Here is a 72,089-nt window from a genome sequence, read left to right as displayed (position 1 = left end):
CCATTACAATTTATAATCTTTTGAAATTATTCAGTTAATTATCATCTATTTTGAAGTTTCTTTTGTGCTGCTATTTATACTCTTCCAAGTCTTATTAAGTCAATCTATCTGACTGCTTATTACTACAGCACTGAACTAGCCCCTTATTCGTCACTTATACTTGTTTTCATTGTTTTCCTTTCTTCTTTTCTGTCCAGTATTGGCCTGTGTAAATTTGATTGTAAAGAGCTTTTGAAGGCAACTTGCAAGATGGTTACTCGAGTAAGAACATTCTTCTCTCTCTCATATACACATGACATTTACTTTATCAATTCTTGTATGTTATATTGTTGGCGTGCTCTAGTTTTTGGGACCTGTTACCTCTTTTTTCTCCTAGGCTTTAACACCCAATAACATATTTTACGAATTTGTCTCTTTGGCTATTCAAGCTAAGTTAATATAAGTATGCCATAGACATGGAAATTTTGGTACTTAATAATTGCAAACTCCACACAACCAAAGTGTGTTAGAGTGATGGTTTGAATGGGAACTAGGCAACTAGCAAGAGAAGTTTCTGCTACAAATAATTTATCTTGTAGTGAATGTTTTGTTGAGTTGATCTCAAATAATTTTGAAAGAGCTTGTTTATTTGAAACACAGTTTATTGTCTTGAAAGCTGCAGGACTTTGTTCAAGTGTTTGTGAGTAATACTTGATCGATGATATATTTGAGGAACGTATTGACATGAATATCATTGTTAATAAAATAGGCATTTATTTTTTATTTTATACTATGAAGTATGAACAAAGATACTAGTACTTTGTGAAATCAAATTGGTCATATGCATTTTAATTCATACTAAAAGAATATAAAAACTATATGAATCCACTTTCATTTCAAGAAAAGAAGAGCAATTGGTTATGTTTTGTTGTTAAGCTTCTCATGAGCTAAGCTCAATGCTTCACTTATTCATCTACTTGTCTTACACCTAAACTTTGTAAGTAGGCTTGAGACAGAAACACCATCTTCCCCTATTTGATTTTTAAAGCTTTTCTCCAGACTTTAGATGATTTTAGCCATAATATTCAATTATACAGGTTATCAACAGTTTCAGACCAAACAACCTAGACTGGGCCTAGTTGTTGTTACTTGTCACTCCTCCTTAAGAGGTTTAAGGTCCAAAGTTTGAATCCCCCAATTCCCTTTTGACTTTCTTGTATGTATAAAACAGGAAAACAATACAAAGACCTAATTTGCATTAAGGTCAGATTATAGCAATGAGGTGCAATGCTTATGTTAAGCTAGTAGTGAAATAGTGTGATTAGTCTGGTCATATAGTGGTAGTTGTGTGGTGGGTAGGTAAAATAATCATTAAGGATAAAATGAAGTGTTTATCTCATTTGGGATTTTATTTCATATTTTAGATTGTTCATGCCAAAAGCCCAAATGCATAAACACCTATAAATTTCAATTCATTTTCCAATTCTTAATGCCTAGTGAATTAAGGAGTGACATCTACATGTTCTAGAGTTAGCACCTATATTTTACGAATTTTAACTTTCGTTTTACCACTTGTGCTGAGGTCACAAAAACCATACTAGACTAGAGAAACATAATTGCTTATTATGATTACAAGTTTGGTTGAAGTGTTACTCTTATACTCTCCTTGTTATTATCGCTGATTGATCTAAGAATGAGCTTATTTTGCTACTTTCTCTTATGTGTTATTTAGCTTTAGTGTACTCTATTTAGGGTCATGCGTTTTGTAAGAGTAGTGAAGGATGCTCCTTCTTGTAGGTTCTAGTTCTTTGATAATAAAAAACTATTAAAATTTTATCCTACACAAATAATATCATCTTGTCTGCTATTTAAAATTCTCTTACATAGCGTTTTCCAGGTATTCCATTACTGAAAGAACTAAATTGGATTGTTTCTAACACCATCCTTTGTTTGGATGGTTGAACTAAAATAGAAATTCTATTCCTTCAAAATGGGCATCATTTGTTTTCTTTATTTTCTTTATTTATTTTCTTCTTAATTCCTTCACTCCAATGCAAAAGATGTTTACCTTGTTTTGTCACTCTTTGCTAACTTTATTTTGTCACTCCAACGCAAATTGTAACTTACCTCTCACTCTCCTCGCCATTTGTCCCTTTCTTCCTTTACCTTATCGTTCTCAAAGATATTTCATGTTGGCAATGTTTTGTTCCTTTATGCTGACTTTCTCTCTCTAATCTAAATTCAATCTAGTTTTTGTTGCTTTGATTTAGTTTATGCATTGAGCCTTGTTGACTTAAATATGTCATGCTGTTTTTTGTGTTGTTCATTGCTATTTGAGTTTTTGGTGTAAATGGTGACTAGCACATAGATTCTAGGCTTCCATTTGAATGAAAGCTTTTAGGTAATTCTCTAATTAGGGTTTTGAGTAGAACAAATTGATTTGGGTTTGTTGCTGTTGTGGACTGGTCCTGTGGAGGATATATTAGCAAGGACTTTCTGGAAAACCTAAGACGGACTGGGGATCCAAATGTTTCAATTAACTTGTTCGTTTCCTTTTCAAGTTGGAATATTTGTTCCTCGATTTATGGATGATACATGTTAGATGCAGTGTTTAGATCTTGTGTCATGGCATCAATTGGTATTGAAGTTGAGTCAATTGGTATTGAAGTTGAGTAAGGCAAAAAATTTGAATTTTTTTAAACTTTTGTTAAAATTGGCCTTCTTGATTTTCTTGGAGCTAGGTTCAATGAAAATTAATCATGTGCTTTCTAGAAATTGTAGTCGATGGAAAAATGTTTTGATTAGATTTAAAATTTTAATTAATTGTAAAGCAGGGCATATCTAGTCCATGAGAATAGCTAGGCTGGATAGCTAAAAGCTCTGTTGATTTATAGCGATAAAGTTAGTATATGTGACATTGTTAATAGAAATATATTTGCATGCAAATCCTAGGACTGATGGTGCTTTTTTGCTAGTATTACATTGGGGGTCCTCTTATCAATCGTGATGGAGAAGTTATTGGGATCAATTTCTATCATGAGAGGTATACACCCTTCCTACCAATCAATATAGCTTATAGATGCTTGGAGCACTTAAAGATTCAAAGGTATGTTCCAAATCTATTTTATTGCAAAAATTATTTGCTTTTCTGCGATGCTTCAACTTTGTATGCAGATCATGGAAGTTTAGGTCACTTCTGATACTAGTTATGAGTACACATGTTGCATGTGATTGATCACATTGTACGTGAGCTTTGTTTGTGTGTGTGTGTGTGTGTATATATATATATATATAGTGCATTTTAAAGTCTTACTGTGATGTCTAAAACTTTAAGCATAATATTTGAATTTGCTAGTTGAGAAACTGAGTTAGGAAAATTATTTCCATCCTTCATTGAGATTCAATGGAAAATGCACTCTCCCTACAGTTTGAAAAACACCCACTGTTCCCCTGAAAATGTAGCAGTGTTGACATCCATTTGTCTTAACATTAAAAAGATAAATAAAAGTAAAAGAAATTGTTACCCAGTAAATGGCTAAGGTTTACCTAATTTTTTTCTAGTATTCTATTACTTTTTCTTTTTAAAATTTTTCTTGTTTTTTCTCCTTTTCGTCTCCTTAAACGAATTTTCTTCTTTTTTTTTTTCCTTCTTTTGGAGCGTAAAGAAACTTTTATTTGGAAAATAAGATAACAAAGATGACAAGGCAACAAACTAGGATCAAACACAACAAAAAAAAAAAAAAAGAAGTTGAGAGCTCTTCAGACTGTATTCATCTGGTTAAATAGATAGCTAAAGATAAAAAGTCCAAGTAGTTCAAATGAAAAGCATTAGCCATTTTTTTCTTCACCATACTCCCATTGAAAAGAGAGAAAAAAGATATGAAAAGTTCTGGTATTTTCAAAATTTTAATTACTCTTTGACTGGTATTATTTTGATCAATGGATTATTAGCTTCCCTTGGGGACCAATGGTGTTTTGAAGTTGAGGGAGTGGTAAGTCTATTTTTGTGAAAACCTTTGGGTTGTAAATTTTTTCACCCAAATGAATGAATTCTTCATTATAAAATGGAAATCTTTTTTATCACAATTATTCATTAATCCTTATGCAGTGTGAGTTAGAAGTTATTGTTTTTTAAGTGTAAAATGGAGTTGACTTTTTTTTTTCATTTGAAAGGGAAAAGGTGTTTTACCTCAGAAGGAATATTGCTAATTGAAAATAAATTGCAATTTCCTACCCTACATTGCAGATTGAATTTTGATGTATGAAAAAGAAATTTTTGTTGCAATTAAAAGTTCTGAAAATTAATTAAGGTATATTCTTCAGGAAATTAGAAAGATTAGGAATATTATTGTAGATGAACTTGTGATTGATAGTGTGCTTTGTAGGTAATTAGGATTCTTTAAATGGTATTTTTTTTTCCTCACAAAAGTTTTTCCTGAAATCCTTCCTTTTGTAGATATTACATATTATTTTTATAGTTGGTGCTATTGTAACACCATTTATTAACAAACTTGGTGCTTTTATCTTCTTGAAACTTTAATATAACATTGTATGTGAAATTAATTGTTATTGTTGAACTAGGGAATGCAATCTACACCAAGTTTTTTTATTGGCTATTATCATAGAAGATAGCTAATACTTAATATTTTGCTTTTATATGTAAAAATGATGATGATGATAACTACAATGAAAATAATTGTAATTTATGAATAAAATGCATTAGAAAGGTCAAAGGAATTTTAGGATTCATTAGGAGTTTCAAAAATTTTGTCATAGTTTTTATTTTGTCTTTTTTGGGTGTTTGGGGTTTCATTTTCTTTTCGGAGTTGAGGTAATTGGAATAAGAGGAGGGGGCAAAAGGGTTGGAGAGCGAAAGAGGTAAAAGGGTGGGAAAACGAGAGCTGACTTGCTCTAGTATTGGTTGGTGCTGATCTAATGCTGTCAGCACTTGCTTAAGGAGGAGAAAGAGAGGAAAGGAGGGAGGGGGAAGAGGGCAGGGGAATTGTTGCTGCCCACTTTGGTCTTAGGTGGCCTGATTAATGTGAGTGATGCTAGATTGAGTGACTAAGGAAAGTAGAAAAAATGACATCTGGGGTGGTAGTGGGGGAAGAAAAAAGAGGACAAAAGAGGAAACAAGAAAAAAATGAAAAGTAGGAAAAAGAAAAGAAAGGAAAGGAAAACAAAAGGAGGACAAAATGTATGTTTTCGATTATCAATTTAAAAGCACTAAAAAGAAAAATGATAGGCTCAATTTAAATAAGGATAAATTACAAAATCCCATCACGTGGTTACGGGTGGAATAAATAGGCCCCTATCTTTTAGAAAGTAACACTTAACTATGTATGGATATTTTTGTTGATTTTGAAGCTAACATCATATATCGTTTTCCTGTTCCTTTTTTACATCATAGATCATTTCCCGTTCTTTTTTTGTCAACTTTCTTCATTGAATTTCCAGTCCCTCTTTTTGTAATGTGTCATCTATGTCATTTTTGCTCTAACAATGCTGACCTAAAAATTAATGAAAGAAATCATAGGATGGTGAAGTGCCAGTTTTTAAAATTAAGGGTCAATTTTTTTGGCTTCTAATTACATGGTATGGTATAGTTTTTTGATTTTCCAAACAACTGGTGACTAATCAAAACAGAAAAACCAACATTAGGGGTTGGCGGTGCGGAGAACTAAAATGAACATAAGAAGAGATAAGGAAACATAGAAAATATAGGTAAGAAAGGAAAAAAAAAAAGAAAATAAAGGAGATAAAGGGAAAGTAGAGAAAATAAAAGAATGAAAATAGGGAGGAAAAATATATATTCTTGATAATCAATTTAAAAGCACCAAACAAGAAAAGGATAGGCTCAATTTATATAACAACTAGTTACAGCAGCATATGCGACATCTTTTAATTGAAGATGCTAATTTTAGCTTTTTCCTAAATGAGACAAAGAAAGTTGTTCAAATTAATTTAAAAATATTAAAGTTAAAACAATGTGTTTTTGGAGCAATTTGAAAATTTTTCCACTGTTTTAACTATTCAACTTTATTTTCCTGTCTAGCATTAGAAAAAATTCCATATATTTTCTTTGCTACTCTAATTTTATATACAAAATTAAAATCAATATAATTTGCATAATTGTTATTCTGTGTGCACAAATGAAAACTCGGAAAAAAGTTTTGTCTCATCTTCATAACTTGTAATGTGATTTTGAAAGAAATCTGACCATATTATTTATTGTGTTTATATGTGGACAGGAGTGTCAATCGTCCTTGGCTTGGGGTGAAATTGACCAACTTTTATGCTGTAAATTTGGTTGATTTGGAGAAAATTATTCAAAAGTTCCCTCATATTTCTGAAGGTGTTGTAGTTGAAGAGGTATGTTACTTTTGGTACCTTTTCTCAAATGATTGCAGTTTTCATGCAATTGTGATGTAGGAGAGCTAACTTTTGTTAGGGTTATGGTGGCTTTTGTGAGATAAAGTCCCAAGGAAATCTAGGAAAAATGAATAAAGGAAAGGAAAGCATAGAAGAATACCTAAGCTTAACACCTAGGGTTCATTATGAGTCAAATACCAAGCTGATGCAAGATAGCTAGATGTTAGGTTTATGTCATTTTTGTTATCTGAATTCTTGGTGAAATCAAGCAAAATTGAATAAAGTACAAACAAAAGGAGAAATTCCTAAACCTAAAAGAACTATAACTCTTATTTCAATCAGGATCAGCCAGATTCTGTTCAGCTTGCATCAAATAGTTTTTGCTATCATGCACCTTCCCTCATCATAAGAACTCCCACTTTTAGTATATAATAATACTTTTGATTACTGATTCAATAGCTGGTTCCCATGCCAATTTAAGGGTTCGAAAATTCCAAAGCATGCTTAGTTGCTCACTACTCTTGAAAGGCAGCCTCTGTTCATCGTTTTTAAACCCTCGCTTCACCCTTTTTTTCTCTTTTTCTCTGTGAGTTTATTTTCTTCGTAACCTACTTCCTTTGACTTTTTTAGTTTATTCTTCCTTTCCTCTCATTGCCATGCATATCTAGTATGAAATTAAAAATAATTCTCATATCTCTGTTACAAGAATTTCACGTTTTATTTATTTTTCATTTATCTTCTATTTCTATCATAATATACAAATAAATCTTAGATGTGCTTTAAGTTTCACAGATCTAGATATTTATATCCCATATTTGGGTTTGTTTTTTTTTTCAGCTGTCTAATAACTCTTAAGATATATTGAATTTAAGATTAGTTAGCTTGCAGTTCTCTATTTCACAACAGTCATTATGGGCTTTTTTTTCGTATACCCATTTGGACTGGAGAGGCTAGCAGGTAATAGCTGAATCAGTCGCTTAGGTATATGTGAAAGGATGTCCTAAAGACTAATCTGATTGTGAGAAAATCTCTCTTATTGGTGCTGATGCCATTTGTTGGTATTCCTAACCATGTCATCTTTATTGGACCGTCCTTAAACAATGCTTGAAGTGTTATTTTACATTTAGAAGTCCTTTTCTTCGTTTTTTTCCTGCTGGTCTCAAAAAAAGAATTTGTACTTATATATTGCAGTATGACCTAAAGGTGTCACATCTTTATTGAGGTTAAGATGTTAAGACTGAGATATCAGAACTTGCTGGTAAAATTGTGCATATTTCACTTTTACCAATTGCATCTTTTGAAATTTAATTGAGAAGGTAATCCAAAACTTCTCAAGGCACCTTTTGTATCATTTCTTGTTTGCCTACAATTGTGACATTAATAATGATATTAACAAGGAACTAAATATGAAAAAAAATGTGTTGAAAAATGTTTCAGACTCTATGTAGACATCTATGTTGTAGGGATAGATGTGTGCATTAATTTGTAATTGCCTGCTTTAATTGTGCTTCATCAGGTAGCAAATGGGTCCCCTGCTGAAGTTGCTGGAATACTACCAGATGATGTTATTGTTAGTTGTGGTGGACATTCAGTCAGGTGTTGCTCAGAGGTAGGGAACCTTATTTGCACCGTTTCTTTTGTTTGTGATAACTTTTATTATACTTTTTTTTTTCTATAATAAAATGAAGAAAACACTGGTTAAAAGGCCCCAATGGGGTGCCAACCTATGGACAAGGCTAGATCTTAATAGACAATATCACAAGACAACAAAGTCTAAACCATCTTGTACATCCAAAAACTAGTGGCAGTTAGGGAAAAAAAACGAAGAAAGAAAGAAAGAAAGGGACAGCGGGCATAGAATTATGTAGCTAACAGCTTTGATAGTGGTTAGAGGTGGGAAAATTTGATAGGGAATCTGAAAACCTGCATGGAATCATCTACAAGCAAATGGTTTTTACTCTCATGTAGTCCAGTGGTCTTTAATTCATTTTAGTCCACTTGTTAAACAACAAAGAAAGGATAAATTCTTATATAATTATACTCAATATATACCAAATATAATAAAATTTTAAAAAATATAACCATTGCCACATAAGTACCAAACTATACATGCCCTAGTTTGCCCAAACCCAAGAGGATTCAAATTTGAAGCAACCTGAATTTGAAACTTCCCAATCCAAAGTGAACCCAAATCTGAAAAATCTTGGAACAATGTGAACTTGAAATGGTTTGTACCCGAAGACAGCCTGACTTGAACTCGACCATTGTCACCTTTAATAGTGTTAATTCTTCCCCCTTGAAAGAGCTTTTGTTTTTCTTATCCTCAAAATCCCAAAAAAAAAATAGTGAGGAATTAATTTTATTAATGTTCTCCTTTATTCACAAGAACATAAACCTTTTGAAGCTCAAAACTTCTGTAACAGAGCTTGCCCCTACCTAAGTCATTCCCAGCAGTACATAGCCCAAAAGCAACTCAATGGTAGATGAATTGATTTTTCTGCTGTGTTCAAAGAAAGCATCTATTTGGTAGAATTTTCCCCAAAAAACTCATCTATTCTACTATCATCCTTGATGATGTTTTGGTATGATGAATTCAACTGTAAGCAAACTCTTCGCAAAGTCTCGATCAAGGTGAGTTCTCTGTTTGACCAACTTACTCTTTCTATAAAGTAGATCAAAGAAATTTGTTGTCTTTTAGTTATTTGTTTTTTGATTTGCGGGAAAAATGTTGAAATCCTTCGACTTTGTTTGATTTGAGAAAGTGTTTTTTGTTTTCATTTTTTCATTTTGTATTTTTATTTTCTAGAAAATAGATCTTGTGTTCTATTTTTTGTTTTCTAGAAAATATATTTGATAAACAAAAACAAAAATTATTTTCTAAAAATGCAAAATAAGAAACAAAAAAAGAAATAAAAGCAATTATGAAAATAATTATTATTAATGGCATCTAATTATAAATATATAATATATATTTATTAATTAATAACTTCCAAAAGTATTCAAATGTGAGACCAACTTCTCAACTTGCAAAACATAAGCAAAAAAGTAATGAGCATTCCTTGTTTCATAATTGAAAACATCTTTTTTTTTTTTTCATATTTGAGTCTGTTTTCATTTTTGTTTTCTAAAAGCTTATTTTCATTTTTATTACCACACACGTTTGCACTCTTGTTTTTCAATTTTCAAGAATGAAAATGGAAAATACCTCTGTTTTCTAAAATTAAGCACTACCTTCAATTCCCACTTTTTCTCATTTATCAAAAAGTTAACATTTCATAACAACCACTCATCAGATGTGAACAAAGATTGACTAAGGGCTCCTTATTTCTTGGCATTAAAAATAAATTTTCATGCTAAAGAAGATTAACTATCCACTCTGTACCCCAAAGAAAATGTAAGTTGAGAACTTTTGCTATTTTTTTCCAACTTATTTGCGGACACTAGAACCCTAGGGGTTTGTAGCCTCCATGGAGATCCAACCACCTTGTCTCTATTCACTCTGCAATAGTCACAAGTACCCAAATATGTTCCTTTTCCACCATATAACTCCAAAGTCTGTTTTGAATAAGGGCTTTACATATAGGGTTAGAGATTTGATTCCCAAACCACCTTCTATCGGTTGTTTGTTTATATCAAGTTGACCAAATGAAACTTAAAACCATGACATGTACTTCCCCAATGAAACCCCTTTTGGATATGTTTGATCATTTAGCCATTGTTTTATTCTAGCCTTAATAGTCTTGAAAAGGCCGAAGAAAAAAAGGAAAAACATAGGCTTCTACCCTCGAAAAGCTCAAATTTGTTTGGTACACAAAATAACCAGAAACAGCCAAAACGGTCTGATGCAACCCTGCATCAAAGCCGGAATGGAATTTGGGGAAATATTATATTGGACTCTTTAAAATTTAGTATGTTTCAGCTAGTGCCACAAGGCCACATAAAAAATTAACATTTGCTAATGACACCCTTTAGGATACAGCTTCAGATTAGCCTCTATTAATCTGGTACAATCCCTCATCTCTTCCAGATCTGGTGAAATTCAACTATAAAAGCTGTACTTCTCAGAGATTCAGGCTTTCCTCCAATTTGCCTTGCCTCTCATACCAGAATTATGCTGACATTCTCCTAGGGGACAAACGGTAGTTAAAAATTGAGAGTCGAACTTGGAGGTCTCGGGTTCAAATCTTGGGATAGGAGGGCTGGGCTTATGGGATGGGAAAGGACTACCTCTTATTGTATAGCTCAATATCATATGTACCGAGAAAAAGGAAAAAAAGAAACATCCAAGAAGATAGAATCTTTTCTCCTATTTATAGTATCTTCAATTTTGAGCATAAATTCCTTATCAACTTCCAAAGCCACTCCAAAAACTTCAATCTCTAGTGAAAAACCAAAACCAATCCACTCTAGCTCTCAAAACTTTCCTTCTATTCCTCACTCCGTCTCTCATTTTCTCTCTAGCCATTTTAAGCATCTTGGGAGTTGTTTTATTACTACCTAATAGAGAAAACACAAAAAGAAAGAAAATGGTGAACTCTATATATTGAGGTGAATGTATCTCACCGTTTTATGTGTCGTCACACCTGCATCCTTTTTTGGGCTAAATAGCGATACTGGGATCTTATGGGACAAAAAACTTTCATTTTGGACCACAGCCAGCCAAAAAAATAAATACTTCTGTGTAGCTTTTCTACTATATCCTTGAAGTAAGCTTCAAAGTTGTTGATGTAGTTGACTTTTACATGTTTAATTCTCTAGTAATTTACCAGTGGCACATTACCATCTCCCTCAATTCACCTCAATGACCTTAGAATGGTTAAAAACCTCTCTGGACAAGACTATTCTTCTGATGCCTGTTATCAAACCTGCTATCATTTTGGTATCATCCTTGACATACATCACTCTTGTAAGTAGTTATTAATTAATTAATTAATCCTCCTCTCATTATCTAAAGTCTGGACATTTTCTTCTTTTTTTTTTTTTCAGTCCCATGATTTGAACATTACTGTCTTTTAACATTAAGTGTGCAAATTTTGTAAGATCTTTTCATATTTCTTGATGCTTAATTTGTACAATGTTTATTTAAAAAAAAAAAAAGAGTTAAAATGAACATATGATTGAAAAATCTTGACTTCATTGATATTTGAATTCTTAATTGGTTGTAATAATAATAATAATAATAATAATAATAATAATAAAAAAAAAATATTTGAGTTCTACTTATCTAGATGCATGTGTGTTTGCTGTAACTCTGGCTGAAGTAGTTAAATTGTTTGCTTTTTCTTGTGCCTCGTACGTGAGTGACATCGTCACTGTTTTCAGTTGCTGCTCTGTCAGACTTATATCTTGAGAACTGGTTCTTTCTCTTATAATTTGTTTATCATCTTCATTATTGTATCAAGTGATGAATCTTTTTGTATTGGCTTCAGTTCTTTGGGATAATGTGGGACAAAACTAGAGAATCTGTGCCAGTGGTCGTGATGAGGGCAAGCTGTGGTAATCGTCTGATGCTAACTATTGATGTTGGTGATGCTAGTGAACATAGATATAATAGGTAAATCTTTTCTTAGCATTGTGTTTATTATTTCAATTGTTACTCTTGTGGAAATTAGATATCAGCTTTTAGTAAGGAAGTAGTTAATATGGATGACATTATAGGATAGGTGTTTTGTTTTTCTTTCTTTTTTTTTTTTTAAAAAGAAATTTTATGCTGTAGAGTTTGTCAGTTTGCTTTCGGCTTAGTTTTTTAGTTCAGAGACTAATATTTTCTTTTACCAATGGTCACAGATTACTGATTTTCTATGGGATTTTTCGGATAATTTTGATCAATGTTTATTTGTGCTTTTAATTCTAATACTGATGTGTTGCTTCTTTCTTATTTGTCCTGCATTATGTGTGCTCAGTTGGCCAATTTACAGTGAACTCAGGAGGACATGTTATGGAGGTCCGCTGAAAAAGAATTGACTAGAGATGGGCATTTCAGAATGTAAATGCTTTTTGCCGTTTTGGGTATTTGTCTAATTAGCAGATGTACATGTATATACGAATAGGTGTCATTTTCTTTTCTATTCTTTGTTTAGTTAGTAGGATATATGCAAATACCATTGAGCCAAATACTAAGGTCTCTTAGCTTTAAATGCTTTTCTCAACTTTGTAAATTGGATGAAAGAGAAACTGCCTCGTTTTGCTTATGCACTATTGGAGTAATCTTTATAGTAATCTTTATAGATCATTAGAAAGATGCAGATGTGTTGTCACTGGTTAAAAATTTTTTTATTTTGTCATCTTAATTCACCGGATATATTTTTTAATTTATTTAGTTAAAAATAAATAAAATAATAAAAATGAAATGACACGTAAATATTTTGATTAATCTTTTTTAAAAAAATTTACTCAATAAAAAATAAATATAAAAAAACAAAAAATTGAAAAAAGTAGAAAAGAGAAAAAAATTAAAAGAATGAGATAAAGTGAAAAATTAAGAGCTTATAGTAAATGCATCTCAAATTTTACTCTTCACGTTTTATTTTTTTTTGTCAAAATTTTTGTAAATAATATTACTTAATTACCTTTTCCCATATGTTTCTAGATATTCATATTTGGCAAATTTTCTAACTTAATGAAAAAGCATTTCAAGAAAGTTGGGTGAGATAGTGAAAATTTAAGAAAAATTATGAAAAAAAAAAGAATTTTATTAGAAATTTTTATTAATTAGTGTAATGAAAATTTATTATTAAAAATTCATAAATTTTAAAAATAATAAAAAATAAGTTGATTTTAAGTTGATTTACTATTTTAACCTTAGGAAAATAATAAGATCTTATGGAACCTTAATTAAACATTTTGTCTCTTGATGTTATAATGGATGATTAAGGTATTATCAAATTTGATAAATATTTGAAAGTTAAAACTCCTAAAAACTAGACAAAGTAATACTATTGAATACTATATAATTTTGTCAAAATCTAATATGCTAAGTAGATGGAGAGACTTCTCTAAAAAATTCAGTTTAATTAAACTTATTATAAATTTTTAATAATCGATAACAAGAAAAATATTTTTTAAAAAATTTGAATTTTAAATTTATAAAAAAATAGAATAGTAAAATTAGCTTTTTTATTAATTTTAATAATGATTTTTTTCATTATACTAATTAATAAAAGTTTCTAATAAAATTCCCCTTTTTTTAAATTTTCATTAAACTTTCATTCCTTCTTCTACGAAAATGTATTTTAAGAAAGTTATATAACTTTTCAAAAATCTATTTTCGATAAATTATGTAAGTTATAAAATTTATTGAATATAAATATCTAGAAACTTATGAGAAATGATAATTAAATAATTTTACTTACAAAAATTTTTTAAAAAAATGAGCGTATGAAGAGAAAAAATGAATGTGCATTTAAAACCCGTCTTAATATAATACAAATATGTATAAAATTAAATAATTAATAAAATATATATTTATATATATTATGTCATGATAAAATACTTTAAAAGCCTTGTCGATGTGAGACTACTTCTTTTTTAAAAACTCTATCTATTCCAAGTTAATTTCGATTTTAAAAAATCATCTCTTAACAACATGGATCAAAAGTTGTCGAATACGGATTGTTTTTTGCATCTCTATCAATTGACATCTTTTGTTACAAAATTTATCTAATTAAAAAATATAAAAAATGAAAGGAAAAAAAAGTCAAATAAGACATCACATCGACACCTCCATTAAACTTTTTTCACAAAATTACTTTAATAAAAAGATAAAAAAAAAGGAAAAAGTAAAATAAACAAATAAACAAATAAAAAAGAAAAAGAAAACTCATTGGGGTATTACAAGGATCTTTCAATTCAGATAGGTCAACAGATATGAATTATTTTGTCATTCCTATCCATCAACTTATTTTGTTCTAAAATTTATTTAATTAAAAATAAAAGGGAAAAATAAATTATGGTGCCATATAGACACCTACATAGGTTTTTCTTTTTCTTTTACAAAATTTATCCAAATTAAAAATAAAAATAAAAAATTTTGAAAAAAAAAAGAAAAAATGAACAAAATATTAAAAAAAACATAAGATCGCACATCAAAACTATGAATGAAGCTTAAACAAATGGAAAAAAAAAAGTCAAATTTATGTAATAAATGGATGGATATATTACATCTTAATTATACATAAAAATAGTATTTAACCAAATTAAAATATTAAATAATATTTTTATTAATATAATATATATATAAATAAATAATTAAAATATAATTTAAGGTAAGGCGAAATACCATAAACCTACTGATTACAAGATCATAAAATTTAAAAAAAAAAATCGATTTGATCTCAAATAAAAAAATGCATTTATCGAATCTAGACGAATAAAAACATGTCAGATATAGATTATTTTATTATCTATACCTCCATTGATTTTTTTTAAAATATTTATTTATCGATTTTTTTGTTGTAAATTATTCAATTAAAATTAAAAATATAAAAAATGCAAAAATACGAAATAAGGTGTCACGTGTATACATATGTTGGTTTTTGTAACAAAAAATCTAATTGAAAAAATAAAGGACGAAAAACTAATAAAAATTAAAAAGAAAAGATGAAAAGGCAAAAAAAAAAGTGAATATAGTTGAGTTGCAACCCGATATTAATAAAAATGAGTTTTCCCTAATATTCTTTTTTTTTTAAATTATCGAATTAAAAAAATTAATCAATAATATAAAATGGCCCTTACATTAAAAAAATTAAAACATTTTAAACATTATAAATATTTAAAAAGGGAAAAAAAGAAAGAATAAGTAATTAGAAAAAGTGATAAAAAGAGAAAAAATAAAAAAAAATAACTTAACACATGGCATACGCATGATATGAAATTATTTATACCAAAAAGAATTTAAATTCTAAAAAATATTTATTAAATATATAAAAATAAAAAATAAAAAAGCTAACATGTGGCATACTTTTATATTAAGTGGATCCTATTAAAAAATAAACTTGAAATCTTAACAAAAAAAGAAAAACATAAAAAAAGAACAAAAAAGTGACAAAACAATCTTAGCATAAAGTAAAGGCCGCCTTTAAAAATAAAATCTTTCAAAAATATTTATTAAAATAAAAAATTAACGAAAAAAAAGAAAAAAGAAAAAAATGAGAATGAGATATAGGTACCTTAATTGTCTTCTTTTGTCATAAATATATCTAATAAAAAATAAAAAATCCTAAAAAAATTAAAAAATTTAGGAAAAGGGAAAACAAAAAAAATGAAAAAAAAACAAAAAATTTATATACAGTTATAAATTATTATAGTAATTTAAGCCAATTGTAATATGAGGTCTATTTGCTAATCAAGTTCTTGATAGTAATAGGTAGAATCATTTTATCATATTATTGTATTGATATTAAAATTTAATGTGTAATAATGAAGCAATCAAAATGACGTTTTCATAATTATGCTTATAGAGTAATACAGTAATTTTGGTCAATTATAATATGATGGATGTTTTCATAATTATGGCATGAGAGACATTACATGAAACAATTAAAAAGGCATTTTTTTTTTAAATTATGGTAAAAAACTAGTATAGTAATTTAAGCCAATTATAGTATGAGATGTATTTTCATAATTATAGTAAGATGATATTTTTGTAATTATGGTTAGAGGATATTAAAGTAATTTTGTTAAATTATAATTTGACGAATGTTTTCATAATTATGGTAAAAGGGCATTTTCATAATTATGGTTGTTGGTGCGTTAGAGTACTTTAGCCAATTACAATAAGAAGGATATTTTAGTAATTTTATTAAAAAGGGTATTATAATAATTTTAGTTAATCATAAAAAAAAGGACATTACAATCAATTTGCATACATGTAATTCAATTTTCAAGTAACTGAAAAGACATCATGATCGTTTCTATGGGGATTAATTTCATATTACTATATGGATATTAAAATTTAATGCGTAATTATGAAACAATTAAAAAGTTATTTTTGTAATTATGCTTAGAGGTATTTTACTAATTTTGACCAATTGTAATATGAGAGATCTTCATAATTATGATTAGAGATACATTATATGAAGCAATAAAAAGAGATTTTTTTTTTTTTTTTGTAATTATGATTAGATGATATTATTGCAATTTTGTCAAATAATACTATGGGAGGTATTTTTGTAAATATAGTAGAAATGGCATCACAGTAATTTTAGCGAATGATTGTTGGGGTATTTTTGTAATTATTATTGTAAGGCATTATAGTAATTTTTGCCAACTATGATAAAAATGGTATTTTAGTATTTATGTTAAGAGAAGCGTTATAGTAATTTTAGTTAATCATAGAAAAAAGAGCATTGTAATTAATTTGAATACATGTAATTCAATTGTCCTATAATTTAAAGGGAATCATGATTATTTTTAGGGGTATTAAGTTCTCATGTGATATCAGCAATAATGAGTTTTTATAAAAAAAATTATATTATGAATTAAAAAATCAAAACTAAAAAAAATTTAAAAAAAAAAAAAATTCAAATGCGTAGCCAACAAATTTGCAAATATAATTTTCTTTTACAATAATCAAATTAAAAAATAAAAATAAAAGATCAAACATATATTTTTAATAATAATATCAAGTGGCTCATACTAAAATAATTAAAAAATAAAAGTATTAAATATTAAAAAAGTTAACAGAAAAATGAGTAAAAAATAAAATGACTCAACATATTATAGATTATTGATATAAATGGATCTAAAAAATTTAAATAAAAAATATTTATCAATTATGTAAAAAAAATTAATAAAAAGAAAAAAATATATGTTGTGTACCTTTAATAGCTAGTGAGTTTCAAAATCAAATTAAAATAAAAAAAATTGTTCGAAAAAAATTAAGGAAGAAGTAAAAAAAGTAAAAAAAAAAAAAAAAAGAGAAAATTTTGTATAAGTGAGTCCAACAATTTTTTTTAAAAATATATATTTTTAAAATATTGAATATAGTAAAAAAATAAAAAAAATGGAAGAAAAATAAATAAAACGAAAAGATAAATTTAAAAATGTAAGTCTAACATCTTCTAAAAAATTTTTAAAAAAACATGTGGACTCCACTAATAAAAAAATAAAAAAAAGAAATCGATTGCAAAAATAATTTAGAACTCACACTTTAAAAAAAAAAAAAGACATAGGCTTTACACCCTTTAAAAATTTTAAATAGCGTGTGAGCCCTACCAATAAAAAAAATAACCAATTGAAAAAAGAAGTCCGACACCTTAAAAAAAGATGTGGTAGAACCTTTTAAAAAGGAATTAAAAATAAGTGGGTCCCATCACCTAAAAAAATCAAGGAAATAAAAATAAAAATTAAAGGGTTGCCACATGTCAAGCTAAGCGCCCGACATGGGGTGTTATCCGAGCTTAAGGTTAATAGGGTATTCTCTGAGCTTAGGGTCGATAATACAAGGGATATTTTTATATTAAAAAAAGTACTATATGAATTAAGAAAAAAATATTTTTTATAATTATGGTTAAAAGATATTATAGTATTTTTAGTTAAATATAATATGAAAAATATTTTGTAATTATGGTGAAAAAAGTTTGATATAAGAAAGTCTAAAAAAATCTAAAAAATATATAATTTTATAATTTTTAAAATTATTTATTAAATAATTTTAAAGAAAAATAAAGAAACAAAAAAATAAAAGAAAAAGAGTTAATTATTTTTTTATTTTAAAAAAAGAAATAGCAAAAAAAAAAAAAAAACCTTTGGTATAACTAACTCCACTCATAAAAATACAATCTTTTCAAACATTTATTTTTGTTATCTCAAAGACTTCAAATAAACTAAAAGGGAGGTGAATTTGTTGGTAATAAATTTTTAAAATTAATGCTTAATAAACACAAATTCTGTAAAATAATTTATCTAAGCAAATAATTATAATAAATGAAAGTAAACAAAAGATAAAAATAGAGAATTTAACACTAAGATTTATAGAGGTTCGATCCTTTCTTTAGGTACTTACGTCTTTTCTCTTAGCCTCTCTTGCCAAGGAGTTTAATCCACTATGTGTTGAAAGATACAACCTAACCTCTCAAAACTTTACATAATCAACACCACAAACTCTTAAGGGTTATCCTCTCTTTTAAGCTTACAAGCTCACAATACAAAATTTCTGAAGTATTTTGTAAATTTAAAGAACCTCTCTAAGGTTGGGTGTTTACTATATTGAGTACACAATAATATTGACAAGGAGATCTAGAGAAAATTTTATATAAGTAGGATTTTTTGCACTTTTCTATCTTTGAATTGCTTTGAATGCTTGAACAAGATGGTTGGTGAATAGCAATAAATTCTCTTAGCCCTTCTCATTCTGGTTCTACAGTAGAAGGCTTCATTTATAGGTAGAAAGAAGTTGAGAGCCATTGCCTTGCATTTAATGCTTTAAACCTGTAAAAATTTTAGACAAAATATAGCTATTGAGACTTTCTGGGCATTAGGGATTGATCCCTTCCTTTAAGGGATCGATTGGGTAAGTTTTGAAACACCCCAAATTCATGCATAAAAGGCTTTACCCAATCGATTAAATAACACACCTAATCGATCCATTCTTCGGTGATCGATCCCCTATATGGGGGGATCGATCTTTTTTTTTTTTTATAATTTTAAACGATGATGCCTTCTATTTGAACAACTGATCGATCTTTTTAAGAGAGGGATCAATTCTATACCTAGGTGATCGATCCCCTATATGGGGGGATATATCTTTTTTTTAGAATTTTAGGTGAGGAAAGCATTCTGTGTAAAAAAATAATCGATCCCTTTAAAGGAAAGATCGATTGGGTATACTTGAAACCTCAACCAATTGATCCTTACAAAGAGGGGATCGATTGATTCTTGTCAAAATTTCATGAAATTTACTTCTAAAAAAAAAATAAATCGATCCCTTTTGCTAGGGGATCGATCCGATAATGTAGATGATCGACCATTTCCCTTAGGGGATTGATCTCTTCTATCAAAATATACCTCAATTCATTTTGTTTAGAGTTTTTTTGTCTTGTTTTAGTTCCTAAATGAATTTTGGCAAAATAAAAGGCTATAAAAATGTTCAATTTAAGATTAGGAGAGATTAATTCAATTTAGGCAAATTTTATTTTGTCAAATCAAACTTTTAATCAATTCAAGGCCAACAATCTCCCCCTTTTTGATATGACAAAACCAAGTGAAAATTTTGCTTAAAAACATTTTTCCATTTAAAAACCAAGCTCCTTCTGAATTTGTGAAAAATAAGCTCCCTTGAATTTAAGCATAAATTTTAAAGCAACTAAGAACAAAACCAATGTAAATATCATTAAGTAGAAATTGGTTCATACCATCAAAATCATCAATATCATCAAATTCATCAATACCATTAAAATCATCAAAGAAAAATTTTATACCATTATCTTTCCCCCTTTTTGTCATAGCATAAAGGATGAAGTGAAGCAAAGTGAGATAACAATCAATTCAAGGCCACACTAACTCAATGTGTCAACTTAAGCTTACACCAATCTCAATTGCAAGCAATATACCAATCGTCAAACAAGATATCAATTTCACAACCACAATGTTACAAGCCATATCATAATAAAGATGAAAGATAGATTTCATTAATATAAACATCAAGTACCAAAGTTTGATAACAAGCCATAATACAAAGTGTTTTTAAAGACAAATTTACAACATAAAAAATTTGAAAAAACATGAGAAATGGCACTAGAAAGGATCATTGAAGAGGAGGTGGAGAATGATGTGATTGATGAGGATAAAAAGAGTAAGGAAAATGCTACCCCATATGCTATTGTGCAAACCACATTTGTTCAATGTCAGGTCTAATTTGGCAAACTTGAGAAACTAGCTCATTTTGAGTCTTTTCTATGTTTTCCAATCCAGGGTTTATAGTCCTAACCACGGAATACAAACTGTTCATTTGAAGCATAAGTATTTCTAAGGCTCCTTGGGTATCAAATGGTTGGCAAAAGGTTCTCCTTGAGATTTAAGAATATCTAAAATTTTATGCTCATCCCTCTTTTCTTGTGCAGCCCTAATATCAGTTTTTTTAATCTATAAACCTGCTATATTTTAAAAATATCCCATACTGTACAAAGTAGGAACACCAAGAGCACTAAATGGATCATTGAATATCATATATTTATCTCCTATAGTATTGACATCCAATTTTCTCAAAAGATTACTAATGACAAACCCATATACCAAGGTGTAGTCCCTATTTTGTACTACCCTTATCATATCATTGAAAATGAAATGCATCAAATTGGGTTTTTGTTGTCTTATACATCCATCAGTAATCTTCTTCATAATGGTTGAGTATTGAGTGCCAAACGGTGCCAACATATGAGCGACAATAAGATGTAACAACCTATCATGCATTGATAATCTAGAAGCTTGAGTAGAAGCAACTTGTAAATTATTATTTTTAAAGATATCTTGAGCTATTTCCATCATATCACACTTAGTATTAGTTTCTCCCTCATCATTTAGCATGAATGCTTCAGATAATAATTGCTTGGTTTTTTTCCCCATCATATATGTTCTAAATCTATTAAGATAGTATCTATGTGACCCTTCAATTTGAATACAACTAGCATTGCTATAAAATACCTCCATTATATTCTCAAATAAAAGGCCATCCATACACAAGTAATTTATCTATCCAAAACTCTCAAAAGCATGTAAATAAGATAATTCTATAGATTGAAGAAATTCAAGTGAAATTACCTTTCCATGTTTGACTTCTTTATGTGTAAAATGTGTCTCATATCTTTTTTTTGCATCTAGATTGGTAAAATTTTGATTGAAAGAAAGCCTCATTGATAATTTAGAAGCCTTTCTTGGAGATTCCTTCTTTTTTCAATACTTTAGTTTTGAGAGCCATGAAAATGATGGGATAAAGGGATAGGTATGTGTGTGTGAAATTGATGAGAAAATTGGTGATTATAGGTGATAAGGAGTAAGATATGTTTGATATAGGCAAGAAGGATGAGTAAATATGGCAATTTCAAAAGGGGATCAAATTTTTAGAGTGAAAAAAAAAAGTGGAGATTTTTTTGAGTGATTTGATAAGTTTTAAGGAAGATTTTTGCAAGAAATTAAGTTGAAATGAAAGAAGTTGCAAGAGATTTTGTTAAGATGGATAAATTTTTGAGTGAAAATAGAGTGGGAATGCTTGGGGTTTAAAGAAAAATACTTTAGAGAAGAAGAAGAATAGGTGAAGGGGCTAAAATGATTAGCTAAAAGAGAAAAGACCTAATTTTATCATGCTAAAATGGTGCGTATAGTGCCAAATAAGCATGACCCAATCGATCGATTGTGAAGGGGAATTGATCGATTGATTCATTATGAAAGGGGATCGATCGATTCTTCACATTTTCAACTTAGTTTAGCTACTGAATGGTGACTCGATTGATCCTGTCCAAAAGGGATCAATCGGTTCCTCAATGTTTTCCACCAATTTGGCTACGAGAAGAATAACCAATTGATTCGGTCCAAAAGGGATCAATTGGTTTTCACTATAGTATTTTTTTTTATAATTTAAAAACCATGCAATATGAACATTCAAACATGCATCATATAATCATACACAAGCTTAAAAAAAAATTTAGATAAACATACATTTGATTAATCAAGAGTGCAATATAACATTAAGAAATTCATTTCAAGAAGCATTTATCATTTCGAGTTTACCTTTAATTGCATAAAATGTATCCTTATCAAGAGGTTTTATAAAAATATTAGCTAATTAATGCAAGGTATCAACATATTCAAGCATAACATCACCTTTTTAAACATGATCTCTAATAAAATGATGCCTAATTTCAATATATTTGGTTCTAGAGTGTTAAATTGAATTTTTGGTAAGATTGATAGCACTAGTATTATCACATTTAATGAGAATATGATCCATGATAATTCTAAAATCCTCCAATTGTTGCTTAATCCACAAAACTTAAGCACAACAACTTTCGGTCGCTATATATTTGGCTTCGATTGTGGATTGAGCAACACTATTTTATTTCTTAAAAAATTATGATATGACCATATTTCCAACTAATTGAAAAGTACCGAAAGTGTTTTTTCTATCAATTTTATAACCACCAAAATTCATATTAGAATAGGCATGTAAAGCAAAAGATGAACCTTTTGGATACCATAATCCTAAATTAGAGGTGTCCTTAAGGTATCTAAAAATTTTTTTAACAGTAGATAAATGTAATTTTCTAGATGAAGATTGAAATCTAGCATATAAACATACACTAAACATTATATCCGGTCTACTTGCAGTAAGATATAACAATGAACCAATCATAGACCTATATAATTTAGAGTCAACACATTTATCTCTTTCATCTTTATCAAGTTTTGTTGAAGTGCTCATAGGTGTTATGCAAGGCTTTGATTCTTCCAATCCAAACCTTATAAGCAAATCCTTGATGTATTTAGCTTGATTGATGAATGTGCCATCTTTTGTTTGGTTTACTTGTAATCCCAAGAAAAATGTAAGTTTTTTTTATCATGCTTAGTTCAAATTCACCTTGTATGGTTTTAGTAAATTTTTGACAAAAAACTTCATTAGTAGCACCAAATATAATATCATCAACATAAACTTGCACTACGAAAATGTCATTTCCTTTTGTTTTAATAAAAAAGTGTATTGTCAACCTTCTCTCTATTAAAACCATTTTCAATTAAAAATTTTGACAATCTTTCATACCAAGCTTTAGAACCTTATTTTAAACCATATAAAGCTTTTGTCAATTTATAAACATGATTTGGAAATTTTGGATTTTCAAAACTAAGAGGTTACTCTGCATACACTTATTTATTTATAAAACTATTTAGAAATGCACTATTGACATTCATTTGAAAAAGTGTGAAATTTTTTAAATATACAAATGCAAGCAACATTCTTATGGTTTCTAACTTTGCAATCGAAGCATATGTTTCATCATAATCAATTCCTTCATCTTGACTATACCCTTGAGCTACCAATCTAGCTTTGTTTCTAACAATATTCCCATGCTCATCCATTTTATTTCTAAAAACCCATTTGGTACCCATAGTAAGAATATCACTAGGCCTAGGTACAAGATTCCACACTTGGCTTCTTTCAAAATGGTTCAATTTTTCTTGCATAGCCAATATCCAATAATCATTTCTTAAGGCTTCATCTATATTTTTAGGTTTAATATGAGATAGGAAAGCAATATAATTACACACATTATAAGAATATCTAGTTCTTACCCAATGAGTTGGATTACTAATAATTTCATTATCTTTGACATATCTCTTTTTTCTATGGTGATTTGGTTCTTTCTTTATATGTAGTGGCTCCTTTAGAAACTCATCATTTTCTTTTTGATTGTTCTCCTTAATGTCAAGTGATGCATCATTAATATTTTCTGGAAGTATAGTTACATCATTATCATCAAGAGACACCTTTCTTAGAAGTGGGTTAGACTCATAAAAAATAACATGTATGGATTTTTCAATAACTAATGTTCTTTTACTAAAGACTCTATAAGCTTTTGAATTCAAAGAATATCCTAGAAAAATTCTTTCATCACTTTTTGCATCAAATTTTCCAAGATCATCTTTTTTATGTTCAAAACAAAATATTTGCAACCAAAAGGATGAAAATAGCTTATGTTAGGCCTTTTTCCTTTAAAAAGTTCATAGCAAGTTTTCTTCAAAATTGGCCTAATCATAGCTCTATTTATAATATAACAAGAAGTATTTATGGCTTCTGCCCAAAAATATCTAGGTAAATTATTTTCATAAAGCATGGTTCTAGCCATTTCTTCTAAAGTTTTATTTTTCCTTTCCACTATCCCATTTTGTTGAAGAGTTTTAAGAGCATAAAAATTATGGCTAATACCATTTTCACTACAAAATACATTAAAGCTAAGATTTTCAAATTCTTTTCCATGATCACTTATAATACTAAAAATTGAATAGCCTTTTTCATTTTGTATTTGTTTGCTAAAAGTGATGAATTTCTCCAATGCTTCATTCTTTGAATACAAAAAGAGAACCCATATGAATCTAGTAAAGTTACCAACAATAACAAACCCATATTATTTTTCACCTAGACTCATTGTCCTAGTAGGACCAAAAAAATCAATATGAAGTAGTTGAAGAGGTTTAGTTGTTGAAATACAATTCTTAGATTTGAAAGAGATTTTTTTTATGTTTTCCTCGAGCACATGTATCACAAACCTTGTCATTTTTATATTTCAATTTTGGCAAACCAACAACCAAATCATTTTGAAAAAGTTTTGAAATTATATGCATACTTGTATGTCCAAGTCTTCTATGCCAAATCCAACTTTCATTTTTTTTTAGCCATAAACAAATATTTTTAAAGGAAAGATCATCTAGATACACTACATAAATATTTCCTTGATGATGTCTAATAAAAATAAGTTTGCTAGTTTTGATATCAATCACTTGACAGCATATGGATTCAAACAAAACTCTAAGTCCTTTATCACATAATTGACTAATGCTAAGTAAGTTATGCTTGAGTCCTTTTACAAGTAAAACATTTTCAATAGTGGTAGAAGAATTGTTACCAATGGAGTCAATCCCTTCAATTTGGCTTTTAAAGTTATTACCAAATGTAACATCTCCTCCACTTTTAGCTTTTAAGTCTTTAAAAAGAGTTTTATCTCCAGTCATGTGTTTGGAGCATCCACTATCAAGGTACCATGGATTGTTCTTGCTTGAATTGGTTTTGTAGCAATGCTCATCCACCTATAAAAACACAATTAAATTTTTGTTTTAGGTACCTAAATTTTCTTGAGTCCTTGAGTGTTAGTACCAATAATTTTTGTGCCTCTTGAAATTCAGTTTATTTTAGTAATCTCATCTTAAGATGTGCTAACTCTTTTTGGAATCCATACTTTTCTAATGAGCTTACCTCTATAAGTGACTTTTTTTAAGGAACAATATTGTATAGAATGATCCAATTTATGATAATATGCACATCTGCTAGATGAATCATTTGGCTTAATAAGAAAATTCTTTAAATGAGACTCTTTGTTGCCACCATTATAGCTTAGTCCATCTTTATCAAAGAATGCTCTTTATGTTTCAAACATGTTATTAAGCTTTTGATGTCCCATATAAAATCTAGAAAATGAATTATACAAATTTTTATTTTTTTTGGTCAAATCATAGACATTCAACTTTAAGAGCTCAATTTTCTTTTCCAAATCATTCTTTGCTTTAGTCAAGAGTTCAATTTCTAATTTTAACTTAAATATAATTTCTTATATTTTATGTTCATGTTCTCAAATTTTATGGTCAGTTAATCATAGGCATCTTGTAGTTCATCAAATGTGTATGAATTTAAATCACATGGATTAGAAGTTACCTTGGGCTCATTAAGAGCCATAAGACATAAATTGGCTACTTCTTCCTTATTTGATTCATTATCGAAGAAATCACTATCATTCCATGTTGTTACTATTGCTTTCTTCTTTGGCTTTGTCATGTTTTGCTTATTTTATAAAGGATAATAAAATTTAATATAACTGGGTTTGTTGCATTTATAGCAAATAATTTGATCCCTTTCTCTTCTACTTGATTCCCCTTTAGTAATTTTCTTTTGTGGTCTTCTTTTACTTGAAAACTTGTTCATCCTCATGAACTTCTTGAATCTTTTTGTAAATATGGCTATCTCTTCATCTTCATCATCCTCTTCTTATCTAAGATTTTTTTCATCTTCTTGAAAAATAAATTTGAGAGCAATACTACCTTTCTTGATTAGTTCTTATCCCTTTTTGAGCTTCATTTCATAGGTAAGGAGGAAACCCATTAGTTATCCAAAGAAAGTGTGTGAAGATCTTTGGACTCTTTAATGGTTGTCATTTTAGCTTTTTAACTCTTTGGTAGACTATTGAGAATTTTTTTCACATTCTTCATATTTGAGTTGGCTTCCCAAGAGTTTTTAAACCATTAATAATGTCGGTGAAACAGTTTGACATCTCACTAATGGTTTATCTGGTTTCATCTTGAATAACTCATAATCATAAATGAGTATGTCAATTTTTATCTCCTTGACTTGATTTGTAACTTCATGAGTGAAAGCTAATTTATCCTAAATTTCTTTTGCATTTTCACACAAAGAAACTCTATTGTACTCACTAGGCCCTAATGCACAAAATAGTATATGCATTGCTTTGGCATTGAGTTGAGCCATCTTCATATCATTAACATCCCATTCACTTTTTTGCTTGATTATCTCTTTACCATCTACCATCTTTATTGAAATTTGATGACCATTTACAATGACCCTCCAAACTTCATAATCATTAACTTGAATGAACAACCTCAATTTAGTCTTTTAATATGAGTAGTTGGCACCAACAAATAGAGAAAGTCTTAAAATTGAATGGCCTTCACTTTTAAGAGATATAACAATTGTTTCATTTGCCATAAGACACACTTCTTATTGCCCAACATTTTTGTTGTAGCTTAAGGATGATTGTTTCATATTGATCACTATATTTTTTTGAGCTATTTTCAGGATCACTCTTGGGTTGTTAGACCTACAAAAAATAGTACTAGCTCTGATACCAATTGTTAGCTCAAAGACTTCAAATAAACTAAGAGAGGGGTGAATTAGTTGTAATAAATTTTCAAAACAATGCTTAATAAACATAAATTTTGTAAAATAATTTATCTAAGTAAATAAACATAATAAATGAAAGTAAACAAAAGATAGAGATAGAGATTTGGACAGCAAGATTTATAGAGGTTCGATCCTTTCTTTAGGCACTTACGTCTTCTCCTTTAGCCTCTTTTGCCAATGAGTTCAATCCACTATGTGTTGAAAGATACAACCTAGCTTTTCAAAGCTTTACACAAACAACACCACAAACTTTTAAAGGTTATCCTTCCCCTTAAGCTACAAACTCACAATACAAAATTTCTGAAGTGTTTTGCAAACTTAAAGAACCTCTCTGAGGCTAAGTGTTTGCTATATTGAAGTACACAACAATATTGATAAAGAAATCTAGAGAAAAACTGATATAAGTAGGATTTTTTGTACTTTTTTCTTTTTGAATTGCTTTGAATGCTTGAACAAGATGGTTAGTAAATAGCAATAAGTTCTCTTAGCTCTTTTTATACTGGTTTTACAGTGAAAAACTTCATTTATTGGTAGAAAGAAGTTAAGAGCCGTTGTCTTGTATTTAATGCTTCAAACATATAAAAATTTCAGACAAAATATAGCCATTGGGGCTTTCTGGGCATCGCAGGATCAATCCCTTCCTTTAGAGGATTGATTGGGTTAGTTTTGAAACACCCCGAATTCATGCATAAAAAGCCTTACCCAATCGATTAGGTAATGCATTTGATCAATCCATTCTTGGGTGATGAATCCCTTATATGGGGATCAATCTCTTTTTTGAAATTTTAAACGAAAATTCCTTATGTTTTAACAATTGATCGATCCCTTTAAGAGAATAATCGATCTCATGCCTAGGTAATTGATCCTCTATATGGGGGGATCGATATATTTTTTAGAATTTTAGGCGAAGAAAGTATTTTGTGTAAAAAAGTGATCAATCCCTTTAAGGGAGGGATTGATTAGATATACTTGAAAGGGCGTGGCAGCCCGTATATATGCTGTTGAAAGCAAAATAGTAAGAAAAAAAAAAAGCAATATAAAAACTGAAAACAAAAAAATTCAGAAGATGACACGTGGTACAGTATGGGAGGAGTGCTGTGCTACATTAGTAAAATTAATCATTAGAAAAATAGATGGATGTGACCAAAACCTTTAAACCGGATCAGGCCACAAGCCCACAGAAGAAGTTGATGCCTGATAGTATAAAGATCCAATGGATTAGTGCTGGATTAACGCCGAATCGAACATGCCCTTAGAGTTTAGACGATGCCGTGCCCTGCGCTGCCCTGCCCTGCCTTTGTATTGATTTCAGTTTCTTGAACTCGGCGGCGAGCATCGGAATTTTTCCTGAACTAAGCCGAAGCGAAACAAAACCCAATTATTAAAATAATAATAATAATAATAATTAACTAGACTTGTTTCTGCTCTAGTTTGGAAACTTCCCCACTAATGTTAGCCCAGTCTACTCCATTGATGATAGCCCGGCATCGAGCGGAAACTCCTCCATGGAAACGAAAACGCGAAGAGACTTGAGGTAGAATTTTGGATTTATTTATTTATTACTTTTTTTAGTGTTGCTCTTATTCTTTATTTTTCCTACTTGTATCAGGTTGTTTTCGTGTTACGAGGAATACCTTTGCAGAGACTTTTAATAGCTGTGTAAAGGAGAATATTTACTTAAATCTTCACACCAAAGTCTCCGCTTTGAAAGTTTCTCCATCTCTTGTTGCCCTTGTATCTCACTCAGGTACTGATACTGTTTCTAAACCATCTCTTGTAAACGAATTCAAGAAATAGATGGTGAATAAGTTGGGTTTCTGTTTGTTTAGTAAGTTTATCAAATGATTTCAGGTTCGATAATTAAATAAATATATCACCAACATACCAAATTTGTTCATGTTTCGTTTGTTTACACCATTATCATTATATATATATATATATATATATCTAAATCTAACCCATGGAATTACTAAATTTATTTATGCTAACAGGTGATGGTGATTTGTTATTTGCATGCTCGGGGACTATCTTCGAATGTCAACACCAAGACAATAGCGATGAAGTCATCGCCATCATCCTTACTTCTGCTACTCTCCTTACCGGTCGTTCTCTTTCTCCCAATGCTGACATAGCACCTAATATACGGGCAAGTAGTCTTCTTCTTCCCTTTCATTTATTTATTTATGAAACACTCTTTTGATGCTTACCTATCTTTACCGCATAGGTTGATGTTTATTTATGGAATGGTAAAACATGTCAAGGTGAAATCTCTGCTTGCGATATTCATTTCAATCTTGCTCTTATTAGAATAAGATCCAATGAACGACTGCCAATGCCAATTTTTAAGCATTTGGATGATTCCATGACCTTACCTCTGCCCAGAGTACTGGATTCAACATCATATGAGCTCCATTCTCAGCAGGATATGCTGCTAGGTTCAAATTCTTTTAAAATTTGTGCTGGGGACAAGGTCATAGCTCTTGGTCGCCATTATCTTTCCCATGAACTTATGGCTGCACCTGGTGTATTCAGGTGGACAAAAATACTCGTTGGCCTTTTTCTTTTTGTGTTTGTGTGTGTGTGAGCACATTTTACTCATTTTGTATGTTAATTAAGGTTCGGCACCTGTCTGATCATGTACCTTATGCTTTCATTCATTCAGCTAGAGATTATAAGTTTATCTCAATGTCAAACATTAGATCCTTATCCATCTAACATAGATAAGTATTGTTATAATTTGTTGCTGGTTTTTCATACTTGTTCTCACTTTCTTTCCTCCCACTTTTCTAGGATTGGCTATTGTGATCTCGACTGTGAACTGCATTGCATTGCAAGTTGCAAGATTACTATGGTAATGACATCATTATCTCCCTCTCTCTCATATGCTCTCTGGTTTTGTGCACATATGTATTCCGTTTATTGATTTGGTGGATGTTTATTTTCTTTCTTTTATGAGCTGGCTTGTCTGCTTTTGTAGATTTTTTCTAATTCCTTAAACTGATATTTGCAACATGTATTTCTTCCCTGTCGTATCTGAGTTCTTGCTATTTTTGTTTGTGATTTTGTCCATTTCATAAGTTAGTACTAAATTCCAGACTTCAGAAAAGTGCTTCTGTAACTGTTCTAGAAATTTCTTGAAGTAATGGAAATAAAAGGTTAAGGCAGACAATTAATTTGATTGCACCCTCTAGTGGTTAAAAAATGCCTGGGTAGGCATGTGCAATTAAAATATTTAAGCATGGAGGGCACATTGTGGGAGGTGGCAATTAATTTTATCATTTTTTTTTTTGAAAATTATGATGAGTCACCTCTTTTTGACTATTAGGAAGAGGTTGCAATGGCTGGCCGATCTGGTTTGACATGCATTTTTTTGTCATGTGCCAAGCAAAGTCTTTAACCTACTTAACTCTTTAATTATATATATTACGAACATTCCAGAAACTTTTAGCAACTTGTAATCGGTTTTTGTCTTATGACCTTAATTGCATATGAAATTTACGAACCTATGGATGCCAAATCTTTCCTATGATAGATCATATGTTTATCTTTTGATAACCTTGGGCATTAGATGCTAGTAGAGTAACAGTACATGGATAAAAAGCTGCAAAAGAGAAGGTTTTTTTTTTTTTCTTTGGGTGCGTTCATGTAGTTGTCTGTAATGTTGGTACTAACTGCATATTGTAATTGATAAATTACTGTCTTTTATTTGTGTACACAGGCACACCAAAAAAGGTGAAATGCCAAAAGAAAAAGGTGAAAATGGAAAGATATGGCTACATCACTGTGCATCAACTTTCCTCATTCCGGCACACAATGAGTGGACAGCAATGTTAAATGATTAGAAATGTAACATTCTAGCAAATGATATTTCTTGGTGTAACATTCTAGCAAATAGCCTTAGTACTTTAAAAAACCTACGAATAACTAATATTTACATGTGACCATCAATACTAGTTCCTGATAAAAGAGTATTACATTGATTAATGAGTAATAAAGTTGCAAATTTTTTCGGTGTCATTTTGTCATTTTTGTTTCTTGTCAAGAGTTTGATGCTCTTAGCATTTGCCACTTGAAAATTTTCAAAATATCATGAAATGTGAGAAAATATACCAAGATATGGTAGAATCCAGCTAAAAATCTATAAACTCCAATCTGTATTGTGGTTTTGATGTGAGTTTGCTCTATTTTATGTCATTTCCTATTTGAAAAAATAATTTGTTTCCTTAGTACACAGATTTTGTATTAGATGTAGGAGAGCTAGGTCTGATCTGAATTCTTGAGGAGAACTGGTAAAATTAAATAAAGAAAAGAGAACAAGAACAGAAACCCCTGAATTCTTGAGGAGAATTGTTAAAATTAAATAAAGAAAAGAGAACAAGAATAGATACCCCTAGGGTTTACACCCTATGGTTCCTCGGAGTCACGCCAAAAGTTGATTGCATTGTCAGTCATAAGCTGTAGTGCCGGAAATACTGTTATAATGATGCTATATCTCAGTGGATTTAGTATAAGAATTTATATAGATTTCTTCAAAACTGCGGTGGTGATAGATTTGTAGTAATGTGGGGATGAATTATCTTAAGTGAGATCACCTATAAGCGGGAACTGGCTTAGAAAAATGTAGATGCCATTATTATTTGTTAATAATACATTATCGCTGGAAAATTCTTAGAAATGTGTGATATGACAATTTAGGTGCATTTCTTTTGGAAATTTTCTTCCTCTATGTAAATTGTATTGGAACTACTTGCTTGGTTGCTTCTTTGTGGTGAATACTATTGTTAAAGCAGTTAAAAATAGAATGGTTGTAGCACGAGTTTCACTAATTTCTCTGCATCCCGTCATAAGCATTGATTTTTTTTTATATAGTTAATTATCTTGCTCCTACATTGATCCTTTGCTTGTTACCCTTTTCTATGTCAATATCAGTTCTTTGGATTTATGTTAGACAAGGTTGGGGAACCTGTTGAGTTGGATGTCTGGAGACCAAGTGATGGTACCTGTTTGACTCCAACTGTGTTTGCTGGTGATAGATGTAATAGGTAAGATCCCTTGTACTCTTTTTGGTTAAAGTATACATATTTATGTATTTATGTATATAATAAGTTGTGCATGTGTACGTGTGAGGATCAGGTTATATCTGTATACTACGTTACAACTCTTTTCTGAAAACATAGTCCTTTGAACTATTCAGTTAATAAATAGTTTATTCAAGTATCAATCTGACCAAATTGGCAAATCTTTCATCACAGTTCAAATTCAGATTTCATGTTTTAACAATTAATAAGATACAAAAAATTGGACTAGGAGTATACTTTTAGTTGGATGAAAGAGGAAAAATGTAGCGGTAATTACATACGCATCTGATTTCTCTCTTGTTGTGTCAGGTGGCCAATTCCTAAGGAACGACAGATGTCATTCGACACTATACATATGTAGTGGTAATTATTGAAATATTTTGCTTCTGGTGTCATTTCAAATGGCCGTTGGTATATTTGATAAAGTTTAGAGGTTGCTTGTTTGGTGCTGTGCAATCCATGAACAGAATGAACGGATTTTGCATTTTGTTAGTTTTACAAATTACAACTATCCAATGCTGCGTGAGTTATTGCAGTATAATTCAAGCTTGACTAATAGTTTTTCGTTAATGATCAGCTATAAGTAATCAAATTAGCATCTAAATGTTTTTCAGGAATGAGGTCCAAACTTATGTTTCTGTTTAAGGTAACAGATAACAAAATAGCTAGAATGAAAGAATTTTTGCATTAAGTTATTATGAATATGAAAAGTTATCATATTAATTTCATTCTTGCAAATATTAAGGCTTTTTTTTATTAAATTAGTATTGATAAAATTATAATGTAAAAAATTTAGTATATCTCAATTTTTTTTATTTTATTAATTAATGATTTAAAAATAAAATTTTGATAAAAATATATAAATAAACTTTTTAACATTTTTATATTTTTTAAGCATTGAATTTTGTTAAAATGGTAGAAGGAAACCCAATTATAGTGTTTGAAGATCTTAATTTCCCCAATCTTGTGTTTTAATTAATTTCTCAATTTCTATTTATTTTTCAAATTATATATAAATGAATAAAAATTATATATATTTAGATTTAGTGGTTAAACTCAGATCAATGTGCTTTGATTGTCAATCAAGTCGTATGTCCTAGGGCTGAATCTCGATCGACATGACCTTGGATTGTACAAATTAGGTTGAAATTTGGACAATAATAAGAAAGCATGGTTTCAATAGGTACACCAATGTCGATCGAGTTGGAAGGATTCTAGATTGACATACCATTATGATGATTGAGTGATCAATTTGATAGAAAATTTAAATTTATCTCTTTTCCTCTATTTTTTTTTAACTTTTCCTAAAATTTCGTTTAGACCCAATTCTTGATTGAAAAGCTTTACACTTGTTCTTACTCACTTTTTCTTCTTTTCTTAAGAAAAAATTTTGAAGATTTCTTAGCTTAAACCCTTTAAAGTTCCAATCCCAATTTGAAAGAGCCTAAGTTCGAGACAATCCAACGTGAAAGAATGAATGACCAAAAAAAAAAAAAAAAGGTTTTCTAGGTCCTTCCAAGGTTTTGTCCTAAGAGTCCTTAGTTAGACTAAAACTTTTCCAAAGAAGTCATGATCTAGCTAAAGCTTTGTGCTTTAATTAATTTCTCAATTTCTACTTATTTTTCAAATTATATATAAATGAATAAAAATGATATATATTTAGATTTAGTGGTTAAACTCAGATCAATGTGCTTTGATTGTCAATCGAGCCCAATGTCCTAAGGTTGAATCTTGATCAACATGACCTCGGATTGTACAAATTAGGTTAAAATTTGGACAAATAAGAAAGCATGGTTTCAATAGGTACGCCAATGTCGATCGAGTTGGAAGGATTATAGATTGACATACCATTATGATGATTGAGTGATCAATTTGAGAGGAAATTTAAATTTCTCTCTTTTTTTTTTATAATTTTTTGACTTTTCTTAAAATTTCGTTTGGACCCAATTCTTAATAAAAAAGCTTTACATTTGTTCTTATCTCACTTTTTCTTCTTTTTTTAAGAAATTTTTTTGAAGATTTCTTAACCTAAACCTTTTAAAGTTCTAATCCTAATCTGAGGGAGCCCAAGTTTGAGACAATCCAACGTGAAGGAATCAATGACCAAAAAAAAAAAAAAAGGGTTTTCTAGGTCCTTCCAAGGTTTTGTCCAAGGAGTCTTTAGTTAGACTGAAACTTTTCCAAAGAAGTCATGATCTAGTTGAAGCTTTGTTTGACAATTAATTATGATCCATGTTATTTCACATTAATTATGCCTTTTAATTTTTGGTGTGTTTTGTCAAATTTATACCCTGTCGGTATTTTAATTTCAATTATTATGTGTGTCCACCGTTATTTTATGCCCATCGTTATGTAAATTATTTATGTAAATCATTACTTTATGCTCATCGTTATGTCCATCTTTATATAAATTATTTATGTATTTTGCATTTGGATATGCATATATATTAGATGAACTTTTAGATTTTTAATTTACATTATTTATCTTCTATTTAAATTCATTTTTTATATTGTATTATTTAAATTATTGCAATAAATGTCATAAAATTGTATGCTTAAATAATGCATATTTTACTAGTCGATAGATCATCAACCTAGGATTGCTAGCACACTTGTATATTTATAGATGTATGCATGACAAAGTAAAATATTCAAAATTGTTTGAAAATGTATGTTCGCATTAGATTTTGAGAGGATGATATAATACAATACAAATCGATAAAATGGATAAATAGTGGCTAAGTTTATCTCAAGCATGGTTGAGATTTAATTCTTTCTAATCTTGGATCCAAATATCTAAACCAAATTCTTTTAAAAAAAGAGACTTGAGGCTTTGAAAATTTATCCTAATTTTTTATATATATAATTTAATTAAGTGACAACTTTTACAATCAAAATGGCTTAAATGCTATGAGCTTCTAAGGGATAAAGTTGCACTGCTCATCATGGCAACTCAATAAGGAATTGATTTCACTATTGTTAAGGGTATTTTTTTAGTCTAAACGGCATTTTGGTCATTTTCCTTATTTGAAATTGTCAGTAGACAATTAGAGATATTTGAACTTTTAGGCCAACCTGACATGTTTAGTATCATATCAGCTTTACTATGCTATTGTTATGCCTCATAAACCCCTCACATTTTGCCTATAAATAAAGATATCCAGGTACTATCATTCTATTTTATACCACCCATACATTCTTACTTTTCTCTCTTTTCGACCTTTTTTGTACTGATATTTGATTTAAATGTTGGAGTGCAAACATAGGGAACATAACTTGCCTTTGCCCTTAACTATTGTCTTCATTTTCTTGTGATTTTAGGGTTTTTCCTTTTAGCTCGGAGCTCGGTACCAACATATGGTGTGCCAAGTAGGGAGAATTCATTTCTTAGCCAAGTCAGAAACCATGTCACCTAGGAAGAGAGCCAATGAGGAAGGAAAGATAATCGGCTTGAATCGAAACCCACAACAGCCAGCATATGGATCAATTTACACCATAATAGGTGGGCTCGACAATGGAACAATTCTATGCTTTGACTGAGTAGATCCAATCCCTAAAACAAATACTGCAAACCATAACATCACCCCAAGCGTCGAAGGTACCTGACTTGGTCACCTCTGATTGATAGCCTGTAGAAAGATAACAAGTTACAAGGAAGTTGAGGCTTTTTTGACCTGTAAAGAAGAAGAGCATGCCATCTCAATCGTCCACCGTTATCCTAGTCACAACTCAACTTATGCCACAACCTAAAAATCAAAACAAAACAATTTGAAACCCTAACTGAATAAAGATTTGGAGGCTAAAATGCAGGCCATGAAAAAGGAATTGAAGGGAAAAGTTGTTGCTTTTAGAGATGAATTAAAATTCTTGGAACTTCGACCTTTACTAAGGAGAGATACAAGACCATGCCCCTAAAGGGATTTAAGTGCCAACCTTGGAATATATGATGGTACATCTAATCCCTTTGATCATTTGAAACTTTTTTGATCATTTGAAACTTTTTAGAACTAATATGATGATGCAAGGTGCAAATGAAGCCTTAATGTGTAAAGGATTAGCTACAATTCTTATAGGGGCAGCTTGGTCTTGGTATTGTAGCTTCAAGCCAAGGTCAACCATAATAAAGGTCGAGATGTAGATAACCGACCTATTGTAGGCATAATTAATGTAATTATTGGTGGAAACTCTACCTCGACAAAAAAAAAATTTAATCAAGGCTTGGTTATGGCAGTTGGCTTATCGACTAAGAAAAAAAATAGGAAAGATGAATCAAACTGTTTTAGTGTGGAAGACCTGGAGGGAATCCAATATCGTCATAATGATGCTATAGTAATTACAACTGTGGTGTATAACTATGTGGTCAGAAGGATCTTGTTTGACAATGGAAGCACCACTAACATCTTGTACTATACTACCATGAAGAAGATGGGAATCAAGGAAACTTAACTACCACTAATCGTAATTATTTTGATTGGATTTGGGAATAAGCAAGTGTTGGTCAAAGGGACCATCAAGCTTTCAATCTCCTTAGGAATAGAACCAATGACGATTACCTCGGTTGTAGAGTTCATGGTTGTGGATGTTCCATCAGTATATAATATGCTACTGGGCCAACCTAGTCAGTCTATTAGATGGCTCATAAGCTCGACTCCTTTTTTGAAAGTAAAATTCTTAACATTTTATGAGATTGGAAAAGTAAGGGGAGCCCAGTTTACAGCATAGCAATGCTATGTCACCATAATGAAAGGGAAAACTGGGAAGTAGATTGATAGCTTGGCAAGACTGAGGAAGTGGAAAAAAAAAAGGAAACTATGGGGATTAAAGTTAAAGAAGAAGAAAAGAACCAAAAAAGCAAAGGTAAGTAGTAGCAACAATAGAAATCAACCTGAAAAAAACACTTTTAAGTCACTTTGAGCTTTCAAGCTTTACACTTGTGCAAATAAGAGTTTTTGCAAATTTTGAATAGTTTTTATAAAGACCAAGCTCTAAAGCCAGCACATATACATGTCAACAGGATTGAGGTATTAGGCTAGCCAATGAAAAGTGAAATGAAAACATATATTTTGTTCAGCTCTACATTTTTACATTTTCAGCACTTATCATTTCACTAATAACGAACTAACTACCATATCGGCATCTATCATCATAAAAAATAGTCTCGACCTAATTGAGCAGAAAGAAATAATTGATCAAAGAACTGAGATTGATGAAAACGAACCTAAATCAGTAGAAGACCTCATCTTTATACCATTAAGGGAAAATAACCTAAAAAATTATATGCAAATCAGGATGAAACTTGACTATAAAAACTAATTAATTCAATTCCAAAGAAATAATGCTAACTTGTTTGCTTGGACACCATTCGACATATTAGGGATTAACTTCAAAATGATGGTCCATAGATTACATACCAATTTGAACATGAAACTAGTTTGAGAAAAAAAGAGGACTTTTATCCTAGAAAGACAAAAAGCTATTGAGGAAGAGTTTAGTAAGCTATTACAAGCAAGTTTCATTATAGAGGTTATTACCTTGAGTGGATAGCTAACATGGTCACGGTAAATACGCATAATGAAAAATGGAAAATGTGCGTTGATTGGCTTATTGATGATAGTGCCAAGCATGACCTTTTTAACTTCATGGATGCCTACTCTGGCTACAATCAGATTAAAATATTGAAGGAAGACAAGAAAAAAATAGCCTTAATTATTGAAAAAGGCTTGTATTGCTACAAGGTCATACCTTTCAACCTGAAAATATAAGAACGACCTACCAGAAGTTGGTCAATAAGGTTTTCAGAATCAGATTGAATGCAACATGGAGGTATATGTAAATAACATGATAGTAAAGAGCAAGAGCCCAGCCAAGCACCTAAAAGACCTGGAGTAGACCTTAAGCAACTTGAGAAAATACAATATGAAACTTAATCTGAATAAATGTGCCTTTACTTTGTTCCTAATAAAATCCTAGGTGAGAAATTCTTCTAAAAATACCATCAAAGTATTGGGGTATCTAAAAAAATTTTCAGTAAAAAAATTTTATTTACTTTGTTCCCTTTTAAAAATTGATAATAATTGTGAGATAATTAAAGAAAATTAAAACAAAATTAAAATGAGAAACGAAAAATATAACATAATAATAAGTAATTTAATGTTTTTCATGTGCATATTCTACTTTATTGTTCTGCATTATATGATCTTAAATGTAAATGAAATTTTTGATGATAGGACTCTAGGAAGTTCGAGTAATGATTCCTAAAAATTCTCTAGGTGAGAGAATTTTTTTTAAAAGATATTGCCAAAGAATTAGAATATTTAGAATGATTTTCAATACTAGAAATTCTCGGTAATTTTTCACCTCTAAAAAATAAATTTTTTGCAATGGCATCATGAATTAATTCATGAGTACCATATGTTGTATATTCCAATTATAAACAATAATGGAGATTTTCGATAATGAGACTTGAGGAAGTTCGAATAGTGATTTTCGAAAATTTCCTAGGTGGGAAAAGTCTTCTAAAAATTATCAAAGTATTGGAATATTTAAAAAATTCTTTTCAATGCAAAATATCTTCATTATTTTTTTTTAATTTGAGTAGTTTTTCTTAAAAATATACAAATATGTATCTCTTTTCAAAATAAATTTATTTATAGATAATTATATTATTACGTGACTTTTAAATACTAATAATTATTTAAAAGCAAATGAAAAATCATTGATGATGAGATCCAAAAGAAATTCGATAGTGATTATCTAGGAATCTTTAGGTAAGAAAATTTATCTAAAATGTTATTAATGTTTTAGAGCGTTTAAATAAATTTTTGATAAAGATTTTTTTTAATAAATGGCATAGAAATAAATTTAAAAAAAATATTATTTGATTTTAAATTATAGATATCATAATTTACACTTCTTTTAAATATAATTATTGGAAATAAATATGAAATGCCGATGATAGGATTTTTGAGTAAAGATTCTTAAAGATTCCTTAAGGGAGATAGTTTCTTTTAATATTACCAGAGTATTGAAATATTTTTAGAGATTTTTCATTATGTAAGGCTTTTATTTATTTTTCAAGCGTACTATTAATATAAAAATATTTTTAAAATTAAGGAAATTAAATTTTAAATACTAAAATTAAGTTCATTTTGTCAAAATTGAAAAATAACGCATAATTAATTAGTATTGTTTTTTACAGGTGCTGTGGGAGTGTTAATCCTTTAGTACGCATAATCGACTTCCGAACCCGAACTGTTTCGCAGACTCAAAAATTATTTATTTAATAAATTTTATTTAATTTTAATATTTTATTAAAGATGTAAGTTTTAATAGGTATCTAATTGCACCTAACCAAAAAAAAAATTGATGGCGACTCTTTTTAATTTTCAAATTTGTCTAGCAGCTTGAAAAATCGTTACGATAACTTGGCAACTCCATTTAATACATCATTGTTTTTAGAAAGTCAGGTAAAAAATTAATAATGTGTTATTTTTAATTTTGTTTTAATGGTCTTAATCAACTTCTTTAATTTTAATAATAATAATAATAGTAACAATAATAACAACAACAATAAAAGGAAAATGAAAGAATTGCATTTTATTTTACCCATGTTATTTAATTACTATTTGCTTTTTTATTTTATGCTTTGTATGTATTATGAGGTGCTTAGAATAGGAATTATAACACTCTATTCTCTTATTGACACGTGACACATTCATATCATGCATGAGCTCTATACTTGGGTTTCAACATTCTTAGGAGGGAGTAAAATACCTATACTACGTAAAGTGATAACCTCCGTAATGACAAACAAAATACTCTTACTGAAATTAAATTCTTTCTGTTTGTAACCTATAATGGGTGAGAATTGAAATGCCTTACTAAACTAGAGTGGACGCCAGCAAAAAATAATTTAGGGACCTTTTAGATGCAAATCAATCTGAATCAAGCATATAATAAGTCATAAGAGCCGACCCTAGATAGAGCCATGCCAACCTTAGGTAGAGCTTTGCCCACTTTCTGTAGATCATCCTTAAAATTTAGGACAAAAAGGGGAACATTTATATTGTAATACTTTTCTAAAAAAATTCATAAACGTATGCATTCATATTTGATTTGATTTTTTTTTTAAAAAAAATGAAATACAATATGATGTTCATCTTATTTCCCTTTCTTTTTCTAAAAAATAATGTAAAAAGAAAACTTTTTCATTTGTCTCTTTCACTTTCCAAGTTTTTATTTATTATTTCCATTTTTTCCTATATACTAACTTATTTTTTTCTGTTGTATTTCTTTTGCATAAATTACATTAGCATGCTACAACAACATAGTGAGGTATTTGCTCTGAGATATCTTTCAACAAAGTTCTTTTCATGGATCCCATAGTATTACATATTTGTTCTTTTTCTGTAAGTGCCCATGTGAATGGTATAATGAGGTGCATGAATCTCTAAGAAAACTCAACAAAAAGAAGGAGATTGTTTACATGTTGGTTTTATGTTGGGGTTACCAGAATGTGCATATGAATCTTACACAAAATAATTTAAAGGATTTAGCTACCATATGGAATTAAATGGTTGAGACTAGAAAGGAAAAGTTTTGTGAAAAATATGGGCAAATTGCATCTCTTATCATAGCAGTAATTGAGGAGCATTTGATTCTAGTAGCCGTTCAGTTTTAAGACTTATCATATAGATTTCACATTTAATGAGGAGAATTTGACATCGATTATTAAGGAATTTTCGATCTTAGTAGGATTGGAATATAATATCCCAATAAGATATATGTCAAAAAACCAAGGTCAGGGTACTCTAAGAAGATAGTTAAATTAATGGGAATGAAGGTAGAGGCCATGGATGCTTTGATGGAGGATAAAGGTAAAGGTGCTAAATTAATGAGAATGAAGGTAGAGGCCGTGGATGCTTTTATGAAGGATAAAGGTAAATGTGCTGGCTTAACTTGACATTTCCTTCATGATTTCATTTTAGAACACTTGGAAGATGATCAAGGTATGGTAGTGTTTGCCTTAGCTTATAGCATGGTGATTTTTGCAAAAACTTTGAGCTACATTAAATTGGCAATAGTTGCTCTATTCGAACAAATTGAAAGTTAGGTGATTAATCCCATTCCAGCCATCCTAGCTAAGAGGATTAGGTCTTTGAATTTTTATTGCCAAAATGAGGGATGTTTTATAGGGAATGCACAGTTACTATTTGTTTGGATAAAGAGCTATTTCTGATGAAAAAAAAGTGTTTTTTCCAAGCCTTATCTTCGAAAGAGATTCTTAGTTAAAGAGTTTTGCCAAAGAGTCAATGGCCAACATTAAAATCGAAAGAAGAATGGGTAGTGTTCTTTCAAAGGCTTACTAGTGATCAAATCAAATGGATGGCACTTTGGATGCCTTATGTGCTGATGTTATATCGAGGTGGAGATGATTTGTGCGTTTTGTTTTTGTGATTGTTAGGAAAGGTAAGTTATGCTCCACTGATGGTGTTAAGGCAATTCGATGTGAAGTAGTTTGTCCCTACAACATATGGACTCACCCAAAAAGAATTTACTTATGGAGAAGTAGGCTCATCAAGAACAACGAAATAGTCAGTTCAGGTATGGAAGAAGATTGGAGGCTAAGATTAGGACCTATTTTTAACAAGGTCACTTCTGATTACTCAATTTGAAATGTAAAGCATTCTAGAGATATTGTGCTCCCTCTAAATGATTTTTTATTTCAACAAGTGGACCCATGGGCAAAAGAATTGTTGTCAGAAATAGAGTGTGTTAGGCAAGAACATGAAGTAGAAAAAGAGAAATTGAGGAAAGAAAATTTGAGACTTCAAGAAAAGATGAGACAATTAAAATATGTAGCAAAAGCCTAAGAAAATAGACTAAAAAATGCAATACAAGATTAGAATGTGGCCTAAAATGATTTAAAAGATTTGCATCAAGAGAACAAAAAGATGCAAAACCCAATGTGCTAGACTTAGTGTTAGGCAGCATAAGGAGATGATTAAGTTTTAGGAAGATATGCAACTTTGGAAGGACAAAACCAAAGAAATTAAGGACAAAACCATCAAGATTTCTCGAGAATAGCAAAATTAGGAAGGTTTGTATTCAATAGTGTCAACAAGGTTGATGAAATGTTAAAAAAAGAATGCTAAATTAAAGGCCCAGATCAAAGATGAAAAAAGAAAGGACTATAAAATGCAAAAAGAGAAAGAATCACTCTGCCAAGTAATTTAAGAGATGGAACAGCGATTACAGACTACAAGGATCATATTTCCAAAATCATCAAAGAACGATAAAAGAAAAGACTGAAATTATTGAAGGGTGGTGTTCAAAATGAAGGCCAAAGTACATATTAGCTCACTAATAATTATAGAGATGAAGAAAAAAATTGATTTAAATAAAGACGTGTACCATTTGTCTGAGTTGAGCAAGTACATCAATTTTTCTATACAAGTTATCCTTTTAAAAGAAGAAACTGAAATTATTGAAGGGCGATGTTCAAAATGAAGGTTAGAATACATATTAGCTCACTAATAATTATAGAGATGAAGAAAAAAATTGATTTAAATAAAGACATGTACCAAAAAGTTGAAGCTTTTATTCTATAAAATATTACTATCTCCGAAGAACTTGATAATCCTATGATTCTTATTGTTTGTGATTATGAATAGATAGATTTATTATAAACGATCCAAAATGAAAAAGAAAAATAAGAAGATCAAGATCAAGATAAAAAACAAAAAAAAAGAAGATGAAGTTGATGATGATGATGATGAAACACATAAGCTTGCTTATTGTAGTAGCAATTAATGTATTTAACGTGATTATTAATACTATATATAATGTTTATTCGATTTGGTCAATATATGTAACATTAAATATAATACTTACTTGATATGGTGTATTTAATTATAATGTTTTATATGTTTATTATATTTTTTGCTCAATTCATCTAATGTTCTAATATTAATGTAATATTATATATGTTTGTTTTTTCTTTGTGCTTTGCAGTTCTTATGAAATGCTTTTATTATATATGACAATTATAATGGGATGTTGTGGAAAGAGCTCTAACACTCAAGGTGGATATATAGTAGGATTAATGAAAGGTGATACACTTATCAAGTCTTCTTCAGCACCAATGAGAGATGATCTACCTATCAAGTTATCTTCAGCATCAATGATATATGATCCACCTATAGAACATGAAGTTAATCCACCATTCATTAAGGAACCACTTATTGGACAGTTAATAGATAGTAGTTTTAATGAAGAAAGGAGCATAATAAGGCAGAGGACTAGAGGGGCAAACACAAGTTTACCAACATCTACAAATCAAGACAAACAAGTGTTGATTACTCTGTTATGAGATAGGTATGAGATATAATTTTTACTATTAATTTTTTCTTATTTTTATTTAGTTTTTAAGCAATTCGTGCAATTGATTTGTTCTTAGTAACAAATGGATCTTGATAGTTGTTTTAAGCAATCATCAATTAGCTCAAAAATTTCAAGCATAATTCAAGGGAATTTTACTAGTCTTTGGCCAACATGGTGGAAAGTTTCTTTGTCAGTGAATAATTTAATGTTTGATAAATTTAAGGGTGTATGATGTCAGGGGCTAAATTAGATGATGCTTTAGTTCAATGCTTATGAAACAATATTTCTAAGAATCAATTGAAATATTTGTTGTTAGACAATACGGAATTAGCGATGAAAGAGCATGGAGTTGGTAACATCATACACTATAGAGGGATGGAGTAGAGGTGGATCATTGCTTTGATTGGGGATGCTTTTATTATGAATGTATGAAGTATTTTGAAATGACAAAACATATCAACCAAAGCAAAAACAAAATGTCAAACATAAACAAAGCACACTGGTGGTTTGATTGCGTTTCCTATTCATAGAAAATATTGGCATGATGTTTTTCACGAGTTATTTTTATTATCACATTTAAATTTTATATAAATTGTATTGTTACATATTCCATTGAATATGTCTATAAACAAATGCAATCAATTGATATGCAACAACAACGCACATTTAAAGAATGATTCATAGACATTTAGAAGGACATAGTGATTTCAATGACAATAAGTCCAAGGTTGTCAATGTATGTGACTTTGTAATGACCTTGTGAATGCTTTTTAAGTTGCCTTGCTTTATTAAACTAGATAATGTATTATGTGTATTGAGATGCAATGACTTTGTGAAAGATGAAAACAATTACGTATTTTGCTTTATGATTCTTCTTGTGCATTGTACTTGTTGATAAACTATTTTTATAGTAATTCGAAGCATAAAATTTGTAGAAAATTCTTTATTGAACTAGATAATGTATTATGTGTGTTGAGATACAATGACTTTGTGAAAGGTAAAAATTATTGCGTATTTTGCTTTGTGTTTCTTATTGTTTATTGTGCTTGTTGATTAACTACATTTATAGTAATTTAAAGCCTAAAATGTGTAGGAAATTCTTTATTAAACTAGATGGTGTATGTTGTATTTAGATATAATAACTTTGTGAAAGGTGAAAACTATTACATATTTTGCTTTATGATTCTTATTGTGTATTTTGCTTGTTGATGAACTACTTTTATAGTAATTCAAAATCTAAAATTTTTAAGAAATTTTGTTGAACTAGATAGTGTTTTGTGCATATTAAGATGTAATGATTTTGTGAAAAGTGAAAAATATTACATATTCAATGATGAATTGTTTAGATTTTTTTCTCCTTTTTTCAGTAAATCTTAACGTTGTGAATTGTTTCAAGTTGTCTTACTTTATTGGACTAGATAGCTTAAGCCATATAGGTAAAATTGAATGATAATTACTTTAAACTATTTGTAGGAGAACTATGTTGCTGCATTATCTCATAAATATGATGAAGACTCTTTTAATCATCCAAATTTCAATCCACAAGTATATACTAAAACTATCGAAGGGTTTGAAATTACGCACACTCATGTCTATGGTTTTGGATTTACATACAAATCTAAGGAGTTACTTTACTCTAGTTAATCCAATGTTGCAACAATGTCCAACTCAATTTATGATTCGTCATCTATACCTCCTCAACCTCAGTTACAACAACAAATGGATGAGATAAGAACTAAGTAGAAGGCTAAGCTTTCATCATTCATGGATCAGTTGATGCAATTGATAATCTAAGTTTTAGGATTGGATTTAGAGCTTGGGTTAGATTTAAGGTAGGGGCTAGGTTTAGTTTAGGGTTTGGTTTAGGTTCAGCTAGAGTTAGAGTTTTGGTAAGGTTTAAGGTTTAAGGTAAGTTTAAGGTTTCTAATAAAATTAAGGTTAGGGTTAAGTTTTTGGTTTTTGGTTTTAAGGTTTTTGTTTAGGATCTAAGGTTTAGTTTAGGTTTCAGGTTTTGGTTAGGTTTTAGTAAGTTTAGGGCTCTGACTAGGGTTAGCGTTTACGGTTTGACTTTAAATCTAGGGTTAACTATTGGTTTTAGGGTTTGACATTCAGGTTTATGGTTTGAATTTAAGGGGTTTAAGGTTTGATTTTAGGACTAAGGTTTGATTTTTGGCTTTAGGGTTTGTCTTTAGATCTAAGGTTTCACATTGGGTTTAGGGGTTTACCAAGGGGTTTGGAGTTTGACTTTGGTCTTTGGGGTTTAACTTTAGATCTACGGTTTCACTTTGGGTTTAGGGGTTTTCCAAGGGGTTTAGGGTTTGACTTTATGTTTAAGGTCTGACTTTAGGATTTTGGGATTTAATTTAAAGGTTTAAAAGTTGACTTTAAGTTTAAGGTTTGACTTTAAGATTTGGGGTTTAGTTTTGGGTTTAGGGTTTGACTTCAGGTTTACAGTTTGACTTAGAGTTTTAACATTTGACTTTAAGGTTTTAGAGTTTAACCTTGGACTTTAGGATTTAAGGGTTGACTTTGGATTTTATGTTTTGATTTTGGGATTTCAATTTGAGTTTGGTTTTAAGGTTTGGATTAGGGTTAGGTCCGGCAAATATTTAATGTTTGGATTAGGGTTAGGTTTTAAGATTTGATTTTAAGGTTAGGTTTTAACTTTAAGATTTAAAGTTTCATTTTAGGGTTTATGGTTTACCATAATATTGTAAACCTCTCCAAAAATCTTCACCATCTAGGTGAACTTTCGAAACAAACTAAAAAACCATGGTTTAAAAGTTTGTTTATGGTTTTAACGCTTATACAAATGAAATAAGACAATGCTCATGACATTTAAATTCTAAACTAAAATGCAAATGATGAATGAAATTAAACTACTATGCAATTACATGCCTAAGGGAATTTCACAAACACTTGATAAATTAACCATGCATAAGCTAACAAACAAACAAATGCAAGAGGAAAAATAAAAGAAGATCTCAGTTAAGCATGGGAATAGCCTAGCTCAAGAGTCCCTATGGCCAAGTTGGAGTGCTTTGTGATAGCCATTCATTAAAGACTATGTACCTATGGTTAGGACTCATTACAAACACTTGGAAAACAATATTAAAACCACTAAAAATTTAGACAAACATTATTTTTATTTTTAAAATTTCGTCAAGCAATTGGAAAACATGGTATTTTAGCTAAAAACGAAAACAAAAAGACATTTTCATAAGTTACAGAAGAAAACTGAGAAATGTTCACAATTTTCATAATTTAGGTGGTCAGATGTTGCTTGGAGCATACGGTTTCAGTGGCCAAGACTTTCTTGATGTCTGATTGTGCGGTATTGAGATAAAGGAACTTGAGCCTATGCCTTCTGACAACCCATGGATAATACAGGTCTGCATGTGAGAATTTAAAATGTTGACTAGAAATGCAACACTCTCGTTCTTTCTTTTGTACATGTTATATCTACTAACATTTTGGGTTGTCAATTATAGCATTAGGTATGCATCAATAAGTTAATGGTTTTATTGTTGTTTCTTATCCCATAGAAAATGATTAGTGGTAATATTGATCCTGAATTTATTTTTGTTTCCTTCTGTTTGTGGTTTATAAAACAATTGTGCTTGAGAATTAGAAGCACCTTATTTCAGATGTTAATTATGCATCTTTACGTTCTATTTTGGTCTCATAGAATCAACTAAGAAAGAGACAATGTTCTGTGGTCTATGAGTAACTTGACCTCGTTATTGGATTCCCTTCACATTTCTAGGAAATTTATTATCTTATTAAATGCATCTTCCTCTTGGAGCCAACTGCTTAAAACAATCACTCTTTCAAATGATGCATTCTTATTACTACTGGATTTCGAAGGCTGATTTCTCTCTTTCACTTTGAAGTTGTATAAAGTAAGAATCTTTCTTCTTCTGGCTAAATATGCTGGTAAACTTGTACTGTACTTTCTTGAATGCATTGTGTTGTGTGGTTAAGCTTGCTTGAATATGCTCTACTATTGAGTTTATATGGAATTTGCTACTATGAGATCTGAAAGTTGCAACTAATAAAATTATAAAGGGATGAGGATGTATCCTACTCTTATAAATGTGTAATTTGCCATACGAAATTTGCTACTATGACATATATGTTTCTCTGCTGTTGATTGATTTAGCAAGAATGTGAAATTACTGCTGTGAATGGACTAGATAAATTGACAATTGACATTCCCTTTGCATTCCCCATTTTTTTTAACTATCAATATCAAGATCCTACAACTACGTGCAGAACATGATTGGGCCTTTCCCTCATTGATTGTTGATATAAATGATGATCTGAGCCAAAATGATGAGAAAGAGATTGATGTAAGTTCTGAGTTCAAAGAATAAGTAATTATGAGGATTTTATATATATTTTTTTTTCATATTTGTTCTTTATTAAGTGGATAATAATTTGTTGCTGCTTGTCTATGATAACTTTATGCAAAGTAGAAAAGCTTATGAAGAAAACACCCAAAATAAAAGCGATCCAAAGCTTGGACCTGATGCTTGCCAAACCCATTGTTTAGTGATCCCTTTTTATATGAATTTGGTTGTATTAACACCATCTACCTTGAGGCTTTATGGCTCTTTAGCTAGATGCCTGTGCCACATGAAGCTTTGGAATTGTAGGGGCCTTAATGAAAAAACCTAGGGGCCACTCAGAGGATTGATGGTTTATCCTTCATGGTTGCCTGCCTGCCTACTTGTTGTTTGTGGAATGGGAGTTCTACATCTGCCATTGTTAGTAATTAATTGGTTGTTCGAAGACACATACCCAGTTGATTATATTCTCTTTAGGTTTTCTTCTTTTATCTTAGGTGTCATTTAAGATCTGAAGTTTATCTACAAGTATTATAACATACATGTATGATTCTCCACCTCAACCTTGTTTTATCTGATGTCCTGATCTGATAGAATGTGACAATTCACATTTTAACACATTTGTAATTAACTCGTAATACCATTAGTTTGTAACAAAGATGAAACCAATGACTTAGTATGAAATAGTATTGAGCAATTCACCCTTAATTGGAACAATTTGCATATTTTGATTAGTACTAGTACTAGAGCTGCTTATTTCTTACAACTGATGCCCTTTGTTGATGCAAAATGAGCTTAAAAGGTTGGTGGCTTGTAGGAGGTTACTTACGCACACTTGTCCAACTCTTGGAAAATGCTTTCTTGTTTTTCTGCTAGCACATGTTTCTAAACCCATGCTTATTTTAATTTTTATGTGGACACATATTCATCACTAATGCTTGGACTGTATCCAAAATAGGATTAAATTAAACCATGTCATTTCTACTTAAACCATCAATTTCAAGAATTACGGGGTCTTCCAACATAACCTCCAACTTTTATATGCATATATTGAAGTGCTAAATTGTTCACAATTTTCAAATAGGTAACATGATTGCACTAACACCATACTTATTTTAATTTTTGTTATAACATGTAAGTGATAGAATTAATTCATTAGACACAACACATGAACTTGTCATTAATCTTTTTTATTTTAGTATGGTTGGTCCTCTAAGTGAATTTATCATTTTTAAAGAAATCTTAAGCTTGACAAAATGTCTTTTAAAAAATAAGTTATAATCTTTTAAATAGAATTAGATATGAAATTTTGATTACATATAAAGAAGGTTATAACACTTTCATAGTGCCTATCTTAAAATGGTATCAATTAACCTTAAGTTATCTTATCTAACCTTTTATTAACATAGTTTTAGCTTATTCTTATTATTTATTATTTATTAATTAATTATTAATTTTGATATTTAAATATTAAAAATATTTTTACATATTCATCGACCTCCAAAAATATTCTTCATTTTAAGAATATCCAAGTAATATGTCAATTTCTTTAAAAAAGTTTCATCGTTAGATTTATTAAATATTTTATTAAAAAAAGTACATATAAATATATGATAACATAGTCAAATTTATAATAATCAAATATATAATTAAATTCAAATTTTAGTACATGTAATCACGATATATCCAATAACTAATCTTGCAAAAAAATCAAATCATCACATTTATTTCTAATTTTATTTTTTCTTAAATTAAAAATAAATATAAATTAATATAAATAGACCAATTTATAAATCTTTCAACATCTTGATCAAATTTTAAAAAAGTTATTTCACCTAAATTTTTTTAAAAAAATTACATATCCATAACTTTATTAGGATTTTAGCATTAGTTGAAATTTCATTTATTCCTAATTATTTTATATTTTACAAATTAAACAAATATCAAAAAATACTTTAAACATTAAAACAAATAAATTAATTAATCAAAACAAATGAAGATACATAAATTAACCAAATATAAATAAATAAATAATCAAAATAATAAAATCAAAAATAAATAAATAAATCAAAAGTAGAAGACAAAGACAAGCAGAACGAGTTAGACTTACCTTTGGGTCTACATGTGGTCTAGTCGGGTTAGACCATTGCTTTACAAAATTTTTAAACCTAAAATGTTATAGGAGTATTTAAAGCTTTCTCATTGTTCTCACTCTCCCTCTTCCCTTTTCTTTCTCTACTTTCTTTCTAAAAGACTTTGGATACCAGTCGGAAAACCTAACACAACTCAAATTCTAAAGAAATTCTCAAAATTCAATAATACATTCTAGAAAACCTAGAAAAACCCAAACCTAGAAAATTTCAAAAAAGAAAAAAACCTTTAAAAACCCAAAAAAACTCTAAACCCAAATTTTGATTTCTTTTTTTGTTTCTTTATATCAGAACTTTCTAAATCACACCCAATCTTAAAATCAAACTAAGGAATTTACTTTTAAAATTAAAAAAGAAGAAAGACTACTATAATTTTTTTTACTTTATTTCTCTTCTCTGTTGATTGTTGATTCTCCTTTGTACTTGATTTAGATTCTTTAAATAGGCATTCATTCTTAACCTAAAAGAACGAGAACTCTAACAATTTCTTTCTCACTAGAATTTAGTGTTAGAATTCAACTCCAATTCTTATTAATTTTTTTTTCAAAAATGAGACTAAATGCATTAGCCAAGTATTTGAATCATATCGAACATAATAATTTCAATCCAACATTCTTTTAGGAATTTTAATCATTTTCCAAAATTTTTTTAAATTTCGAACAATTTTCTTTCTCTTTCTTTTTTTAAATACAATAAATAAATAAAAATCAAACAATCAAAATACAAATAAAAAATCAAAAAATAAAATCTTAAAACCTAATCCTAAAATACAAATTGAACTCTAGACTAGATAGGATGCTTACAGTTTCCCTCTTTACGCATTTCTATGAAATATGTTTTGGACGAAAATACAAATAACCATTATGTCTAGATCCTAATCTACCCAAACAAATTTTTTTTCAAAAAAGGCTCCTTTAATAAAGGTTCAACAACTTCAAAAAATATAAAAGACTCCTCTCATCAAAGATTCAACTACTTCGAACACATAAAAGGCTTACCTTAACCGAGGTTTACCAGCTTTTCTTGAAATCATCTTTGCAAACTTTCCCTCAATTGAATATTAAAATTCATCTTCACAAGATCCTCTTCATATGAGAATCAAAATCTTATCAAAAGGTTTTATCTTTGCTAAAATTTTCCTCAATCGGGGATCAATACCTTACTCGTTCTTTTGGAAAATTTCCCAATCAAGAATCAAATCTTTATCTTCAAAAATTATCCTCCACCTAAGATTAAATTCTCTTTTCTTTTTTTTTTTAAAAATTATCTTCAAGTAAAAATATTTCACACTTTCTTTAATCTCAATTTCAAGATCCAAGACCACAATTTCCTATCAAACAAATGCCATGAATGCAATGCTATGAATGTAATGTCATGAATGCAGCTTTAATTTTGGCAAAAAATTTCTAATGATCCTTTCAATATCTTCATTCTTCAACTTCCAATTCTTTTTTCATCTCATAGGCAATCATAATTACCCTATGATCTCTGATTAGCCTCATCATTCAATCTCATCATTCATACTATCATTTTTTTCATAAGTAAAAAACAAAAATCTTGAGTGTTAATGTCTTACCAAGCCTTTTACTTTAATTTTATTTTTTTCTATCCTTATCTCCATCATCTTTTCAAAATAATACATGGTTATTTCATGTTATCATTCATTTATTCATCATTATTTTAATTTTGTGACAAATGCAAAGCAATTATCCATTTCTTATCATCAATAAAAGATAAAAAAAGATAGATATGTGGAAATGAAATAAAGAAAGAAAATGCTTCTTATTGAATGAAAGGGTAACAAATTCGTCAATAATAGAAATAAGGCAAACAGTTACAAAGATAAATATTTGAATAACGACACAGTTCCCTAAATAAATCAATAATCATGAACAAATAAATCTAAGATTCTCTTTTAAAAGTCCATCCAACTGATGTTCATAATCCTGTAGAGTTTATTAAACCACTATTGCCCTTGTAATTTGAGATTCCCAAATGATGCTTCACTTTCTCTTATATCTAAGATGCCTTTTCAAGTTTTCAAATTAGACATCCTTTCTTTTACTTAAACTGTACTTTTCAAGTTTTCAATTTGAATTCACCTTTTCGTGTTTTTCTTTTTTTTTTTTTTATGCAAAATACTTCTTCATAACATCAAAGTTTATTGGCATCACCATCTATTTATGCTAAGATCAATGCCCCTTATAAAAAAGCTTTCTTCACCACATATGGACCTTCCCAATAGTACCAATCAATCAAATACAAAATTTATGATATATATACATATAAATACATGATAATATATATTGTCAAATTCATAATAATCAAATACAAAATTTAATACTTGTAATCACGATTTATCTAATAATTAATCATGCAAGAAAATCAAATCATCACAATTTATTCTCAATTGTAATTTTTCTCAAATTAGAAATAAATAAAAATTCTTATATTGTGACCTTCTAAATCCTCCAATTCCTCGATTGAGTTTAGAAAAAGTTCTCACTTAGAAATTTTAAGAAAATTACACGTTTGTAACTTTCTTAGAATTTCATCATTGGATAAATTTTGATCTATTCTTAATTATTTTATAGTTTACAAATTAAATAAATAAATACTTTAAATATTAAAATAAATAAATTAATTAATGAAATCAAATGAACTAAAATACATAAATGAACTAAATATAAATAAATGAATAATCAAAATAATAAAAGAAACAAACAATAAAATAAAAAACAAATAAAAAAGATAAAAAAAAAAAGAAAACAAGAAAATAAAAAGAAGTGAAATATGTCAGACTAACCTTGGGTCAGTGCATAGGTCTAATTGAGTTGAGCCACGAGTCTACAAAACTTTTAAACTTGAAATGATGCTATTTCAAGGGGTATTTAAAGCTTTTTTCATTTTTTTTTTGCTTCACTTTCTATTTTCTCTCTCTACTTTCTTTCTAGAAACTTTAAATATTAGCCAGAGAACCCCACACAACCCAAATTTCAACAAAAATCTCAAAAATCGATAATAAATGGTAGAAATTTATGACAAAAATTTTTAAAATTACACAAAAAAATTTAACCTAAATAAAAAAATCGATCAAAAACTTCAACCTTGTTGGAAACTTTGATTAGAAAGTTCAACCAAACCTAGAAAATTCTAGAAAAAAACCCCAAAAAACTTAAAAAATACCCTTAGACCTAGATTCTGATTTTTTTTTTTCATTTCTCTAGATCAAAACTCTCTAAATCACACCCAATCCTAAAATCAAACCAAGGAACTTACCCCAAAAATAAAAAAAGAAGAAACATTGTTAGCAAATTTTTTACTTTATTTCTCTTCTCTATCGATTGTTGATTCCCTTTGTGCTTGAATGAGGTTGTTTAAATAGGTATTCAATCTTAACCTAAAAGAATAATAACTCTAACAATTTCTTTCTCACCAAAATTCAATTTTAGAATCCAACTCTAATTCCTATTTGGGCTTTTCCAAAAATGAGACTAAATGCATTAACCAATAATTTCAATCTTACTTAACATAACAATTTCAATCCAACATTGAAATTTTAATACCTGGTCAATTATTTTCTTTTATTTCGAACAAATTCTCTTTCTCTTTTTTAAAATACAATAAATAAATAAATAAAAATCAAACAATCCAAATATAAATAAAATATCATAAAATAAAATATCAATACTTAATCCTAAAACACGAAGTGAACTCTAGAATAAATAGGTGTTGCAATGTTTCAGAATCAGGAAGTGCCTATCCATTAGACGAATAGGGAATGAGAAAAACATGAGGCTTAAGAAAGCATTTTTGATAAAATTCAAAACAAGAAGTCGTTACTAATTTTTTTATGGTGTAATTGACTACCCAAAAGTTTTGTCATTTTAATAAAACATTCAAAAGATTTAAAACTTTTATAAAAATAACAAATTTGTGGCCTGCAAAATCAGATTTAAGACTTAAGAGTTGGTTAAGCATGGGGAAAGATTAGCATTCCACAATGCCTATCAAAAACGATATCAATTGATTGCATGCTATCTTTGAATTTTGGTAAAAATGATCTTATTATAATGTTTAGAAATTAATTTCTTTTTTCATTCCAAAAACTTAAATTTTCTTTTCTTTTTTAAAACGAATAAAACTTTTGAAAATAAAATATTTTATTTTTGGATCAAAGTGAGAACACTCTAAATATCAAGACGCTTTTTTCACTCTCCTATATTTAGGTAGAGTTTCGAAAATATATCTAATTTAAAGATTTTTAAATTATCTCACAAAGACCGAAATAGCACCTCACATAAAAAATAACCATCGAGAGTCATTTTATCGTTAGGCTACATCTCAATGACTAGATTTAGTTAAGATATTATCTTATTTAAAATATATTTTTTTGAAAACATAGGTATAGTGTACATGAATATAATAAAAATGAATGAATACATGAATGACATAATACGAATGCATGATGATTTAACTATGTATGATAAGATAAAAATAAAATGCAAATGCTAGGTGGGTTAGGGTTTAGGAAGTTGGTTTGGGTCTTTAGGGTTTGGGATTGGTTTGGGGTCTAGGTTAGAGTTTACAGTATAGTTTAAGATTTATGGTTTAGGGTTTAAGATTTGAGGTTTCATAGACTTTGGGGTTTCATGGAATTATGCATGTAACAAAAACAAATTACAAGAATGCCATTGGTAAAAGTGTAAATACACATGCATGACAAGAGAACAAACTAATTGCAAATCTAGGCATATACAAAACTAAATTCCATATTGATTGAGCTAGAATTTTAGTATTTTCATATTTAATTTTAGTGTAATTTTTCTTATATTTTAGTTTTTCATTGAGATTTTTGGCAAAAATACTCTTAAATGCACATTTTTCTAATGTGTAGTTAAAAATATAAAAAATGAGGAATGTTGGACAATTTGGATACATTTGGGATTATCTTTTATGCAATTTGTGAAAATGGCCTAAACTAGTGTCATTGAGTTATATTGCTTTTGAATAAGTTTTCTTGAACCTTTCTTTCATGATTTTTTTAAGCATTATTTTCAATATTTTTCTAGTGATTTTATTGTTAAATTTGCTCATGTAATACTTGAATTTTTTCAAGCATAAGTGAAGAACAATTCATCCAAGAAGTGGCAATAAGGAAAAAGAAAGAAAGTACATTGTCATGATTTCATGTAAGCTTGCATTTGGTGTCAAGTCTGGCATTTAAAGGAGGACTTAAAAGGGTGCTGAGCTGGCATTTTGGAAAACTATCATTAGTTATAAGGGTCAGCTAAAACACATGAAGGAACTTTGCAATAAATGAAAAAACTTAGGTGCTATAACCAACCATGCAACCAAGTGAGGAAGAAAAAAAGAAATCTTTAAAAGACCACCTCACCTTAGATATTTTGAAGAGATTTTTTTGGGATTTAAGGCACCACTCACCTACCTATAAATAGGAGGAGAACCGACCATTTTAGGAGATTTTATTAGGATTTATTTTTTTTCATTTAACTTTTAGCATTTTTTTTGGCAGTTTTTTTTTCCTTATTGCCAAACAGCCTTAGATTTCAATATTCCTTATTGAATTTGATCACAAATTTACATTTCTTAAATTTTTTTCAATGTTCTTTAAGATTTTCGCATTGAATTTTGCAATTTCGCTTGATTTCATATTCAAATTCCTTTGATTTTTCGTTGATCTTAGTTTTGTTTTCAAATTCAAACACTTGACCTCTTTTTAGTTTTTTAATAAAAATTCCTTTTCTAGTAATTTTTTCTCCATTTTTTTTTTTTTAGTTTTTTTAGTTCATTACACTACAACATAGTAAATTTTTAACTTCAAATTCATTCCCAATCGTTCCAATTAATTCTTGCAAATTATAATTGAAACCTAGAAAATGTGCAATCTAGTTCATGTGATCCAACTTGAGTGTGATTCTTCTTTTTTCTTAAAGAATTGTTTGCTTCTTCCAACCTTTGATCTCTTAGATTTACTTGTTATCTTGCTTATTTTAATTTTTTTTTGTAATTTAATTCATGAGTTTGATGGTTGTTTGGATGAATTATTCATTTACTGCTTTGTTTTTCTCTGTTTTGTATAGATTTTGAGTAATTCAATGAGCAGGTTTTTATATATCTTGTAGTAATTTTCTTGTTAGATTTTTTAGTAAAGTTGTTAAGTATTGATTTAGCTCTGTTTTATTTTATTTCTTCTAGAGAATTATAAATGTAATTTTTCTTCCATGAATTGCTAGTTTTCAGCTCAAAAAATTAGTTTTGGTTCCCACTATGTTTTGCTCAATCTTGCAATTTTTCTTTAGTTTTTGTTCTTTAATTTGAATTCTTATATTGGTTTTTTAGTGTTCTATCAATTTATAGCTCATAATCATTTAATCTTGCATGATTTAGAGTAGAAATCCATCTTGAAACCATGATTCCATTTTTGTTTTTTTTTTACATTCAATTACAACCTTTCATTCAAACCTTGAAATTTTATTTCAAAATTTGTTCTTCAAAGTTGTTTTTACTTTAGCTCTTTACTTGATCTTGCAGTTTTAAGTGTGAATTCATTAACTTTATTGCCAATTAGATCTCATTTTAATTGTTGAGTTATGGTTTGTCTAGATTAGCTTAGTATTTTTGGGTTCGCAATGTTAGTTGCATTTTGCATTTTCATCGCTTCAACTTCAATTCAATCTTGATTTTACTTTGATTTAGCTACTATATTTTACATTTTTTTAGCATGCATTTTACCTATTATTCTTGTTCATTTGTTCATTTACTTAGTATTGCATTTTTCATGCTTTATTTGCTTTTATTTTCATATTTAGTTTTCATGTTGATTTGGTGATCAAGCCAACTATAAATGGGTAGGGTGATAATGGATACTTAGTTTAAGAATTTATTTACCAAATCTTTGTGGGATAATATCTTGATTGAATGTCACTATTATTACTTATACAATCTGTGCACTTACTGATTGACTTAATCAAGTTTCTGGCATCGTTATCGAGGATTTAGAGTTAAGAGTCTTAAATTAATATCATCATTCACCATGCTTTTTTATAGATTGGTTCACCTTATTAGTTTACATAACTTAGGATAGTTGCTTAGTTTACATAGCCCTATTATAGATAGTTTACACTTAGCTATTATATTTGTGTTTAGGATTTATTTTTCTTTTCATGTGGGAGTATAATTCTTATGAGGTAACTAAGCACCATGTAGACCATGCTAGACCTTATTATTTTTTATTACTACCTAGGATCATGGCTTAATGAGGAAAACTAAGGCAAACGAGAGTCGACTTTAAAACTTTATTCGAAGCTTTAGACTCTTTAAAAAATCAAGTAAAGGCCATTAAAGCTAGGTATGATCCTAAGCCTACTCTTGTCTATAACTTTCTAAGTCGATATGACAATGGTCAAGTATATGGTAATAGGTGTCCGTATGACCAATACTCTAAATCTTACATAAACACCTACACTATTAAAACTTGAAAAGGTTACCCTAAGAACATGTAGGACATTAGTTCAGGGCATTCTTTTAGTTCACCACCTCAGTAAACCCCAACTTATTTTAATAAGTATTCACTTCCATAATACCCTTCATAACCTAACATTCTCTACCATCACTACAAGTTCTTCAAGTGCCACACTATGTTCCACCATAACAATATTTTTCTTTATCATAATACCATTCTTTTTCATAACACTTTTCATCCACACCATATTCACCACCACCTCTTCCACAAGAAAAAAAACCATCCCTTAAGGAGATTCTTACTGAAAGGTGTCAAACTATAGAATAACTCTTTCAAGCTAACAAGAAGCATCCATTAGGGCTTTTGGGGACTTTGGTCAAAATACACATACCTTAAACACTTACCTATAAGATTCCATGCCTAACATTATAAAGTCAAAACTTAGTTGATTAGATAAAAAGAAGTGCACTTTGAGAGATCATTACAGGAAGAGAAATTAGATATCGATTGATGATGATAAAGAGTAGATTGTGGTAAATTTACAATAATTTGTAAAAGTTATGGTAAAGGAAGAGGACATGTTTGTGGTTAGGAAATTGATGAAAAAGGATCATTTAGAGAAGTTGAAAAGGAAAACAACATTCAAGAAAGAGTTGATGTTAATATTCCATTCATGCCATTTTTCAAGTTTTTTGATGATCACTTACTCAATTATGTGAAGATGCACAAGGTGGATAGATGTATTGATAAGACAAGCTTACTTGAAAGGTCACTTAAGCTTTTAGACACATTATTTATTGAATCTAGTATCAATCTTAAGAATGAGGAAAAACTTATTAGAAAAGAATTTATTTGTCTAGTAGCATCTCTATTCATTGACCCTATGCTCGAAGCTATAGATACCTCGTTCTTAAAACTTTTTCTAAATAAACCATTCATGAAGAGAAAAGTGAATGATATGAATTTTAAAGAGGATGGTTTAATTTTCTATCTTAAGTTGCATAAAGGTCTTAGCATTAGTCCTAATCAACAAGATTTTGAACTTTATAGTCCACTTATACTAATTCTTCAATTATTTAAGGTTCCATTTTATGATGATTTAGAAATACCTGTGGTTGAAAATGAACTGTTAAACAACATTGATAAGCCTAGTAAAAAAGATAATGATAAAATAAAGAAAATTTTAAAAGCAATGCTAAAAGTTGATAATGTGGAGGGCTTAGATGATGATAGTATAAAAAGATTTTTTAGTTGCTTAAAAGTTTCCCTAACTTTTTATTTTTAACTTGATTTCTTTGACTTTTCATTTTTTATGCTTACTAAACCTATACCATTTATGGAGAAATTTTTCATCTTAAAGCCTAAACCCATATTCTCTATGGTGGCACCTTATTCATTGATACTGAGGCCAATGACCACCTTTATTGATCCATATTGCAATATACTTAAATTATTCATAGAAATCAGTTACAAATCTATCCTTCAGCTCTAACGTCATTTAGAATTTATCAGTATATATTTGGTGCAAAAAAAAAGATTGAAATGGGTAGATTCGAGAAAGAAATGTGGAGTAATTCTCTAACACTTGTGAAAGCCAAGTTTTTAACTTTAAACAAAGCATTTCTTGGGATGCAACCCAAGCTTTACATTTCATTTTTGGTTCATTTACTTTTTTTTATTTAGTTTTTTTTTCCTTGTAGATATTGATGTAGTTTTTTACGTGGTTGTTTCCTTAGTTTGTAGGTTTAATAAGAGTTTAAAGCTAGAAGCATTAATTCAGCCAAGCATTGATGAAAGATTCAGTCCCATGCCTCCATATTAATAGGGGAGTTCCTTTATTCCTTTTTTTGTACTTTATTTCTTTATAATTGTACCTTGAAGAGAATGTGTCATTTAAGTTTGATGGTATGGAAAATTTGATTAAAATTTAAAAAAAATTTTAAAATTTCCTTGAGTTTTGCCTTAAAATTGAGTTTGACTAGTGGTAGCTTGAATCATTAGTATACTTTTTTTTATTAGTTCTTTATGAAGCCAATGATAGATAGAGATTGAGAATGAATATAGTTTTAGGAAAAGATTGAATATTGTGAGAAATATGAAATGATGGTTAGCTTTAGTGAATTCCTGAATATGGTTTTCATTTGTGAATTGATACTTTGATCATTGAATTATATTTTTTTATCTAGTGTTGATTATATGAGCATGAAATATAGTTTTTTTCATTGGTCTTTCAAATTGTGTTTCATGTTCTAGAATTTATTTTGATAATTTCTTGAGACAAAATCCAAAATGACACATAATTAGGAAATGATATAGGCCATATTTGGATTGCTTGAGCCTTTTGAGCCATCATTGATCTAATATTTACATAGTCACCCTATTTGAGCCTTATGATATCCTTTTTTTTGTTTTGAAATCGTGTTACAAGCTCATAGCCTTGATTTGTATATTTCTTATCTTTTTGGTACCTTACCTTATATGCATTAAGGCATTCATGTATAATTTATGAGCTATACATTATTAGGAAGGAAGGGTGAAGCTTTAAAAAGAATAAAAAAAAAAAAAGTCAAGCTAGCTTGCAAAAGAAAAGAAAAAAAAGGAGAAGAAAAAGTTATGAAAAAGAAAAAAAAAGCAAAAACAATAAAGTGGTGAAAAAGCAAAGAAAAGAAGAAATGGAACAAAAGTAGGCAAAATCAAAGTTTAAGGGGAGATTCTTTAATCAAGCTTATCTTTCTTACTTTGGAAGCTTAATTATGAATGATCCTAGATAAGTAATGCATTATTAGGGTACTTGAGCCTAAATTGACTTTTACCATACCTTGCCTCTAGCCTTACATTATAAGCTTATGAAAGTCCTAAATAATCCTTAGTAATGTGTTTATCTACACTAGTAAAGAGAGATGTGATAAGCAAACTTATAAAACTTGACCACTTTATTGATCTTTGTTATTGAAGTTTCATGTTTTTCATAACTTTACTAGATTTCATGTAAGGATATGTGAAAACTGTTGCTTACTTATGAAACCATAGTTAGGAATGATCTTAACTTAGGTTAATTCTTACATATTAACACTTGTTTATAATTTTGTTTTAAATATATTCATTGATCAATCCGTGAGGCTTTCATGTTGAATGAAGCATTAAGAATATATGTTGATTCTTGCTCAATCTTGTTTTGATTGAGAACAAACAAAAACTTAAAATTGAAGGTTTGATTGCACTAAAATTTTAGTATTTTTATGCTCATTTTTAGTGCAATTTTCCTTATATTTTGCTTGTTCTTTAAAATGTTTGGCAAAAATACTCCTAAATGCATATTTTTCTAATATGTAAATAAAAATAAAGAGGAATTTGGATAATTTGGGTACATTTTGGATAATTTTTTGTGCAAATTGTGAAAATGGTCTAAATTAGTGTCATTGAGTTATATTGCTTTTAAGGGAGTTTTCTTGAACCTTTCTTCCATGATTTTCTTTTAACATTATTCCTAACATTTTTCTAGTGATCTTATTGTTAAATTTGCTTATGTAATACTTGAATTTTTTGTAGCAAAAGTGAAGAACAATTCATGTAAGAAGCGTCAACAAGGAAAAGGAAAGAAAACTACATTGCCATGACTTCATGTGAGCTTGCATTTGGCGCCAAGTTAGGGATTCAAAGGAGGACTTAAAAGGTGTTGTGCTGGCATTTTGGAGAACTATCATTGGTTATAAAATGAACTTTTTAGGTCAGCAAAAATGCATGAAGGAAGTTTGCAACAAATGAAGAAACTTAGGCACCAAAACCAACTATGCAACCAAGTGAGGAAAAAAGAAAGAAGTCTTTAGAAAACCATTTCATCTTAAATATTTTGAAGAGATTTTTTAGGGTTAAATAGAAAGAGAGCCGAAATTTTGGGAAATGTTATACTAGGATATAATTTTTTTGTTCATTTATTCTTTTGCAGTTTCTTTCCTATAGTTTTATTTTCCTTCTTGCTTAATAGCCTTAGATTTCAATTTTCCTTATTAAATTTGATTGCAAATTTACGTTTCTTAAAGTGGTTTTCAATTTTTTTAAGATTATCGCAATGAATTTTGTGATTTTTCTTAATTTCATGTTCAAATTCCTTTAATTTTTTGTTAATCTCAATTCTATTTTCAAATTCACACACTTGACCTCTTTTTAGTTTTTTAATTGAAACTTCTTGATTTCTAGCTTAGTTTTACTCCATTTTTTTCATAGTTTCTTAGTTTATTAAGCTATAAAATAGTAAAATTTTAGATTCAAATTTATTTCCAATCGTTTCAGTTAATTTTTGAAAATAACAATTAAAATTTGAAAAAGCTGCAATCACTACAAGGAAAATGAGTTTTAGTGAGAAATTTATTGAGAATCGTATGTCAACTTTCACTAAAAATTTCGTTTTAAAGAGATTTTCTTGTAACCCTCGTTAAAAGTAACTTTTAGTGTAAACTTAGTTTAGATCCTCACTAATTGTTACTTATGAATGAAATAAATTTTCTACAATTAAAAAATGGCACCCGGACCTCCCAATAAACGCCACAAAAAACGCACACCAAACGCCTCACTCTCTTAGGCGGCTACCTGCCAGCCTTTGCTTCAGTCTTCACGTAACCCTATGCACCAACCTTCCTACCTCTCCGATGGCAACCACTTAGAAAACTTATCACCATCACCACCACCACTATAGCCTCTGTCGCTAATACATCGGCAGATCCAAGCACTAAGATTACCATGTACCCCGCCCCGCCTTCCACGAATCACTCCGATCCTCGTCGCACTGATGCTCCTGCTTCAGAGGTATCTCTAAAGGATAGCGAAAGTTCGAAGACCAACGAAACTACTGTGGGCTCGGTCGCAGGGGATAGCAGCGGTCCCGTTAACGATACCCAAAAGAAGATTCACCGAACTGAGCTGTTCGACGTACTTGTCAAATTGTCTGAGCAAGAGAAGCGTAATTCTAGGGCTGAGAGGTAACGGCATTTATTTTTCCCTATTTCCTTTGCGTAATATTCGGGGTTTATTGGGTTTTAAGGTTTTATACCTAATCGATGAGAATTTCTGAAATTAGAGAAGAAATTATTTATTTTATTTTGATTTATTCCAGAAAATGACTGTTCTGATATTTTTCTTTAAATGCCATGTTTGATTCTTGATGCGCTGAGAAGCATAGATTAATGCTCTTATATGTTTACAGTTTTAAGTGGTCCGAGTAAGGTGAAATACAATCTGGATGCAGTATATGCTTTTAGTTGCTTTGTCTCAAAACTGATGGTAATAGTATTCGAGGTTTGAAGCTATATAGTATCATATTTAATGCTTTATAATTATGGTAAGAACTATGTTATGGTTTGTTTAAGATTTGGCTTTTACACTAAGCTATTATGGATCTTGTTAAGTCTGGTTCTTCCCTTTCTAATTAGAGAAGTGGCTGGGGATTGTTATGACTAGCATAACTTTCCTTCTTACTAACTGGTGGCTAATTGATAATTTTATGCAAAATTTTTCTAGCAGAAATGGGTTGCATGCTTGATATAATTTAGATTTTCTTTCAGATCAGTGTGGTGCTTATCGGTGTTTGTTTGCATCATCGACTCTGCGTAGCATGTTCATTCATCTTATAAGGAAATGCATTTCTGAATTATTATCTTCTGCAGATGTGGATCTTTGACACAAATGATGGAGACCCTCGTCTCCTACAGTTTCAAAGTGGACACAGTGCTCCTCCACTTTGCATCAGGTAATAGCACTCCCATTAATTTTAGGCATGCATGACATTCTGTATATTTATTTCCTCCTCAATTTCTTTAACCAGTAAAAGTGTATTAGAATGTCATAAACCTAAACTTGAATGTCATATAAACTTTTTGTCTGATGCTAAGTACTTTTTACCCATGCATGACCTGATAAAATCCTTTATTTATCTACTCTGCCATTCAATAGGAGCTTAGATCCCTGGGTACACATTACTCGTTATTTTGCTCTTATTCTCATTCTCCATCCATGAAATTCTGTATTAACGTGCTAATTCGCAATTTACATAATTTTCTAATTTGTTGGTAAACTGTCAAATTTGTTGTGATCAGAATCAGCAGAGCTGAGAGCTGTCTCACGGTCACATATCTAAGCGAGCCAAGAAATTAAGAATGAAGGTATGCTTGGGGTGACACATCTTACTTGGCTGACTTAGTTAGCATGAGTATACCTAAATGATATATCTGAATATAGTATACTAATTCTGTAAATGTTGTAGTTTTTGTTTATTTATTGAATTCTTGTGTTCAGCTTCTTAATTTCGTATTTTCAATTTCAGGAGGAGGAACTAAAATTAAAGCCAGTTATTGCATTTGATTGTGGTATGATCTTCCGCTATATTCTCTTTTATCATTTAGAAACATGAGTCTGATTCTTATCTATTTTTTAGTGATGGAATGTATTTTTGTTATGTCCAAGTGATCTAAGTCTGGCTTTCCCTCTCTCTATCTAATAGATGGTTTCTTTTTGTTTTATCTGTTACCTTCTAAAATTTCCTGCCTATCTTAAATTCAGCAATTGTTGCTCTTTGGAAGTCTTGAAGCTTGGGTGTCCTAAACTAACTAGTCTCTTTCTCCAGGTATGGTTATGGTTTCTTTTTGTTTTATAGGTTGCTCTTTGGAAGTTTTGAAGATTGGCTGTTCCTAGATGTTTAATGTTTATGTCCTTTTTTTTTTTTTTTATCAGTTTTATGGTGCTTTTCTATTGGGCGTGTATTGTTGAAGATGCTTTTGTGACTGATTTATTTGCAAATGCAAGATTTTATACAAGGAAGCACTATAGGCAGTGAACTGTACTGGAATCTTGCATAATGCCTAACAATGGCTTTGTCATGTGGACTTTCTTTTTTGGCCTTAAGAATTTCAACCTACAAAGGAATCCGAAGGAGATGCTGTACTATCTAATAAAAGAAGCAGTAGTGTACTGTATGCTTGCGAGGATGAAGATATGGAATGTGAGTTGGACTCTAATGGTGTGATGGACATTGATGACCTGTATGATGGAGATGCAGTTCTTGACCAGTCAGATTTAGATGTTGAAGAGCCAGCAGGAAGAGGAATGAACATGCTTCTAGGTTGCAGAAGTGTTTTTGAATATGAAAAATTGAAGAAAATTAGTGAAGGTACTCATGGTATTGTTTATAGAGCTAAGGATAAGAAGATGGACAAAATTATGACTCAGAAGAAGGTAAAGTTTATTGGTCGGAAAGATTCTGAAAAATATGGTTTCCCTTTGACCTCACTAAGGGAAATTAACATTCCTGCATCTTTTCATTATGCTTCAGTTGTGAAAGTTAAAGAAGTCATTGTAGATGACCATGACAATGTTTACTTGTTTAATGTGTATTTTGATTTTTTATGAACTTTTGAATTTGATATTATTTTTCTTTGATATTCGCATTTCAGACCACCTGAACTTTTGCTTGGACCAAAGAAGTATTCAACAGCAGTTGACATGTGGTCTGTGGGCTGTATAATGGCATAGTTGTTAGCTAAGGAATCATTCTTCAAAAGGACAAGCGAAATTGATCAGCTTAGCAAGGTTATTATTGTTTCTATTAAAATTATCATCTTTCTTTTATCTTATTTCTATTTTTTTTTTCCTGATGTTTGGTCCTGATGGTTTATTGTTGCAAATATTTGATACTCTTGGTACCGCAAGCGAGAAGATCTAGGCTGGTTTTTCTGAATTACCTGAGGCCAAGGCAAATTATTCTAAGCAACCATAAGTATCTCTCTAGACAATTACTCTCATCTAAATTACTTGTATTTATTATGATTTTCTATATGTTCTGTATTTATTGATTACCTTGTCATGTGATCTGCAGTTTAATAATTACGTGTGTTTGTTTTCTTCTTCCAGGTATAATTTGTTGCGGAGGAAGTTACCTGCAGTATCTTTCACAGGATCTCCAGTTCTTTCTGATGTTGGATTTGACCTGTTAAACAGGCTTTTTACATATGATCCTGAGAAAGTAAATGTATATAAGTTAAGAACCCTAATTTGTTAACTTTTAATTTATATGTATTGGTTTCTGCTAATCAAAGTTTCTGTTATATATGCAGAGAATAACAAATGATGCTCTTAATCATGATTGGTTCCATGAGCTTTCTCTACCAAAATCTAAAGAATTCTTCCCTACTTTCCCCTCGAAAATGTGAATGGACCTGGCCTGATAATGAAAGCTTGACAGAACCGAAAAACATATTTAGGCTGCATTTTTAGTTTACAGTCAGCTTAATTTTGTTCGAATGGCTCCCAGGAATATACAAGGAACCTTGAAGGATCTGAATTCGATGCAGTAGTGGTACAAAAAATTTCTATCTCCTGATTGAGTTATGGGACAGGCAGATTGGTACATACAGCTGCTACGTTTGAAATTTGTACGTGGATGCTTATTTGGTCTTATGCTTGGGATAAATATTATTTATTTATGTTTTATTTGGAGTAAAACTTACAAATATAAAAAAATATATACATTTATGAACAAATTAAATAAAAATACTTAAATATTTTTGGTGAGGCTTTGAAGTATTTTCACTAAATAATTTAAAGTGTTATGTGAAGATTACAATTTTATAATTTTTAATAAAAGTAATTTTAAATGAGGATTAATAAAAGCTTTCACTAAAAGCAAAAATTTTAAGGGTAGGTTAATAAAAGTTTTTGTTAAATGTAAAAGATAGAGTGAGAGTTAAAAATGATCTTTATTATAAGTTTTATATTTAGTGATAATTAAATTAACCTTCACTAGTTATTTACATAGTGAGAGTTTTATTTTATCTTTCATTATATATAATTAACAAAAGAACTTAAAGTGAGAACTTATAAGTCATATTGATTTTTGCTAAAAGAATGAGCCAAAATTATATAGATTTTTAGTGAAAGTTGAAACCCTCACTAAATGACTATTCTTGTATTGAATCAAGTTCATGTCATCCAGCTTGAAGGTGATTCTTCTATCCTATTAGCAAATTGTTTGGTTTTTTCAACCTCTAATCTTGCGTATTTTTATTTTGTTGTAATTTAGTTCATGAATTTGACTGCTGTTTGGATGAATTGTTCATTTACTGTTATGTTTTTTTTTTTTTTTTGTTTTGCATAGATCTTGAGTAGCTAGTTCAATGAGTTAGTTATATATATATATATATATATATATATATATATAAAATATTTTGTGATTATCTTGTTAGATTTTGTAAGAAACTGTTTGTTGAATCTAGTTTTAGCTCAGCTTTAGCTCATTCATTCTAGAGAATTGTAGATCTAATTTTTCTTTCATAAAATGTTAGTTTTTAGCTTACAAAATCAATTTTGGCTCCCACTTTCTTTTGTTGAATCTTGTAATTTTTCTTTAATTTTTGTTGTTCAATTTGAATTCTCATGTTGTTGTTTTAGTGTTCTTTTATTTTATAGCTCATAATCATCTAATCTTGCATGATATAGAGTTAGAAATCCACCTTAAAGTCATGGTTTCAAATTTTTTGTTTTTTGACATTCGGTGATAACCTTTCATTTAAACCTTGCAATTTTATTTCACAATTTGTTCTTCAAATATGTTTTTACTTTAGTTCTTTACTTGATCTTGCGATTTTAAGTATGAATTGATTTGCTTTATTGCCAATTAAATCTTATTTTAATTGTTGAGTTACAATTTGTCTAGATTAGCTTAGTATTTTTAGGTTTGCAAGGTTAGTTGCACTTTACATTTTCATCACTTCAATTTCAATTCAATCTTGATTTTACTTTGATTTATTTGTTGTATTTTACATCTGTTTTAGCATGCATTTTACCTATTTTTCTTGTTCATTTGTTCATTTACTTAATATTACATTTTTTATATTTTATTTGCTTTTATTTTCATAGTTAGTTTTCATTTTAATTTGGTGATTGAGCCAATTATAGAAGGGTAGGGTGATAATAGATATTTAGTAAATTTTTTTATCTAATCTCTATGGGACAATATCTTGACTGAAATGTCATTAGTATCACTTGTACGCCTATACACTTACAAGCAAAATGTACATGTGAAAACATGTGAAAAATAGATCAAACACAAAAATTTTTCAAACTTTCAAAACATGTTCCACATTGTTCTTCCTTGAAAAGTAACCAAACAACCACTAAAAATCAACAAAATAACCTACTAAACTAACATTTTTTGCATAGAAATTAAATAAAACAAATATGAAACAAACCAAAATTTGCTACAAAATGAAGAGCAAAGTTCGGCTATATTAATAACCACCATGGCCAAAACTCTCATGGCATTTTCATCATACGATCATCCCCTCATTCAAGCCAAATATGCATGAAACATCCATGAAATCATATTACAATAACATTTTAATCATGTAAGGATATTTGATAAACATGTGATAAACTATTATATAAGAAAAAATGAAAATATAAACACAAGCCAAACACCATATACAACTTACTAAGACCAACATCCATTATGCATCAAACAAATAAACCAACAACCAAAGCCTCCATATAGATGATTTAAAGTAAGAAAACACTCAAGACAAGCCAAAATGAGGTTCAGCCATGGTGAAAGAATGCTTGGTTCAACCTCTAACTTGGTATCAATGGTGGATTTTGTGTTTTTTGGTCACTTGATTCTTTTAAGTTCAAATCCAACTATGATTTAGTTGGTTGAATTTTGAACCAAGATTGAATACAAAAGAAACTATAATCTTTCAAAAAAAAAAAAAGAAAACTAATATGAAAATGTTATGAAAAGGTTATGGGAATGTAATGGAATACAAGAAAAGAGAATGGAAATTCTACATTCTTCTAGGCCTCTTTCAACAATTTTTTTTCTTTTTTTTCATGTTTTTTGTTTGGTTTCTTTCCTTCTTTGTTTTTTGCATTTTTTCCAAACTCCCTTCCTCTGTTTCTCAACGTTTCCCACCCAAGAAGAAGATGAAAATATCCCCTACAATCGAATCTTAGCCTTTAGATTGTAAAAGCATCCATTGGTGCAAAATAGTCCATTGTTTTGATTGTAAGGTGTTGGTTTTTATCATTGAATCAAGCTCCTCAATGTCATTTTATGGTCTAGAATGCACACTACCAAAGATTGAATTTTTAATGTTGTTGGGTTCAAATGAAAATACCATTTTGCCTAACTTATGAAGTTTTAGTTTGTAATCCATTTTCTTGGAAAAAAAAACTCTTTTCTTCATTTTTGTGATTTTGAAGCACCAAAAATCATGAAATAATATGAAATTAAATTATAAAAATTTTTGTAAAATCCAAAAATCATCAAATAATACAAAAACATGATTTAAAAAGTTTTGCAAAAAGAGGACCTAGGGAAGGTCAAATTACAAATATCCTTGGTATTTTAATGATTCCACACCTTTTAAGGTACAATCAAGGTTTTCAATATTTCAAAAATCATTGAATAATATAAAATCATAATCTTAAGCTTTTCACAAAATTCTGACCTTGAGAATGTCAATTTACAAAAATACCCATAAAAGATATTTTTGTAATCTCACACCTCAAAAAGTGTGATTTGGATTTTTAATGTATAAAAAATCATTGAAAGAATTCAATTATGATTTGAAAATTTTCATGAAAATTCAACTTTGGAAAGGCTAAATTATGAAAATTCTCTTGTGGATATTTTGATAATTTTACACTTTTCAAAATGCAATTAAAGTTTTTAGTGTTTTAAAAATCACAAGTTTCAATTTAAAACCAATTGGTTGTGAATTGTGAAAGTTGACCTAAATTTTGACCATTTTGACCTTTTTTTTACTAAGTTTGATTTTATTTGATTAAATTTGATTAAGTTTGATCTAAAGGGCATTTAGGTTAAATTGGTCCTAATTTTAATTTTTTAAAACTTGTCAAAATTGAAGAAATGATGGATTTGAATCATGTTGGATTTTAAGAGTTTCACAAATGGTTGAATTTTGTCCGAACAAAATTAGGTTTTTACAGCTGGCTTTCTTTGCATAGTTTTTAGAATTAGAAATAATACAAAGACTAAAAACACCAATTTTGTTCGAGAGCTTAGGCTAAAAGGGTTTTACTTGTGTGTTGTTGGTTTTTTTGCATGTTGGAGATTTTTTTTTTTTTTGAAAAGGGTTCCTATGAAAGTATGTAACAAACTTTAAAATTTATTTTTGAAAATGGCTCTTATGAAGATAGGTGGCAAACTTTAAATTTTATTTTTTTGAAAAGGACTTATATGAAGATAGGCAACAAATTTTAATTTTTTTGTTTAAAAGGGCTCCTATAAAGATAAACAACAAACTTTAAAATCTTTTTTGAAATGGACTCCTATGAAGATAAGCAACAAATTTTTTTAAAAAATCTCTTTTTAAAAAAGGTTCCTATGAAGATAGGCAATAAACTTTAAAAATCTCTTTTTGAAAAGGGCGTATATGGAGACAGACAAGTGATTTTAAAAATCTTTTTTTGAAAAGTATTTCTATAAACATAGGTAAGTGACTTTGAAAATCATTATTTGAAAAGTGCTCTGATAAAGATAGGTAACGAATTTTTAAAATTTCATTTAAAAAAAGGTTCTTATGAAGAGAGGCATGTGACTTTAAAAATTTCTCTTTGAAAAGTTCTCCTATGAAGATAGGCAACGAACTTTATAAATCTCATTTTGAAAAGGCTTCTATAAAGATAGACAACAAACTTCGAAAATTTTTCTTTAGAAAAGGTTGGGTTGTGTCTGAGGCTTTGTAAAGGATCTTTTTCTTTTTTAAAGGATTTTTTTCTTTTCTTTGGTTTCTTCTTAAGAAGTATTCATTCTTCAAATGTGTTTGTTTTCTCTCAAAAAACAAGTTTATTTTGTATATAATATATGTGATGAATGCGAGGAACACAATGTATAGGAAAATAATTTTGTTCACATTATGCATTTGTACTTCATTTTTTTTTTCGTTTTTGTTTTTTCTTTCTTTCAGAGATTTATAAAAATAAATCTAAATAAAAACTTGGATACCACTACTAAAAAATGATATAACTTCAAATATCATCACAGAAGAGACATTAGAGATCATTAATAAGAAAAAATGACTTTGGATATCACAATAAAAAAGGAATGCAAATTCAAACTTGGATACTCATATATTATCACCGAGTAAAGGTTAAATGACTTCGAATTTTACCATTTAAGGGTACTCGAATATCACCACTAAAGAGAAATGAAAATTCAAACTTGGATACTCATATGTCACCACTTCGTAAATGACTTCTAATTCACCACCAAAGAAGAGTACTTGGATATCGTCATTGAGTGAATTTTGAAAAAGCTCGAATATCATCACGAAGAAAATTTTTAAGAAATTTCAACTTTAATACTCAATTATTATTATCAAAAAATTTTAAAAATATTCAAACATGAATATTTGGATATCATCACTTAGTGATTTTGAAAAATTTCAGATATCACCATCGAGAGAGTTTTAATGAAAGGTCGGATTTCACCATCAAGAAAAATTTTAATGAAATTCAAACTTGAATGCTTGGATATCACCACCAAGTGAAAACAAATGACTTTGGATATCAATACCTAAGAAAACTCAGATATTACCACCAAAAAAGTTTTAAGGATGGTCAGATTTTGCCACCGAGAAAGTTTTTAATGAAGGGTTGGAATTTGCCATCGAGAAAGTTTTAATGAAATTCACACTTGAATGCTCAGACATCATTATCGAGTTAATGAAATTTAGAGTTTGGAATAATCAAATATCACCATTGAGATTTGCAAAAACTCAGATATCACTATTGATGAGTTTTTATAAAAATCCATGTCATTATAAAGCATGTATAAAACTTAGATATCACCACTGAGGAATGAAAACATGTAGAAAACTTGAATATCACCATTGAGAGGATAAAAAAAATGGTATTATCATTAGAAAACCTTGACACATTTTTTTTTACCTTTTTCTTAGAACTTCATTCTTTCCTTTTTTTTTATAACTTGAAGTGTTTTTGTTTTCTTTCTCTTTCTTTAATACTAACAAAATTTAACAAATGCAATGATGACACAAATGCCAATTCTCAACAAATTATGCAAATGCAAATACCATAATGCAAATTTAAAATTCAATGATAGAACTTTTTCATTATGCAAATACTCAATGCAAATGCTAGTGACCTTTTTCATGATGCAAATTCCAATGTTCTTTCCATGCAAATGACACTACAATGATTCAAATGTGCATTTTTTTTATGACACATTTTTTTACCAGGAAATTTCTTTTTCTTGATGCAAATGCCTCTTATAAATGCAAATGCCAATACTCATACATGATATGGATGGCCTAAATATATAAATGCAAAATTTTTCAAGTTCAATTGTTTTTCAATGATGCAAATGTTTCATGCCACTACAAAATTTCATTTTAGAATGTTAATGCCCATGCAAATGCAAAAACTTCTTGAGGTATGTGCCTCGATCATAGATACAAATACAAAAATGCTTTTCTTATCAAAAGATTCTTTCTTTACTCTACTTATCTCTCATTTTCCATCTAATTAAATCTTTAATTTTTTCCTAAGATGATCTCAACTTATCATTTTCTTAGTCCTTCATCTATTCCA

At 29.4% G+C, this 72,089-nt stretch overlaps 3 protein-coding genes across 19 annotated transcripts in view; all 3 read left to right on the top strand.

The window, feature by feature from the left end:
• Positions 1-12,542, top strand: part of LOC111310443 (putative protease Do-like 14) — a 13,708-nt gene extending 1,166 nt beyond the window's left edge. Inside the window, exons 5-11 of one of the 3 annotated variants that reach the window (XR_016330423.1) lie at positions 198-261; positions 2,955-3,085; positions 6,231-6,351; positions 7,868-7,960; positions 8,775-8,982; positions 11,781-11,905; positions 12,255-12,542. Coding sequence is in view for 2 of the 3 variants with exons in the window: in XM_022909917.2 (XP_022765652.2) it covers positions 198-261; positions 2,955-3,085; positions 6,231-6,351; positions 7,868-7,960; positions 11,781-11,905; positions 12,255-12,315 (595 nt within the window). In the remaining variant the exon portion in view is untranslated. The remainder of the gene's footprint in view (positions 1-197; positions 262-2,954; positions 3,086-6,230; positions 6,352-7,867; positions 7,961-8,774; positions 8,983-11,780; positions 11,906-12,254) is intronic. The other 2 variants (XM_089748613.1, XM_022909917.2) reach the window with 2 other exon arrangements.
• A 15,288-nt stretch (positions 12,543-27,830) lies between these two features.
• LOC149513466 (uncharacterized) lies at positions 27,831-48,863 on the top strand. Of its 10 annotated transcripts, none has more exons than XR_016330419.1 (9): positions 27,982-28,559; positions 28,635-28,772; positions 29,017-29,171; positions 29,250-29,557; positions 29,816-29,876; positions 31,955-32,067; positions 32,413-32,466; positions 35,425-35,605; positions 43,117-43,250. XR_016330419.1 is itself a non-coding variant. In XM_089748609.1 (9 exons), exons 4-8 carry the CDS (start codon positions 29,279-29,281, stop codon positions 43,472-43,474), a joined length of 690 nt encoding a protein of 229 aa, XP_089604735.1. In that variant the 5' UTR covers positions 27,983-28,559; positions 28,635-28,772; positions 29,017-29,171; positions 29,250-29,278; the 3' UTR covers positions 43,475-43,479; positions 46,754-47,068. The 10 variants fall into 10 exon arrangements, 6 of the variants coding, with proteins under 6 accessions (XP_089604736.1, XP_089604735.1, XP_089604738.1 ...); XR_016330420.1 differs by having other exon boundaries at positions 35,425-35,701; positions 43,117-43,233; XM_089748609.1 differs by lacking the exons at positions 32,413-32,466; positions 35,425-35,605 and adding an exon at positions 46,754-47,068 and having other exon boundaries at positions 27,983-28,559; positions 29,250-29,286; positions 29,408-29,557; positions 43,117-43,479.
• Positions 48,864-62,047: 13,184 nt separating this feature from the next.
• Positions 62,048-65,946, top strand: LOC111310444 (cyclin-dependent kinase G1-like). Of its 6 annotated transcripts, none has more exons than XR_016330417.1 (10): positions 62,048-62,446; positions 63,131-63,213; positions 63,560-63,625; positions 63,787-63,829; positions 64,023-64,086; positions 64,366-64,694; positions 64,913-65,048; positions 65,169-65,235; positions 65,370-65,487; positions 65,573-65,946. XR_016330417.1 is itself a non-coding variant. In XM_089748604.1 (3 exons), the coding sequence occupies exons 1-3, from the start codon at positions 62,208-62,210 to the stop codon at positions 63,598-63,600; spliced, it is 363 nt and encodes a 120-aa protein (XP_089604730.1). In that variant the 5' UTR covers positions 62,070-62,207; the 3' UTR covers positions 63,601-63,626. The 6 variants fall into 6 exon arrangements, 2 of the variants coding, with proteins under 2 accessions (XP_089604730.1, XP_089604731.1); XR_002692584.2 differs by having other exon boundaries at positions 64,266-64,694; XR_016330418.1 differs by having other exon boundaries at positions 65,370-65,481; positions 65,573-65,711.
• Positions 65,947-72,089: the final 6,143 nt, after the last annotated feature.

Source organism: Durio zibethinus, chromosome 19 (genome assembly GCF_047325235.1).
Source record: "Durio zibethinus cultivar Kanyao isolate XHJ-2024 chromosome 19, ASM4732523v1, whole genome shotgun sequence".
Lineage (NCBI taxonomy): Eukaryota > Viridiplantae > Streptophyta > Magnoliopsida > Malvales > Malvaceae > Durio > Durio zibethinus.
The sequence above is the reverse complement of the archived record's forward strand: the minus strand, read 5'-3'. Positions and strand labels throughout refer to the sequence as shown.

Coding starts and splice junctions, on each gene's coding strand:
- LOC111310444 (XM_089748604.1), top strand. CDS start 62,208: ATGTACCCCGCCCCGCCTTCCACGAATCACTCCGATCCTCGTCGCACT. Junction 62,447..63,130: donor CGTAATTCTAGGGCTGAGAG/GTAACGGCATTT, acceptor TATCTTCTGCAG/ATGTGGATCTTTGACACAAA. Junction 63,214..63,559: donor GCTCCTCCACTTTGCATCAG/GTAATAGCACTC, acceptor TGTTGTGATCAG/AATCAGCAGAGCTGAGAGCT.
- LOC149513466 (XM_089748608.1), top strand. CDS start 29,358: ATGCCAATTTTTAAGCATTTGGATGATTCCATGACCTTACCTCTGCCC. Junction 29,877..31,954: donor CAAGTTGCAAGATTACTATG/GTAATGACATCA, acceptor TGTCAATATCAG/TTCTTTGGATTTATGTTAGA. Junction 32,068..43,116: donor GCTGGTGATAGATGTAATAG/GTAAGATCCCTT, acceptor TGTGCTTTGCAG/TTCTTATGAAATGCTTTTAT.